Raw genomic sequence first — 71372 nt, forward strand, 5'->3', positions numbered from 1 at the left:
GGCAGCGCCCTCAGGGATTATCATCTTAGGGGACCACACTCCGGAGAGGACTGTTGTCAAAGAGCAGGACAGGACTAGCAGCTCCCAGTATTTCTGGCTCCCCAGCTTGCACCCCCCCCCCAACGTTCTCTCCATCCCATCCTTGAGGTCATTCACCATTGTGTGTGCGTGCATATGGGTTTCTCTGTGGAGACCAGGCTGGCCCCAAAGAGATCCAATTGCTCCTGCTTCCCAGTGTACATAACCCCACCACCAACCCTGCATCCACCATCTTGTGATGCAGGCAGGGGATTTTCCAGAGCTAGTGCTTTGTCAGTGCACATTAGATGTTAAGCTTTCCAACGCCCAAAGACTACAGCTAATCCAGTCAGCATGTTTTGTTTGGGTGAGGTCACCAGCTGGTGGCACTTTTCCAAGGCTGGGGAAACCCATCAGGGCTTAGCAGGAAGGTTTGTCTTCCAAGGTGATCCTGGAGCAATGGGTTTTTCCATCTGACAGAAGGTGAAGTTCCTCACCACTTGCTCACAACCACCATGATGCCCTGCCCTAGGGAGCCACACCACCTGAGACCAAAGAACTCTATGTAGCAAAACCTTGAAGGACAACAAAAGGACTCAAGATGACACAAATATTTTAAATTGACTTCAGAACAGAATTCACCAAAGCTTTCAATTTTTAATACTGGACAACACTTACAGGCTAACTTCTGGTTTTTGGCTGTAGGGCACTATAGTCTAGAAGAACACTAGCAGACCCACCCAAGCAGCCAGTCACCAGAGGACAAGGGCCAGGATGGCCATAGGTCCCAGCAGGGCTTTTCCAGGGTGGGACTTTGTGCTCTGGTTTGTCAATGTGGAGAGCAGGCACTATTCTCTAAGATGGACTCCTTTTCCCAATGCCGATCCGAGACAAAGCCAACAGCTTAGAAATGACACCACAGGGTGGACTTTATTTTAAAGCTCACGAGGTGTTCACAATGATCACATGATCCACACGTGTGTCTCCCGTGTCACACCTCCACGGGACAATGCACTGTGTGGTGATAGTTCACAGCCCTGCTTCGCATGCTGCTACGGTTCACTAGCTCTGTTGTACTCTTGACTTGGTAATAATGAAAGCAAAATCACTCTACTGGACAGACTTAATTTTTGAAAGCCCTTATGCAAATCAGACTTAGTCTCATTTATAAACAACCACAGCCACACACATGCGGAAATGAAGAGCAAAATGCAAAACAAAACAAAAAACCCTTGGCAAGAATAACTGCTTAAGATTCTGATCCCAGCTTGTGACCAAGCAGTGTAGTTCATATCCTCAGAAGAAGACCCCACCTCCTCAGCGTATGAGCAGCAATACTGTACAGAGCTCAGTGTGGGGGGGGCACAACTCCACAGGACCCTGTCACCAAAGTCATTCTCATTTAGGGTCAGAGACTACAGACTCAAGCTTTTCCTTTTTTCCCCTCATAATACACAAAATTTCTAGACAGTCTTAAAAAAAAGGAAAATATAAATAGACTCAGTCTGTTATACAGAATCACATACTATGGCAAACACATTTCATGAATTTGAGGAGGAAGCCAGTGCAGAGCCTAGTCCAGGTCCATGTTGACAGAGCCCTTCTCATTAGGGTGGCATTCGCCATTCTGATGCGGAGCTTCAGCACCAAGATTATTTTTGCCTTCTAAATCTTCTTTCTTGTCAATATTTGGGCCATTTGGAGTTCTCTCCAGTTTAGGTGACTCGATTTTTGGTTTGGGTTGAGTTACAACAGGTTCACAAACATTGTTCAATTCCTAAAAAAAACAAAATTAGTTATCATTAAGATAACTGACATCCATCTAGTTAATTCAACAACTTCCTCACACCCCTGACCCAGTGCTTTCCTGCCTGGTTCTACTCTTCTCAAAGCTGCATAAAAAAAATCACAATGTCTCCTAATCAACTGACAATACATAAATGCAAAGCTGCATAAATCAATCCCAATGACTCCTAATCAACTGACTGCCTCCTATGGCTTCTCTCGGATTTGCTAGGTAGCCGTAGATGCTAATGTATCTCTGCTACATAAAACACAGGAGTTATGAACTCTACAACAAGGAAGGGACAATGACTCAAGGCTGAGTCACTTCAAGATGACATATCTGTATTTGGAGGCTGGAACTTAAAAGTGGCCGAGAAGGCCCACTTCTCCTTGGTCTTCCTTGTTTGTGTGTACTATTTCAGACGAAAAGCACTCCCTTTGTTTTCTTCTCAGGCCATCCCTGGTCAAATGCCCGCCTGCCTGCTCTCCACAGCAGTGTTGCTGGTCTCTATCCCACAGCAGGACAGACTGTGCACTCAATGTCTGTTTCCCTCAAAGGACAAACAACTGCTGGCACATATAGGGTTCAAGGACACATTGCCAACCAGGACAGATGTAGCTAGAACAGTTGTAAATGGCAATACTGAATTAAGGCAGGTGGTGGTGGTACAGGGGAGGCACTGGTGTGCCAAGCTGAGTGAGTAGTCGGTAGCTGGCACCACTCACCTTGACCTTCGCTCTGATTTCATGAGTTCGAACAACAGGGTCCTGATCAAGACTTCTTTTAGCCTGAGCATTCATGACATTATTCATCCACTCCATCACCTCATTAACAGACTTCTCAACCTTCTTCATTTCTGATTCATCAATGTGGTTGTATTTCTCATCCTGGACAGAAAATACACAAGACACTCTTAGAGAATACTGACAGCCACATCTATCTACTCAGACCCACTTTCCCTAAGTTCAAGTCTACCCTGGTCCCAAACACCGACAGTTCCTCACTAAGCAACATTTATTCAGCAAGGATCCTAGGCCACATGTTGGCTAAGTCAGGTCACTCTCTGGGATGAGAGCAGCGCCCACCTTGCCTCTGAAGTCCGCTGCAATCTTGGCATAGTGCTGCAGGCGCTGCCCCAGCTCCTCCAACACTTTCGGTCGTTCCTCAGCTTCTTGAAATCGGACTTTAACAGGAGTGCCCATTTTCTAAAACGGAATAGGGTAAATTGCCAGACTTTAGTAAACACCCATGGATTGACGTGCAAGCTGAATCATTTAGGGCAGAACAGGACTTACCATCAGCTCTTCCAACTTGTCAATGTATGCCTGCTTAGCCTGGTCCTCCCCTTCCTCATACAGCCAGTCTTCCGTCTCTGTTAGAAGCCTCAAGAACTTCTCATGTTCCTTTACAGAAAGGACAACAATTAGTGGCAGTCTATTTCAGAGGTTCTTACCCCAGGCATGCATTTCCGCAGTGACCCCAGGTAGTTCAGGGGAAGTCACTGGCTTCTCCCTTCACATTAACTACGGTCCTGTGATGTCACTACAGACACTGGGATCATGGCTTCTGTCTTACACAATTTCAGCACAACACTTCTGACTCATAATGCTGTACCCAAGAAACCCAGCCCCAGGTCATCTATACACCCAATGCTTGGGTCACGGAGGGCAATTGTGTCCCCAACTCCAAAGCAATCATCTCAGTTATGCCAGGCACAGGTGGCAACCAAAGCCCAGTGCAGCACAACTGGAAGGTGGGGGGGGGGGGGATCGGGTTGGGCTAGAGGGGTCCTAACCCAAGTCTAAGTCACTCCCTACACCATACCAGGTTGTTGTCTAGTCGGCCTTTTTCCACAGTTGTGCTTCTAGATTTACCCAGAGCTTCACATAAGGAAGGAAGGAAAGGGTGGAGGGGACAGTGCTGCTGAGTGACACTGTAGTGGTGTCACACGGTGAGAGAGTAACAGACAGTTGCCTGACAACACCAGCACAGAAGCACAAGGATCCCTATTTCTCTTTATGTCCCCCATGTCACATGCCACAGACTCCAGAGCAGATGTTTCTGGTCTCCTTCTGGATGGTGACCACTGCTGGAGAGACATGCAGCACTCATGGCAGGTGAGCCTCCCTAGAGTCCTGCTCATTTTGTTCTCACCTGACTCTAGTAAGCACAGGCAGAGCGACTACTAAGCCCCGCTAGCAGAGCCAGGTATACCTGCTCACATATGAATTTCTCATATGGTCCACATAGCTTGTCCCTGAACTCATACACACACTCCTCCACGGCGTTCTTGGCGTCGTTCCGCTCCTTCTCCAGCTTGTCCTGCATGATCATCTTGCCCTGTCAGGAAAGAGGTTAGTTAACATTCAGAGATCCAAACCACACCTCAACAAGTAAAGATTATAGAAAGATCAGCTCACTCTATGCCTCATAAAACTTTCTCTTCAAAACCTCATGGCCCTTAGATTTATATACCATGTGGACACTGTTAGGCCACACCATATTTCATCACTCTTACATTTAAATAATGAGGACTTTTTATTAGACTTCTAAATTCAGTGCGCTCATCTCAGTAACAGTGGACCTTGATCGCCCTCAGTCTCTTGATGTTGAAACTGTAAGGTGTGCCCGTGGTCTCAGAGGCTAATTCTGTGTGTGGCCTGCTTCCCACGGTGCCTGTGCAAGGAATCACTTCAGAGGAACACAGCAATTCTCAGCCACACACAACATAACTCCCTATACAGACCTCACATACAAAGCCCAGCCAACTCCACTGAATTAAGCAGACAGGTCCATCCTTTTGCCTTTACCTCTGAAATCATTTAACACTTAACACCCAGTGAGGAATTAGTCATAAATTAGGATAAATTAGTCACTTATCCCTGCGGCATGCAGAAACAACCAAACAGAAGTATGTAAGAAGGGCACTTACCTCTGTCTCAATATACATGTTAAGAAGGTCTCTCCCTAACTGCCATACCAAGTTGGCTTCTACAGGCAGCTCAACATTTACCACCTTTATTTTAGGTTTCTTGGCTTCTGGAGGCTGATCAACTTTCTTTTCATTTGCCTTAAGGGTTAAGAAAAAGAAATTATCTTAATGCTTAGAAAACAATAACCTACCATATTTACTGATGATCTCTCTTTACTCTCGGACTCTCACTCTGATGCTGGAACTATCACGTGTGTACACCCACCTCGGACCTTGGACCATGGCAGTAACTCAGTGTGTCGTCTTTTTGCATCAGCTCACCATCATCTTCTCTAGTCACATTAATCTTTGTTTGGTCTTTTCCAAATCCCTTTAAACTCAAAACTCAATTATCTGCTTTTCTAGTCTAGAATCTTAGAGTAACAAGTCCACATAACCTCAGACCAACACTAGAGATGTCAGACTTTATTCAGGTCCCAGGCAGTACCCACTCCAGTTAGGAGTGCTCTCAAGAGCGCCCGCCCACCTCCTACAAGGCTTATTACTCTGCTTATTATGTGCAGAGGTACCACCTGCCTTTCAGCCATATCATTTCTCATTTGGGACTTTGAAGACAGCCAGGTACAGTTGTCATGCCCGTCACCGCAGCACTCAGAAGTCTGCAGCTACATGTTTGAGGCCAGCTTGGGCCACATAAAGAGATGAAGGGTCTTATGACAGCAAACAGGATGATGTGGCAAGTGACAAGAGTATCCCCAATCCAGAAAGCTCTTAGATCTGAATCTGATGCTGGTATGTACCTGCCATATATAGAAAACTCCACAGCTGACTGCACGTGATAGGTAGGTCACAGCTAAAACACAAACACCCCAAAAAACACTGCAGAAAACTGGCTTCAGGCTTCACAAGGAGTATAGAAAACATCCTAACCTTAAAATGTGGTGACTACTTAATAAAAAGAAGACACCAGCAAATATTTTGGATTTCAAGTTATATAAATACAAAGCTAGAGAGGTAGCTCCTGTGGCCTTTAATTTTTCAACATCCTTGACTTCTCCTCAGATTCTTGTCCCACTTCCTGCTCCACCGATACACAGCTGAGGAGACTCAGGTGCAGTTTACTTAGGATGAGCAAGGCGTGCAGCTCACCCCAGCAGGACTCCCTCGGCTAGTGTGTCACTACGGGAAGACCTGTGACATCCCACCATCCTTGCCTCTGGGAACGGGAGCTACAAGCTGCAGGGACTATGAAAATACACATGCAGTGAGTGTGCTAAAGATACAGACTGCAGTGGACGGTGCAGTCAGCTACCGTGCCAAAGCATCACATCCTGAACCACAGAGAAAGATCAACCCACTGCCTAGCAAGACACAGGTGTGCAACTCAACCTCCAGAACAAAATTCCACCAATCCCTGACCAAATCAACACAAGCACAACGCAGCACTCAAAACAGATGAGCAACCTGAGCAACCCACCAATGCTGGAGTGTATGAAGGTGTGTCCTGGCATTTCAATAGCTGGTTGCTGTACCAGCAGAGAGATCAGTACTGGCAGGACGTTGGTACTGTTATTTCTATGGCCCATCACCAGTTTTCTATTTATAAACACTGGTCCTCCCTCACCTGACCAGAAGATGAAGGCAGGCCAGGCATAAAATCAAGGCAACCTGCAGTGGAGTGGGCGGGCGTGGTCTCCCTGCTGACTGGTTTAGACTGGAATGTGGCTTTCTGTGTAATAAAGAACTGATAGCCTAGAGCTGGGGCAGGAAGTGAGGGAGTAGCACTCCTGGGGTGGGCAGCAGACAGCGGAGGGAGTGGGAGGGAATGGAGTGGTAGGTAGGCAGTGAGAACCTCGTGGGGAGACAGGATGGCCACTGAGAGATGGACTGCCCCAGCAAAATAGCTTTAAACTATACAGAAGTCTCCATCCACAGCTTAATTATGTGACAAGCAGGATCCTTGAAAGCCCGGCAATATTCCAAGAGGTGTTTAAGGGCAAAAACCCAATGTCATTTTCTAGAAAGGTACGAAAATGATCTGCAGAAGACTGTAGACATTTCGCCCTAAATCAAAGGAAATGACGTTGAAATGTGAGGACCCATTTTCCAAATAAATACTATCACCTCGACTCTTTTCTAAGAAGAAAAAAAATACACTAAGGGCCATAAGATTAATCAGGACAGAGGAAAATAAAAACCTGGCAGAAAATCCATTCCAACTTCCAGCTTACCTTCTGTAACTGGCCTGAGTGAAGGTAAGGTATTCTGAGAATTCGAGAGGAAGCCAGACTCTGAAGGACAGTTAATCATTTATTCACAGCGTGCAGAGACTGAACGCTGAAATATAGCTCAGGCTAGAAACCGGCTTCTCACTGTCAACCTCATCACCGGCTTTAAAGGTCTGATCACAATCTGGCGTTATCTCAAGGAGCACAATAGCTTTATTTAGTTTCCAATACCAGAATAATCACTTGGGAATATAGATATTACCAGACCTATTGACAGATTATTTGAAAAAAAGGAGAAAAAGTTTACTATACTCCTAAAGCCTGAGTATTAAGCACTGGGATGCATCTTTCTGCCTCTGTCCTTTAGAACACATCAAGCCTTTGCCTTTGGCTCTCGTCTTTTGTGGCAGTTATTAAGAGAAGCTTTGGGCTCTAAAGGAGAGCGTTGGTTTCCCTGCTTAAGTTTGAACACTCCTTCTAGCAGGTTTTAGCTGAGTAACACATGTAGAAAAGGAACAGAAAAAAAAAAACCCTACAGCCCCATAAGATCACCGGATCCCTCTCGAAAGCACAGGGTTAAACCACCAACCACCACACACTGCAACACCGGCTAATGCAATGAACTGGAAGAGTCACTCACTTTGTCAGCATCTGGGGTTTTGCTTTCTTCTGAGGTAAGTTCAGGTGAAGGGGGAGACTGTGAGGTTTGTTGACCATCAGTTTGTACCTGGGGCTGTGTTCCAGCTTCACTGTTGTCTTGCTGGATATTTTTCTGAAATGAAAGCCCAGGCACAAAGGATGTAGAAAGCAGGTGTACTTGTATGAATTTTAAATTATAGGGCACCAAAGACAGTACTCTCAATTTCCAAAATCTTAATAGGTGGGCAGAAAAGAAAAGGTACCAGATAAAAATAAATACATGAAACTCTAGACATTTCAAACCTGTAAATAATTTATAAATGATGTGGTATGGTTAGTTATTTAAGACATGAGGGCTCTGATAAGTGACAATCCAGAGCTCCTCTTGAAGAACCTCTCACCTAGCCCTGAACAGATGCTCACAAGCACAGGACACGGGATTCTAGCCCAGGCTCTTTCCAAAACCAAATGTCTGAATTCGAGCAGCAGCAGCAGCATGTACTTTGGTGGTTATCATTCCAGAGTTACAGAAAATGACCATTGCTTAGTCATTCCACGGCTTTTCATTCCATGACTCAGCTATCTTACCTCAAAGGACCTCAGCACCAAGAATCAACAATACCCACTAACAACCTTGCTTAAAAACATGGCTTAAAGACAAAAGGGAAAGGAAATTATCCCTGAAGGCTCTTCAGGAGCCCCAGTCCCCAGCAAATGTGTGCCTGCTATCACCTTTCTCCATGCTAGACAAGGAAGGCTGAACTGCTCTGAGATAAGCAAGTCCTGCCCACCCTTTAAGACTTCACACACATTTCCACCCACAGCTTCTAGTCCTAAAGCAGACACTGAAGGCTCCAGGACCTAGAAGGATACAGCACTAGCCACTCTGTGAATGGTGTCCAGATGAGAACAAACCTAAGGTTCATATGATGCTAAAGCTCCTTCAGTATTTGAGATCTGTGAACACCAGCACTGCCTTGCCTGCCTCTTGCTGTAAGCCATTCTTCCCTGCCCCCAGAAATCAACTGCAAGCCTAAGCTAAGGAAATAAGCAGTCACAACTCCACCATTACTGTGAGATTTCTCTTCTAGCCCTCCCCCCACAACCCAGAAAATTATGTTAATAAAAACAAGTCCTGGACTCAACACCAGTGCCAATTTTTGCTGTACATTGAAAAGGAATCAAAATTGACTTTCCTATTTCAATTGTTATAGCTGTTTTTAACCAGTTAGCATCTGATCTAACATATATCCTTAAGAATGAAAAGACAAAAAAAAGCGCAACCTTTTCTACTTTGCTCACATACCAGTTTCTTCAAATGGGATTATGCACCTGTCACAATACACAGAGTTCTTAAATCCTGCCATTACAATCGGAAGAACTAATTATCATCACTCAAAATTCTGATCAGTGTTATGTAATTAAAAAAAAATTAACAGCTACCCTCCTACAGCTTAGAATGAAGTCAATTCTACTTTTGAATGTGACAATTGCTCTAGCAACTTACATCCACATCCGAGCTTTCTGCTGGCCTCTGGTTTGGACATTCCATGTCTGCCTCAACAGAGGAGCCATCCTCTTCCTCGGTCGGGACCTTCTCCACCATGGAGGCCGTGGAGATGGTGAAGATGCCGTGTGTGTTCACACGCACTTTGACCTTCACTCTCGACTTCTCTCCATCTTTCTGTGCAGAAACATTCTGAACAACAAAACGGCCTAGAGCAAAAAGGTACTGCCAGTTTAGAGATGGACTTTTTATTTCTATAAAGATTGCCAAGAAAATACAAAGGCTAAGAAACCAAATGAGAAAGAAGTGTCCCTCCAAAACTGTTTCCCCACCCCAACCAACTTCCCTTCTCTGGGAAGCACTTGGGAATCTATTCACAACTCACAGGGACATCCTAACATTCATTAAACCTTTGTGAGAAAGTGCACTCTAGTAGGAACATGAGCTGGGCAGACACTGGGGCAGGCTCTCCTGAAAAATCAGCCTCCTGCCTCCTCCCTCACATATCTCCAGGTGGATGAGCACATAGCAGACAAGAAACTCTACAAGCCGGGCATGGTGGCGCACGCCTTTAATCCTAGCCTCAGGAGGCAGAGGCAGGTGTGTTTCTGAGTTTGAGGCCAGCCTGGTCTACAGAGTGAGTTCCAGGACAGCCAGGGCTACACAGAGAAACCCTGTCTCAAAAAACTAAAAAGAAAAAGAAAAAAAAAGAAAATCTACGAGCAAATCTACAGAAGAAAGCAAGAACACGCTACGCTCCCAGTCTTTTAGGGACCACTGATCTTCTGACTGAATAATGGAACTGATGTCATGTTTTAAATAGGGAACAAGAGCTGAAGTTCACATCAACACCTGCAGTGCTAGGGTAGCACTATAGCCTTGCAGAGTAATGGCTAAGAACAGTCTGAATGCTACTATCATCTGGTCTTCTAGAAACAGGATTCTCATCCTGGGAGCCCAGACCCTTTACAGGGGTTACCTAACACCACTGGAAAACAGGGACATTTACAATTATTAACAAACAGTAGCAAAGAACTAATTATATGGTGGTGGTGGTGGTGGGGGATCACAACATGACCATAACCAACTGTACTAACGGGGCATGTTAGGACAGTTGAGAAGCACTGTTCTGGAGTCACTGTTTATAACAAGTGCTTACTGTAGAGCCTAGTACCAAGCTACCCACCACTAAATCCTAAGCCTCTTGAGGGCTGCTGACCTGGTTCAGCAGGTAAAGTGCTTGCTCTAACTAAGGTGTTCAATTTTCTAACCTTTTTCCTCTGTGGATGGAAATCTAGCCAGCTCCAATCCTGGGACCCACAGTGCAAGCACAAAACCAACTTCCAAAAGTTGTCCTATGACATCCATACAGCCACTCACACATTAATATTCTGAAAAGAGATACTTTGCCAGGCATGGCAGCACATGCTTTTAATAAGAGCACTCAAGAATATATACCAAGCTCCAAGACATTCAGGACTCATGGATAGAACCTCCCCCACGTACGTATTGTGAAGCAGGTATATTCAAGAATGGCATGGATTAAAAGCCTTAGATTTTATATTTAAGGTGCGGTCTGCACATGCATACACACAGATTTAATTCCTAGACCAGTCAAAGATGCTGGATTGCATAAATCTTGGTTTCCTAGCAAATCACTAATTCAGAAGTAACTGCCATTTAAATGGTCCTTTATAGACTGTGGGTCCAGGAAGCCTCACGAGCACGGAATATAAGCAGCTCACCTCTGTTCAGTGCTAGCTAGATAATACAGGGTCCAACAGAACTCAGTCCATAGTCGACAATCTCTCCAGCTGTTCTACCACGTCACTGTGCAATGTCTAAAAGGACTATGTGATAGGCCAGAACACATTAGTCTTTAGTTAAAGAAAACATGGCTGGCCAGACTGGAGTCCTTCAAATGTTTTCTCTGTAACTGAGGTGAGTGAGAGCAACTCTTACAGGCCTGGTGCTATCAGCAGCTTTCCCAGTCTAAAAAATACTAAGTTCCTAAAACTAAAGCAGATGGGACAATGGCACCTGAAGAGATGCCCTTTCAAGAAGTCGTAGTACACGAAGTTTGGGAAATGCCAACCCGCTGTTGGGAGCCAAGCTTCTTTCCAATGTGAAGTAACACCCTGTCAACAGTACTTAAGAGCTTGGAGGTCTGGGTGAGTGGCCAGTACTCTGTAACAGTCTGCCCCACACACAACAGGAGAGCAAGGCTCCAGGTCAGTGTCCAGCAAAGACTCCTCACCAGATCACCACCTACACGACACAACTGTGCGTCTCTACAATGGACGGTGAGCTGCAACTCTAACTCCAAAAGCAGATGCACACCATGGGCTTGCTTACCTATTTTTGCTTCTGGATATGGAACTCCTTGAGGGTCAGAATAGAAAGCTTCTAGCTCAAAGGGCCCCCTTCTCAGGAAGGTGAGCACTTTGGAGAAAGGAGCAGCATGGTTCCGACTGAACACCTCGTGCACACTAAGAGGAAGGAAGCGAAGAAATTCAAGACAAACTTCACTATCTTACTAATCCTACCCCACCACTCACAGTGACCAAACCAAAATAAGGTGGCAAGGAATGTGGATGCTGTCTGCAGCTACATACCCTTCCGTTTCTTCCGAGTCGTGGTTCCAGACCAGAGATATTGGAAAAGGAACTGCATCGGTGACAGAGAACTCTCTAACTTTAAATGCCGGCGAAAGAATTGCACACTTGAAAAGACAGAGTTTTTAAAGGTTAAAAATATGAGCCCAAAATTATTTCCATCCATCTTTTACCATGAGTTACACTAGGATGGGCAAACTTAACTACTTGCAGCGTGTTTCTACACTTTGTAAGGAATGTAAACATTACGCTAATCACCAGCCACAAAGACAAATCCTGAATCTTGGGCGAGCAATTCCTATCTCCAAGCCCCCAAGACTGAGAACACTGCATTTCCCTGCATTGCCTCCATTTGCAGTTACAGCTGACTCTGTTGATGTGCATGAGTTCCCATGTCAACACATTTGCATTTTCAAGAGAATTTGTAAGTGAAAAGCAGTGGCAATTCACAGCTGGGACAGGACACTGGAACTGACAAACAAATAGAAAAGCAAACAGACCCAAGGAGGGTCAGTGGTATCCTTAAAACACTCATTCTTAGAAACCATGAATTTCCAACATTCTGGCAGCCAGAGATAAGGATGCTCACACATTCTGCGAGGAAAGAAAAAGAACAAAGCCCTTCCCGTAAAAGACTACCTTGGGAAGGAGTTGGTTCTGGCAGACAGGGTCAAACACTTAAGTGTGCCCTATCCACCCCACCCGGTGACAATGTCTTAAATTAACAAACATTAATGAACCCAAAGCCAGGCTAGGCTGTGACAGGACACTGGGCAGTGCTGCCCACTCTCATCTGCTGTAGTACCCAAGGCAAGCCTCTGAAGGCCTCTGCTCACACAACCTCACATTCCTAGTAGACAATCGTCTAGTAGGTCATCACAGCTCAAACATGGCTGATAGAAACATCAGTTGCAATGATGCAACCTTATTTGTCTGCGGTATCCATTTCTGTTCAGTAATAACATCTAGATTAGGTGCTTCTGCTTCAACAACTTTCTAGCTCCTGCACTGCGTCATTTGAGAAGCAGGTTAAAAATTCATTTGGGAGTAGGCAGAGTATCTATTTTCTCAAACCATTTGTTAACTAATACTTTTAACCTACACACACACACTCTCTCTCAAATCAATTCTTTAGCATTCTAATTCCCTCCTATGCTTGAAAGTAATTGTTCCCACCACCTCACAGATATTTTCTGCCCTCTTAGAACCAGGCCTGCTTCTAGCCCTCATGTGACACTATCAGCCAGGTAGTCTTGTTCACCTGCCACTTCCTGTACCTTCTGGTCTCTCTTATCTTCCAGGATTTATCTAAAAGCAGCTTCCTTTGGAACTTAAGGAGTAGGGTGCATGTGTCCAAGCCCCAGGGTGACAGGGTGAGGGACAGACAGACGGTGGGAACTCACACACCTGCAGTGCACACCCTCTGGCCACAGCTTCATCTGCATTGAGCGTGGTGCTGACATCTTTTCCAAAGAACTTGGCAATTCTTTCTTTCACAGCTGGGATTCTTGTGGCACCTCCGACTATCTCAATGGCACTCACATCTTCAGCCTTGAGCTGAATCTGTGCCATCAACGAGTGAAGGGGGACCTCTATTTTCTGCAGGAGCTCAGCACACAGTTCTTCAAACTGTGACCTGAGTAAACAGAAGGGGCAGGCACGTTATGAACCATTCCTAGGACAGCTACCTCACGTCAGGATTACTGTGCACTGTTCTAGTCACTGCCAAGTCTGACAACTCAATGAAGAAAACAGAGTCCTTAAAGTTGTCCCACGAGCCCCACATGTGCACCATGGTAAGGATGCACACACACATTTTAAAAAGCACTCTCCTCAGAAGTGCCCCTAAGTACCAAGTGATAAACAGCAGTGGCTATAGCCATAATCCCGAAGTCAACTGGCCACAAAGAACGAAGGGCTAAATTAACGATCAACTTCCATCTGTTGCACGAGAAGAGCTCGAGATAGATACCTGTTCATCTTCCCAGAGACATCCTTGTCATTCATAAAGCACTCGATGTTCAGTGGCAGGTCCGTGCTGTTAGAGCTCATGAGCTTTTTCAACTTTTCACACTCCTGATGGAGACGAAGGAGGGCTCGAATTTTGGATTTTGCATCCAATTTGTACTTGGTTTTAAATTCAGCACAAAAATGTTCTACTAGCTTCTCATCAAAGTTCTTTCCTCCTAAGAAGGGATCAAAAGCTGTGCCTAGAACCTAAGGTTGGTTAAAGAACAAGAGAGAAGACCAGGTTATTTTCCATCACATTTTAATTAGAATCTTGGCCACTCCTATTCAAAAGGTTAACTAACATGCTCACAACTTCTAGTTAAATACAAGCCAGAAGGGATATAACTAAAAAATGCCAACCTCTTTAAATCTCTTACAGTATTTTCCATGTTTACTATCTACACTGAGGGGAACCTTAAACACAACAAACGCCCTTCAGGGTGTGCTAAGAGGACACACTATTTCTATGCAGCATTTCACTCAACTCTTCTCTAGTTTGGGCCATTGCAACCTTACCTTCAGTTTTCCTTTGTTAAAAGCACAGGCAGACACTTGGAAAGATGAGTGTCCCATGTCAACAAACACCACAACCCGCGGCTTCTCCTCGGCATTCGGGAGATCTTGCTTATAAATCCCATAATTCAAAGCAACTATGAGGAAAGCAAAACCAAGTCGTCATTTTCCTGGGAATTTCGTGTCACAGGAAGACCCTTGTATTTCTCAAGGAACCAGTGCCTATGCTCTTCTTGACTTTTGGATAACTTTCCATCGCTCCATAATTACCAGCAAGTCACAAATGGTACCAGACTCAACACACCTAGTTCTAAGCACAACCTGCTAAGAGACTGCTTATCCACGAACTTAAGACTTTCTCCACTGTAAAAGCGCTATCAGTAAAAGGAACCTCTATCGAGCACCAGCAAACACTGTTCCTTACCAGCCGTCATGTCATTCATGAGCCGCAAGCAGTTCAAGCCCACAATCTGTGCAGCATCCAGCACAGACCTTCGCTCAGCATCTGTGAAGAAGGACGGGACCTGCAAAGATGAAAGTTCACTCTCTTAACACGGTGCTTCCAACTGCTTCACAAACAATCTTAATAAATTCCCAACAGTGACTGCCAGCCCCAAAACAGAGACAGAAACAGAGACTTAGACTTGGTTTCTAGCAATTTCCTTGACTTTCAGAGCTGCCTTTTTGAGAAAATATTAATTAAATAATAACAACAATTCCCAAAGCATTGGTTTTCAACTGAGGGAAGAGTTCTTTCATTGTGAAAAGCTCAAGAATACCAACTTTTGGTATTAGAGCAGCCAACTGCCAATGGAGAGAGAACCCAGTCACCCTGTGATTTTAGAAAGCTTCATACGGAGACCCTGGTGCACTGCCTATCTCTACAGTCAAGAACCTTTGTAGCTTCGACCTAAACTTACCACTCCAGCTTACTTTGAAATGCTTTAGAATATTCAGTTTAAGAGCACCCTGGTAAGGAAAGGGTATGTGCATACGCAGTACTGAATAAATACAGGAACTCTGAGAGCAAGTAAACTGCCTGGCTGGGCCCTACTTACTGAGATGACACAGTCTGTCACTGGCTTCTTGAGGTTGTTTTCTGCAGTTTCCTTTAACTTAGTCAGCAGCATGGCTGTTATCTGCTCCACACTGAAGAAATGTTCTTCATCCATGTACATGACCTACAATGAGGTGGAAATGTTTAAATATTGTAACACTTCAGCGAAATGCTAATATGAACATCCAACTGTTAGCATATACCCCGCTCCACAAAATTTGTTTGGAAAGAAAAGAGGAACTAACAAAAAGAAACGGAAGAAAGGAGGAAGAGTGTTTCCCTATAGATGAAGAGGGAAAGCTAGGACTGAATCACCAAGACAACTGCTCTTAGCTGGATGTCTGGTTGTTGCTCTACTGCTTGGCACATGTTGCCAAAGGGCTGTCTGACCACTTTGGGGACATCATTACTTAGATTTTTTAATACTAAAGCAACCAAGAAACATAGATTAATCTACAGAAATGCATTACCAGTGGAGTACTTCTCAGAAAACAGCTTATATTAACTATACTTTAAAAGGAGCCAAATGAAAAGGAGAAGACCCCGGTGTATTCCATTACTTTGGGCTAAAATCCTGAGATGTGAGCACTCCCCTCTGCAGATGGCTCAGAGCTTGCGGATCCGTGGTATTACCTTTATTCCCACGCCGCCATTCTTCATTGGGACCAAATCATAACTCAGGTTCTCCTTTTCCTTCTGAATGAAGGGGTCATTGAATGCTCTGCCATGAAATCTCTTAAAGCTAGAGACCGTATTGTTTGCATGAGTGATTTGCTGCAAAAAGAAAAAAAAAAAAGTAAATTTTAAACTTTTTTCTGATTTTGTCATCTCCAGTACCTACAGCAATTACAGTCATTGTTGCAACTCAAGCCGTCTCTGGGAGAGGTATACCTAACGTCCCCTCAGTCCTCGATTTTCCATGAATGGATACTCCTACTGTACTTTCTTCTATGGAAAATGCCACAAGGAAAGGCAATGGTGTCATCAGACTTTGGGGCAGATCTCAAAATCTGCAAGATAAAGGAAAAGACGGCGCAACTGTCTCCAAAACTCTAAAACTCTGCAGCAACTGTATTGCTGTATCCCATCTTCTCCCCCAAATAAACATAAGCTCAACATCCCAACTCCAGTGAGCCTTGGAGCACTGTCAGGATGAGGACTTTGTGTGTCTCTTCTAGAGCTTAAGCCATGCCGGGGGTAGACGAGGTGAGGATAATAAATGGCATAATTTTTGGAGAGGACGGCACACGGATCTTACAGTCACTGAACTCACACCCCTCTAACACTGCCGGGCACGCTCGTTAAAGGATGTACTTCACTCAGCAACCTGTTCCCCAGAATGTGGTCGTGTTCTCAGGTACACACAGTAACACGGGCATGAAACTCAGGAACTAGATGGAAATATGCCAAGCTGCTCTGAGACAGTGTTCTCTTAATCTACCTCTGGGTCACAGCTCTAGAGTAAACAAGTCCCACTTCAGAGTACATTCACTCAAAGGTAGGCTTCTCACTAAACCCGAACATTAGAGGTTAAACTGCTGAAGCCATTTAAACTTGGCAGCACCTGGAGACTGCTGCTTCTTTTATCTTCTCCAGCTCAGCAGCACCTAGAACTCAGCAAGCAGGGTGGCAGGTATGTTCATGCTAACCTTCTAAAAACCGACATGAGTCAGACAAGCAAACTAACAAAAACAACTGTTAAGACACTTTGCTGGAAATGGCTCTCTCCCACTACCACCTGGGTCCCAGGGATAGAACTCTTGTTCAAGTCAGGCTGGGCAACAAGTCCTCTACCAGGAACCTGAACCTCACTAGCCCTTGAGAAACTACAAACAGGGAGGGGAAAAAAAAATCAAATGTCTGTAATCTAAAAATGTTAAAGCCAAGCATGGTGTCATGGCCTTTAATCCCAGTACTCAGGAGGCAGAGGCAAGCAGACCTTTGTGAGGGAGTTCCAGGCCCTCCCTCCCAGGGGTGAGAACCCCTCCACCCCCAACCTATCTACCTACCTACCTAATTTTTAAATTGAAGGCCAAATACCCAAAAGTTCTCACCTCCCAGGGGTGAGAACCCCTCCACCCCCAACCTATCTACCTACCTACCTACCTAATTTTTAAATTGAAGGCCAAATACCCAAAAGTAAAGTTGCCACTAAAAACCTATGGAACAGAAACAAGAGACAGGAACAAGGTGGGGTGGTAAGGTATCACCCAACAGTCGTAAAATTTAAAGGTTTCCTTATTTTGATTTTGAAGGTGCACAGATGCATGTCTGCATGTAGGTGTGTGCTTGGTTTATGGAGGAGGCCAGAGCGAGTGTTAAGGACTGAGTTACAGGCAGCCGTAAGCCACCAAGTACGTGCTAGGAACCAACCCTGAAAGAGCAACAAGTGCTCTTAATGGCTGAGCCGGCTGAGCCATCAGCTTGCAAGCTCCAAGCCGTATTTTTAAAACTTAAAGCTAGATTAAGCTCCAGCACATCATCCTGCCGCCCTCCCAGGATTCCCTGACAGACAGATGAACGTACCTGGTTTTTGGCTGCAACTCCAATTGTTCTGTTTTTTGATCCAAATGATATGACTGACCTAAAAGTAATATAAAACAAACATCTCACACAAGTCAAAAAAAGCACACATGCGGCCGTTTCTAAGGTGACAAGAGGAAATTCCCACATAAGTAAAGCACAGTCCTGCAGTTTACAGCTTTCACCGGCAGGTGTTTCTATGTAAAACCACACCTCTGACAATTCAGCCCAAGTATTAGCCCTGCTCACACACATAAGGAATACCTGCTAATCTGTGTGCAGCTTGAGTGCACTCTCCCAATACCTGGGGTGCTAATACAGAGTCACCAGGTCACAAAGGATAGGGAACTTGGCGTTATGCACAACCAAAAGTAAACAGAACTCTACCTGTCATCAGCCTCCTACAATCCTAAATGTCACTGCACACTTATTTCTGTCCTGAAATATCATCTGCTTTAGAATTTTTAAGTTTTTATGTAACCCTAAGAGGTCTATGGTATGCCTGTAGAGTTTAAAGGAAATGGATGAGGTAGGTTGCCATCTGGAAGATTCTCTGTAAGGTCAAATAAAGATGATAAGAGAAACAAAGTTACTGCTGACTGGAGTACAAACGCTGAGGAAAAGGAGAGGCCAAGCCTTCAAACTGCACCTGCTCTGACAAGATGAAGAGAGACAGCTTTCTCAGAGGAAAGGGGATACATAGAACAGAACAGAGACAAGATGGAGAGTGTGGAGGAGGCAGTGAGTAAGGCTTTGGATTAGAGAGTAATCCACGGGGCGAGCGTTAGTAATCCAAATCTAATTTGGGTTCAGTTCCTCCTACATGGGTGACCAAGATGAGTAAACTGGCACTCTACTGAGGACATTCAAGTTTGCTGTAACAGAAACAGCTTGGACCTAACCGCTCTAAGGAGGTACTCTTGTAAGGTTCAATCTACACGCCTGGTGATTCTGAGCTCAGAGGGACTAGACACTTGTAAGACTGGATCGTCTCATTTTCCACGCCAAACAACTGTAATAGGAATCAGTAGCCAACTCCATTTTCAACTGCATAGTTTGGCCAAGGGTAAAAAAAACACCTCAGTCAAAAATTCTGGTCTGCAACACAGGGACCCAAGCAGCTCTCCCTATTCTCCTCTACACACCTTTTGTTTCTTTTTAAGCAGAGAACGGAAGAAGCACTTAGCATACAGGTTGGGGGCATGAAGGACTGGCAGCCTTCCTACTAATTGCCGAATCACAGAGCACCATGGCTTTGTAGAGAGAGAGAGAAAGAGAGAGAGCCCGTGCTTAGAGAGTAAGTTCCTAGCAAGGCTTACTTCCTCCTATTCACTCATAAATGTTCCTCTAATAAGGTCGGAATGATTTTACCTTTGGGTTCGATGTTTACCATTTATTATCTTGGACTTTGCACATGGGGGAAAAAAGTCCTATAATGATTGCCTTAAAAAGCATACAGCTGTTGTCAGCGAAGGCACATGCAGGTCTAACTGCCTCTAATATGTAACCTTCAGAAACTAACCCCCTCAAAAAGTTGCTTTTTACCATGCTTCCGTTTACCCACCCACGTTGCTGCAGAATATTTAATTCCGAAGCAAAAACTCCATCCTCCCCACTGAATTTTTTGCACAGCAGTGTGTTAAGCAACAACAATGTTAAATTTGTACTGCTTACTCTAAACAAGTGTTAAAATAAACGAACTCTGGGTCTGGAAACTGTCACGGACGTTTTTCACAATGAGGTTTAAAAAGGACGCTTCCAAAAAAGCGATTCGGGGCACTAGGGCAACATTAACAAATCAGGAGTAGATGAGACGCAGAGACGGAGGATTCCTCCACCATAGCGTGTTTCTGTGGTCGCTAACAACAGTCCGCTCGCTCCCTAGGCAAGCAGCGGCGCACAGGCTCTGGAACCTTCTAGGTCATTTGGAGATTCACCATGCGGAGGAAAAGGCTCTGTTGCCCAGGCTCCGCGGAGATCCTAGCCGAGGTGGGAGCTGGTGCCAGCTTGGAGAAGCTGAGTGGGGAGTCGGGGGCGAGCCTAGAAGGCCAGCGGGACCAGGTGGTCGCCGGGTGTCACGGTTCCCGGAATCCCCGGACCCACCATCTCCCTCGGGAAGCAGCGAGCTCCAGCCCTCCCCGGCCACCCAGGCTCCTACTTACGGGGTGCAGCGGTCGCTGAACTCGTTGGCGATGGTCTCGATGCCCCCGGCCCGCGCCACCGCAATGTAGCAGCTCTGTGAGCCCACGTCTAGCCCAACCACCGACATGGCTGGCCCGGTCCGCCTCCGCCTCGGGTCCGCTGCGTGCTCGTCCTGCTCCCGACCGGTCGGGAAGATGCCTCCGGCTTACCCTGCAAGACTGCGCTCAGTCTCTGCCACAGCTCTCCGCCGCCCGCCGCCCGCCTCTCTCACGCAGCCGCCGCCGCTCAGCTACCAATCCAAAAGGGGAGGTCGCAATCGCTCAGCCTTATGTAGCCTACTGAGGAGAACTTTCCAGAATCTGCAGCATTTTACTCACCGGCGCCTCCACGTGCCACTTCCGCTTCCTTCTTCTCGAGCCTTCGAGAAAGATTCTACCCAATGAACTGCTGGTCCCTCCGCGGGCGGCCTGAGTTGCCATGGTGACAGGGCAGCTGCTCGGGCGCCATTGGCTAAAACTGACCGAGCTTGCCCGGCCTCCATCCCGCCCTCCCCAGCCTGAGGGGCAGTTTTCGTTCCAGTTGACCCCAGTGAATAACCGGTCGGGAACTTCTGTCGCTTAAGAGTTGACTCCGGGTGGCAGTGTCCCGCTCCCGACGCCGAAAAACTATTGAAAGGACGGAGAAAGAATACACTACTCCGGGACCCCAGGCCTCTCCGGTCCCGAACGTGCTGTTGGCAGAAAGCATGTCGGGAAGCGTAGTCTGGCCGGGAGACCCTAGCGCCTTGCATGCCGGGGAACGCAGTCCAGTGGTGAGGCCTCGGTGCTTTGCGTGCTGGGATATGTAGTCCAGCCCATGGTGCGTGCCACGATCCCGCTTTGTTTTAAGGGCTCAGAAAAAGAGGCCCAGCTGGCTGCTGCCGATTCGCGCTCTTTCTCTGGTGTATGCTTTGTTCTGTGTTCCGTTCTTGCCTGTTTTTTCAACAGCTAATGGATTGCGATTTAGGGACGTCAGAATAAGCCGCAAACGCGGTTTGTCTTTTGTAGACATTTGTCCGCTGGCAAGATTGTTGCAGAATAAAACACCAGAGGGGTTTTCTTCTCCTTTTTTATTTTTATTTTTTAAATGAAAACAACTTTTGATTGCTATGCAATTTGGGAAGTTGCTGGTGTTTTGCCGACAGGGTTTTGTATATTTTGGATACTAGTTTAAGCCTACTTTGTTTAACCCTGCCACTCCTAACCATAGGGTTATGATTTAATGTAATAGCTAATAACATGGTTTAATAAATGGGTTTATGGTTTATTCCTTGTTTAATCTAACCTTTCATTTTCTTTCCTTGGAAAGTAAGCTTAGGTTCCATGAAGAGACAGAGAAAGCAGAGGTGGATGCTGCTGGCTCCTGCTTTCAATTCTTATGTACCGTTAAAAAAACGTCTGTTTGCCTGAGAACCCCGTGTGTACCCTCTAGAATATGGAAATATACACAGTTAAAATGTGCACTGCTAAATGAGTGTGTAATTGAATGAAGAGTTGGGGCCCAGAGTTAAAAACTAACTCCTGAAGTATAAGGGACTGCCTCTTCCCACAGGACAACTGGGGTTGCTTAAATGGGAGCTTTCTATACAAATTGCAGTGTAAGTTTTATTCGTGGTGACTGATAGGCTTGCCACTTAAGTTATTTCACCTGCTAGCATAACTATCGTATTTAAAATGAGAGAAGAACCAACGCTATCTCGAAGCAGCTGCGTTTTTAAATTTGAAATATGTTTGTTGGCATTCTTTTCATTTTGTGTCTCTGAAACCTCCACCACCCCGGCTTTTTTTAAGTATATGAAAACTTTTTTCTTTTTTTTTTTTTTGAGACAGGGTTTCTCTCTGTAGTCCTGGCTGTCCTGGAACTCACTCTGTAGACCAGGCTGGCCTCGAACTCAGAAATCCGCCTGCCTCTGCCTCCCAAGTGCTGGAATTAAGGGTGTGACACCACTGCCCAGCCGAATATGAGGTTGACCAGTTTTCCTTTCTTTAGTTTTTTTTTTTTCATGTGGTTGTTGGGATTTGAACTCAGGACCTTCGGAAGAGCAATCGGTGCTCTTAACCACTGAGCCATCTCTCCAGCCGAAAACTTTAAAAAAAAAATTTTTTTTTAAACAAAGATGACCTCTAAATTATTTGACTTGCTTCCCATACTTTATATGTTTATATAAATAAACTGCGGAGAGATGTGGACCTGGACAGATTTAGGTCAGGTTCAAATCTTAGCACTTATTGCTAATATGCATTATATAAAATACAGCACCCGAATTTGGACTTCATGGGTGTGTGTTCTCTCTGTTCTTATTAATTCGAGGGCTATGCAAACTGGTAATTACCAGCCCTTCCTGTGTACTCTCTCATGGGGTTTTATAATGATCAAAAACTTACACAAAACACTAACCATGTAATTACCATGTAATTGTACTTAATATCTGTAATGCTGAGCTAACCTGTAAAATGTCAGTAACACCCATTCTCTCTGGGATTTTGGAAGGACTGGATGTAAATAAGACATCTCCTATGCTAATGAGCGTTCTGTAGATTGTAAGAAGGACCATTCAAGTCCAAGGACAGAACTGCAGCCTCGCCTCTTGTGGAGGCTCAGATGTGTGGCTATTTTATCTTCTGTGGTTTTTTTTTTTTTTTTTTTTTTTTTTTTTTTTTGGTTTTTCGAGACAGGGTTTCTCTGTATAGCCCTGGCTGTCCTGGAACTCACTTTGTAGACCAGGCTGGCCTCGAACTCAGAAATCCGCCTGCCTCTGCCTCCCGAGTGCTGGGATTAAAGGCGTGTGCCACCACGCCCGGCTGTCTTCTGTGTTTTTAACCAGCTCCCTTATCTGCTTATGTGGAGTGAGTCCATTCTCGAGAGGCCATAAGAAGCCCTGTGTTTGTCGTTCTCTGTTAGCCTCACTCTGTTGTGCTGTGTACTCATTAATCTCTATCAGGTATTGTCCCAGGCTTCTTTTGTCACAGGGTTAGAAGTTTTAGGCAGAAACTAAATTTGATACAAACAAATCCTGCTGGAGTGATTGATGGCTCAGTGGCTTAAGAGCATTTGCTGCTCTTGCAGAGGGCCTAGGTTTCCATTCCCAGCACCCACGTGGCAACACACAGATACCTGTAACTCCAGTTCAGGGGATCCAGTGCCCTTCTCTGGCTTTCATCGGCACTACATGCAGTAGTGTATATCTGTGAGCTTTTCTGCCTGGCTACTTTATTTCCCAGAATAAGGACTCTGAGACTATTAATAAATGCTTAGACTATAAGCTTGGGCCTTGTTCCCTGACTTGCAGGTTACTTATGTAACCCATTTAAACTAGTCTAAATTCAATCAGTCTCCCTCCCACCTTGTCTTCTCTCCCTCTGAAACCCCCATGTCCCACCTTCTAATCCTGCCTCAGCTCATTGGCCATAGGCTTTTTTATTGATAGCATGTGAGAGTCTCTCTACAGTAGTGCACATATGTAGATGTGAGCAGAACATTCATATATATATATATATATATATATATATATATTTTTTTTTTTTAAATTAAAAAACCCCAGCCCCAACAAATCCTTATTCGAGAAGTATGGCCTAGAGGTAAGCATTGAGACATACTGAGACATACGTATATATCTCCACTGCTATCCATAGCAGTTATTGCGTTCTATTCTGCTTTAGAGAGCAAGAAAAGCCCTCAAACTAGAAGTAGAGACAGCTCCTAAAGAGCAATAAAGTCAAAATGCACCATAGAAAAAGGAAAAGTCTAAACAAAGCTGCCGCTCACAGCAGTTCTGCACAGCAGATATAAAAAGCTATAAGCAGTGTCTTTGAAAGAGCGCGATGGACAAAGGCAGATATCCACGAAAAGCGCACAAGGCCTGCAACGTTTGGGTGAGTTGGTTGAATTCAGCACAGTAGCAGGTGCTGAGGGTTCTGGAGGAGCATAAAACCTGGTCTTAATAAAGGCACGTTGGCTATGGTTTCTGCACAGTGTCAGTGCTCAATCACCTGAGATTATCCATTTGGTTTTCTTATATATATATAAATCTTGTTCTGCCAAAATCTTCTCTGTCTTTCAGCTATATTATAATGAGCAGTGAAAAATATTAGAATGAACGGAGAAACCGTGGGGCGCGGAGACATACAAAAAAGGTAGGCATAAAACTATAGGTCGCAGCCGGGCGTGGTGGCGCACGCCTTTAATCCCAGCACTCGGGAGGCAGAGGCAGGCGGATTTCTGAGTTCGAGGCCAGCCTGGTCTACAAAGTGAGTTCCAGGACAGCCAGGGCTACACAGAGAAACCCTGTCTCAAAAAACCAAAAAACCAAAAAAAAAAAAAAAAAAAAAAAAAAAAAAACCCAAAAAAACTATAGGTCGCTTTGGGGTTGGAGAGATGGTTCGGCTGTGAAAACCAGCACCCACCGTGACAACTCCTGGCCATTTGTAACTGCGGTTCCAGGGGACCCAATGGCCTCGCCGGCCTCCACAGGTGCACACATGTGGTACGCAAACATACATACAAAACTGAAGCACCAGCCGGGCGTGGTGACGCACGCCTTTAATCCCAGCACTCGGAAGGCAGAGGCAGGCGGCTTTCTGAGTTCGAGGCCAGCCTAGTCTACAAAGTGAGTTCCAGGACAGCCAGGGCTATACAGAGAAACCCTGTCTCGAAAAACAAACAAAACAAAACAATGGCCCGGCTTCCCTTAGTCTCTTGGGTAGTAGACCTGCTCCCTCTCACCCTTCAGGCTGGGTCTGAATCTCATATCTCTCTGCCTACCCAGAAAACACGTCGCAAAGGTGCATCAGCTTTTGTTGTTTCTCTTTGAGAGAAACTACTGCCAGTCCTGATGCTAGGGGCCGGTCACTTTGACTTGGTCCAACCAGCAAGTCCCACCCTCGATGGCCATGCTCATTGGTTCAGGGTTAGCATGTGATCCAGCAGTCCAATCAGAGTAGCTCTTGGGACTGCTGCCGTCTAGGACTGAGCGTTAGCTCCTCCACCATTTCCCCCTTGCTTCCCCTCTCCTTCCTCCCTCTCCCTCTCCTTCTGGTCTTCCTTACTGTCATTTTGGAAAGGAAACCGATCATGGCAGAACTAAGAGATTACAGCTGGAGCCAGGAACTTAAGTCAGTCACGAGACTACTTCTGGGTAAGACCTAGGAGCTACGCTTTGAGGCTTCCTTTAGAAAGCTTGCCATGAGTCGTATCCATGGCACCTCCTAGTAACAGCCTGTGGTTACTTCCTCTACGCACACGTGCCCCAGTTCACAGTGACCCCGGGGTATGTGCCTAAGCTCCGGGTTTGCTTCTCTCTGATTATATGACTCAGGAGGTCAGTGACGTGCTTTTCTTCTTCCCAGTGCTGTAGAGATGCTCAATAAATATCACCGGAATAACTGGATGGCAAAACTGTATTATAAACTTCCTGTGAAAAGGAGTATTTATCAGCTGGCCTCCCGTTCTCAACTTGTAGATGGTGACTCAGGAGTTAAATGACCATTTCACAAGGGTCACCTAAGACTATCGGAAAACACAGATATTCATATTAAGATTAATAAAAGTAGCAAAATTACAGTAGCAATAAAAATAATCTTATGGTCGGTGGTAACCACAACACGATGAACTGTATTACAGGACCACGGCCTTAGGAAGGCTGAGAACCACTGCTCTAATCCAATTTGTAATGCTTTGTTGTGTGTCTTAAAGGTTTTAGTTCATCCCAGGCCACTACCTGTAGAAAGCCAGTTTTCTGCTCACACCACAGCAACCAAAACTGTCCCTAGATATTGCCAAATGTCCTGAGGGCACATTTGCTCCAGCTGGGGCTCCTTCCTTGTCTAGACAGTTTGGTTTAAGTACTCATAGAGAAGAGAGCCTGGCTTGCTTTTTGAACCACAGAGGCTAAGAGACGAGGTGACAAGCCAGACTGCATACTGCATAGATCCCACAGGAGGGAGCTCCCACCACGTCTCCCAAGACATGCCCACTGCTGTGAAGGTGCCCTGTTCCAGGGCAATGGTGTTGGATTCCGCCCTTCGCTTCCTTCCTTACGAAATGTCATTTGAATGCCTACATGGTTAATGAGAGTTGAGTCTTGCTTTATTGCCATTTACTTGAAGAGAGAGAACGTATGGGGGGGGGGGGTGGATGTGCTAGCCGCAGGAAGGATTAGAGGTGCCCAGCCTTTGGTCTAGCCAAGGCATTTCAAAATTAACTGGTGTGTGTGTGTGGTGTGTGTGTGTGTGGTGTGTGTGTGTGTGTGATTTGTGAATCCAGAAGCTCTCAGGTGGGTGAGTGGGTGCAACCTGTTGGGAACACAGAATGGGTTAACCAAGTCACACTACAGGATCATTTCTTGCCTTACATAATATTCCGGGTTTCCGCCCCGAGGACTAAATTCACACACCAGAAATAGAGGCTCTTTTCTTCTGTGCTGTGTTTCATCAGTGCATATGAGAAAGGGAGGCAGGAAGAAGAGCCTGTGCCCGGAGCTTTTTCTATTCTGAGCTCCATGGGCAAATTCAAAATCCTTGCACACAGACAGACACTTTGGGGCTACCTGTCCCAGCCAGAAAAGGCTCTCCAGAGTTTCGGTGTATGAATCAGATAAGACTGGGGGTTTGGGATGGGATCTGTCTGCTAAGTACAGATGTTTGCAGCCATGTGCCTTTGTCTCAGTGGTACATTGAGTTCTCTGAAGCAAGCGTATGTTCACTCCCCCCCCCCCCACACGCACACAATGGAATTAATGATTCACATGGGAAAGTGAAAATGGCAGAATTAAAAGAGAAAGACCTCGGGTTTCATTTTTAAAAAGAACGGCAGACTAGCTAGCGCTCATGCAGCATGGGTAAGCCTGGAGGCTTGAAACTTGGGTCTCCATCCTCCTGCAAATGATCCTGTAGAGCTTGTTTGAGTTTCTGTCGGAAGAGGGCCCATACTCACACATTTTGGACCAAAAAAAGAGTTCTTGGTCTATTCTCTTTGACGGGATGTGCAGCAGGTGGCGAGGGAGGAAGGGGACAGTGCCTAGCGAACCAGGTGACCCCATCAGTGGGGTGACATGTGCCCCCTCACATCCACGATCTGTCTTTATCAAGCAAGTCTGGGTGTTTTTTGTTTGTTTGTTTGTTTGTTTGTTTGTTTGTTTTTTACCTTATCCATGGCTCATGAGATGAAATTCTTTCTGTGGACACTTTCAGAGAGCTCAGTACCTTTGTGGAGAGTCATATTTTGGCAGGCAAGGATGGATGCAGTCACAGTCGCTTGTTGAGTGGAACCCGGCTAGAATACTGTGAAATCGAGAAATCACACCAAGCAACACGGATCGAAGCTCTATATTTAATTCTACGACCCAAAGGAGAAATTGCACACGGGGAATTGCTTGCCAATCTGGAATGGTGACACACTCTGAAATAGGTATTTCAGCTGCCTCGTGTGTCAGGAAAAACAGGATAGGATTGAAAGGAATAAAGCCGTGCAGGACATGCACACCTCCAACTTCCTGGGAAAACACAGTTACTGGCCAGGTATAGTGGCTCACGCCTGTAATCCCACACGTGGGAGGTAGAAGCAGGAGGATCAAGAGTTTAAAGTCATCTTCCAGTACGTAGAGAGTTTTAAGCCATCCTGAGCTACACTAGGTCCTGTCTCAAGCAAACATAAAAGACTTGTGCAAAAGTACATCCTCTTTGTGCAACCCAGAGAGCATGGTTCAGTGTGCATTTTAATGCGCAAGAATATGATGCACAGGTCAGTGCTAAGTGCCAGTGGTGTTGATAATAAGGTTGCTCTTACAAATGAAGAATCGAGGGGATGTATAGCTTGTATAATAAAACTGCCTATTAACCTTCAAATTTCAGTGTGTTTTCTCCCCTAAACTATATATATATATATATATATATATATATTAATCAAAGTTATACCCACAAGCAAGAGGTGGGTTTATGCTTAGCTTTGCTCTTTTGGCTTTGTATATTTTTACTCTCTTGAGTCAAGAGTCCCTCTCTGTAGACCAGGCTTGTCTCACACTCGCTATGTAGCCCAGAGGGGCCTTGAACTTGCTGCTTCCCATCCGCCTCAGCCTTCCGACTTCCATTCCACCTGGCAAGACCTTGTCCTTGTGTCAGGAGCACCATGATGGCGGGTTGTCGTAGTTGGCTTTCTATTGCTATGTGGAATACCACGACCAAGAGTAACTGGGGGAGGTTTCTCAGTCAGGGTTTCTATTCCTGCACAAAACATCATGGCCAAGATTTGCAAGGGTTTATTCAGCTTATACTTCCACATTGCTGTTCATCACCAAAGGAAGTCAGGACTGGAACTCAAGCAGGTCAGGAAGCAGGAGCTGATGCAGAGGCCATGGAGGGATGTTACTTACTGGCTTGCTTCCCCTGGCTTGCTTAGCTTGCTTTCTTATAGAACCCAGGACTACCAGCCCAGAGATGGCACCACCCACAATGGACCCTTCCCCTCTTGACCACTAATTGAGAAAATGCTTTACAGCTGGATCTTATGGAGGCATTTCCTCAAGGGAGGCTCCTTTCTCTGTGATAACTCCAGCCTGTGTCCAGTTGACACGAAAAATCAGCCAGTACAGGAGGACAGAGTCTGTTCATCTTACAGGTTTTAGTCCATCATAACGGTAAATCAGGGCAGAAACTCAAGGTGGGGAGCCAGGGGCAGGAACTGAAGCAGGAGACATGGTGGAAGGTTGCTTACTGGCCTGCTCTCTCCCTCAGCTAATGTCTCATACATCCCACAGTCACCTGGCCTAGGATGGTGCTGTCCGCAGTGAGCGGAGACCTCCTACATCAATCATCAATAAAGAAAGTGCCCACCTACTTGCCTTACAGGCTAATCTGATAGAGGAAGTTCCTCAACTGAGACTCTTTCTTCCCAGATGAGTCTAGCCTGTATCAAGTTGAAAAAACAAAACCAAACCTTGACCACCATAAGGGCCTCCATCCCCACCCTCCGGCAGCAGAGGGAGCCAGTTCTTGGAACTGCCCAAAGGTCATGTGCCTGGCTTGCACATTTGGTGTTACAATAATCACTAAAGAGGATCCCTTGAGCTGTCTTGGGAGTAGACACACCGAGGTGGAGGTGTCCATTTGGGGAGCTATAACATTTTTGGTGAAAATTACTCAATTTCTGGGAAATTCATTTTGGAAAATGTGAATAAGGAACGTCCCCTCACTGAGGTGTTAGAGGGCCGATTGTAAAGTAATGTGACATGAATACCTGCTATAAAAAGGGACACAAGAAATAACAGTTACTAGGTGTGAATACCTTGACTATCAAGCTCTTGTTACCCAAGGATTGTAGGAGGAAACTTGGAAGCTATTGGCTTGTCTTCATATTGTACAATATGTTGCCCAAGTAGCAAGATTGCTCTGACATAGTGAAAATTCTCACAAATTTCAAAATGGCAAATCTGGGGGTAGAGAGATGACTCAGTGACTAAGAGCACTGGCTGCTCTTGCAGAAGACCCAGGTTTGGTTCCCAGCACTCACGTGATGGCACACAATGGTCTGTATGTCCTGTACCGGCCTTTGTGGGCACTGTATGCTCATGGTGCACAGACATACCCTCAGGCACATGCACAGACACATAAAATTCAGTCTTTAAAAAAAATCTTGTCTGTTGAAATATCTTTGCAGATAATTGCAAATATTTTTGGTATCTAAGATATTTTTTCTCCCCCGCAAGATTACTAAGAATATTCTGCGTAAGTCAGGTCTTAACTGCATAACCTGGAAAAGCATTACTCTTATGGCCCCGTTCTCTCTCTCTCTCTCTCCCTCCCTCTCTCTCCCTCCTCCTCACTCCCTCCTTTCCTTCCTTCCTTTCTAAAAGATTTATTATGTACACAGTGTTCTGCCTTCATATATGCCTGCATGCCAGAGGAGGGCATCAGACCTCATTACAGATGGTTGTGAGCCATCGTGTGGTTGGTGGAAATTGAACTCAGGACCTCTGGAAGAACAGTCAGTGCTATCGACCTCTGAGCCACCTCTCCAGCCCTTATAGCCTCATTTTCAACGTTGTCTTAAAATGCAGTATGTATGTGCCCCCGTGGATGGATAGCTACCCCAGGATCATAAACATTCCCGAGAGACGTCCATGAATGAGCAAGCCATCTATTGACCTCTGACTGCCCAGCTTATTCATTCATGCCTTCCCTTAACAAATGCTCGCGGAACTCCTCCCGAGAGCCCCCATCATGAAAAGGGGATGCAGCTGTTTCAAAGATAATTATCAACAACAAAAATAGCAGGCCTGCTGAGGTGAGACATAGGAAATGTGACCAGGGCATGAGTGACTTAGTGGCAGAGAGGGCTTGTGTGGCGTGGAGTAAGGCTGCAGACTCGCTCTCCTGCACCAGAAAAGGTAAGCATGATACCATAATGAGGGAAACTACACGGAGATGCCACTGAAGCCCACAGCTTGGGGACTAGAGAGAGCTCAATTTAATTCTGACGGTGTCTGAACACCTCCATCATTTTCAACTCTAAAGGGTCTTCCCTCATCCACTCACCAAGCACGTCCACTTCATACTGGGTACACATCACTGTCATTTACTTAGGCTCTTAAAAAACAAAAAAATCTTACTCCAGTACTCTAAGGCCTGTACGCAGGAGATTGTCTCTGAGTGTTTAAAGGAATGTAGGGGTTGGGAGGAACCTCTCTTGCATAGGCAGCAAATTCCTGGGAAATAATCCTGATGGAGAGAAGATATAATGAATACGGACAAGCCTTTACTTTAAACCTGTCCTGGAAAAAAAATTATACAATGAAGATATCTGTCAGCTTGTGATTGCTTGTGTTAGTTTGTTTCTTTGTTTCCAATTAGTTCCTCCTCAGGGTAATCTGGAAGAAGCTGGTTGGAGTCTGGGCTGGTGTCTGTAGCTGGCTAGCCCTACCTTGTTGTCATGCCAACATGGTGGGTTTTTTTTTTTTTTTTTTTTTTTTTTGTCCAACTGTTTCTGCAGAAGGGTGAGCCACTCTCCCCTACTTCTAGCCACTTGTCATACCCTCTGATCCACACCCAAGCACCCCACCAAAGCAAGAAGGATGAGCTTCGGTTTCGAAGGCGCCGGCCACAAATGAGAAAGTCACCTGGCCCGCAAAATAAATTCCTGTCAAAGCACTTACGAGGCAAGAATAAACTTGATTCCGTTTGAACTAGAGCACAGGAGGGTAGATAAATTGTGGAATTGAGCATCTATATGCAGAGAGTCAGAGTCCCGGAGATGTGAATTTATTTTCTTTGCCACTCAGGGGAGCCAGAGACTCATGAACATCACACTCAAGCTGCCAAAGAGACAGAGAAGCAGTGTTTCTATTTGGACTTAGTCACTGGCGACAAAAACCCAAGCAAACAAAGAAACAGAAAGAAGCAAGATGCAACAATAACAACCACAGCAAAAAAAAAAAAAAAAACGACAATAGGAATGGGCATTGATTCTTATGCCCAGAGGTTGGAGGGAACACTAGCCTCAGCCTCGTTTCCCCAGGGGCTCAGGACTTGCTCAGTCTCTCTGTCCATTTCTTGGCTGAGGTATACTCTGCTGGTTTCATTCTGAGGAGCACCAGAGGAACATGAATTTTACAGCCTTGAAGACAGGGACAAGCATGTGCCACCTGCTTCCCTTCATGTCACAAGGACACCTGGCACATGCAAGGGTAGGAATGTTACTCTCAGAGGACCTCAGGAACCCTGCCGAATGGTTTGGAGTGGTACCACAGAGAGAGAGAGAGAGAGAGAGAGAGAGAGAGAGAGACAGAGAGAGAGACAGAGACAGAGAGAGAGACAGAGAGAGAGAGAGAGAGAGAGAGAGAGAGAGAGTTGAGAAGGAGAGGCTGATTCCACGACAGGCTTCAAAAATTAGCAAGCAGTTAAGGAGACTAGGTCTAAAAACCCAGACTTCATGCAGCTAGTCAGAAACTGCCCCACTACCAGGCCTGAAACAAGGACAATGGGTCAGGAGTTTCCAGCCAGCACCCACACCCCAGTAACGGAATGTCCTTAGTGATAGTGCAAGACAAAGCCTACCTACTGGGGGATTCTCCTAAGGTGCTTTAAATGGGCCTTCGAGCTCACTTCAGGTTCTCTCTATCTTGCTAACGGGAGACCCCAGCATGCTGCACTTCTGCAGAATAAAACACTCTTTTCATTTACATACTGTTTGAGTCCAGGGTATCATTCTTTGGCTAATCATAGACCCTTACACCTTGATCAACCCCAGTTTACAGAGGAGAGTGAGGCCAAGAGTTTCCATAAGGAGTGTGTGTGAGGGGTGGAGTTAAGTTTGAGCTCTGAAGCCTTGGCTGGAACAAAAGGGAAGGAGGGGAGGGACAGGATGGGTGAGGACCCAGGACAGGCAGGTGTGAGAGGTAGGAGGAAGTGCCTTGGAGGAATGGTTACCGCCGGTTCTGGATAGGTAAATTTAAGAGAATGTGACATCTAGGTCCCGTTTGCGGCAGAGACCAGTGGCTGATAGTCGGCAACTGCAGCAGCGATAGATGGTGTACTTGATCCAATTTAAACTTACCGTTGTCTAGCTTACGAATGAATGAGACCCAGACAATGGTTATTTTATTTGGCTTTGACAATTACTCGGGGTTTGGCGGGGGGGGGGGGGTTGTCACCCCTGTTCTGCTTTTCTAACTGCTGGCCTGGCTATTTCCCCAGCGGTGCACCCAAAATACTTGCTGTTTCTCCTGGCTGTGTGCTCGAGGTCCATCTCCTCTTGTGGAAGCTTTCTCCTCTCTGTCTGTCTGTCTCTGTCTCTCTCATCCTTCTTTTTTGTTTTTTGAGACAGGGTTTCTCTGTATAGCCCTGGCTGTCCTGGAACTCACTCTGTAGACCAGGCTGGCCTCGAACTCAGAAATCCGCCTGCCTCTGCCTCCCGAGTGCTGGGATTAAAGGCGTGCACCACCACACCCGGCTCCTCTCTCATCCTTCTTCTTTTCTCCTCTTTTTTTGTCTGCAACCTCCAACCAGGTAACTCCACCCCCCTCTAATTCCCCTCCCCCCCCCAATACTTCTCTGTAGAAGTTGTGGATTTTTTTTTTTTTTTGGTTGTTTGGTTTTTTTTGAGGGGGGGGTTCGAGACAGAGTTTCTCTGTGTAGCCCCAGCTGTCCTAGAACTCACTCTGTAGACCAGGCTGGCCTCGAACTCAGAAATCCGCCTGCCTCTGCCTCCCAAGTGCTGGGATTAAAGGCGTACACCACCACCACCCGGCTTTTTTTTTTTTTTTTAAGGTTCATTTATTTATTTTATGTATCTGAGTGCACTGTTGCTCTCTTCATGCATACTAGAAGAGGCCATCGGATCTCATTATAGATGGCTGTGAGCCACCATGTGGTTGCTGGGAATTGAACTCAGGACCTCTGGAAGAGCAGTCAGTGCTCTTAACCACTGAGCAATCTCTCCAGCCCAGAAGTTTTTATTTAACCTATAGTTTTAAATTAAGGAACAAAGTTTGTACAACAAAAGCTGGTAACCATGAGAATTCATTCACTCTTAGGCAACTAGACCTGTGGGTACAGACTTTAGCATGACAATACATAGCAACAGACCAAACCTCAACCAGAGGGTGGGCTAGCCAGGCACTTAGTGTCATCTAAGGCCAGTGGAGGCCCAAAAGGCCCCACAGTAAGATGTTTTATTTGCCCATGAGCAAAGCACCAAGCCATTGGAGGGTCTTGAGCAGAAATGTGACATGACATGTTTCTCAAAGGCTCCGATGCTGCAGAAAGTCCTTTTCTTGTTTTTTGTCTTGTCTTTTGTTTTGAGACAGGGTCTCTCCATGTATAGATGACTGGGACCTGGAACTCACTATGTAGACCAGGCTGGCCTGAAGAGCTTGGCCTGCCTCTGCCTCTCATGCCTGTGTCGGCCGTCATGCCTGGCTTGCATAAATAAAGTCTTGAGGAGTATTGGCTCATTAAAACATAGTTTGAGGGCTAGGAAGGTGGCTCATTCAGTTGAGGGCTTGCTGTGCAAGCATGGGGATTTAAGTTCAAATACCCAGCACCCACATAAAAACTAGGCATAGTGGCACATGTCTGCGGTCTGAGCACTGGGCAGGTAGAAGCAGCAGGATCCCTGGGGCTTGCTGGAGATGAAGACCACCCAAGTCAATGAGCTTTACACTCTGTGAGAGATCTTGTCTCAAAAGATGAGTCAGGGAGCAATGGCAGAAGACATCTGCTGCTTACCTCTGGCCTCCACACATACCACACACACATACTTTATCTTAGTCACTGTTCTAAGACACCAGGACCAAGGCTACTTATAAAAGAAAGAGTTTGTTGAGGGCCTATAGTTTCAGAGCGTTAGAGTCCGTGACCATCACAGCAGGGAGCATGGTGGCCAGCAGAAGAGCTTATATTCAGATCCAGAAGCAGGAGGCAGGGCTCCTTGGGAGGGGTGTGTGTGGAAGAGAGAATCTAACTAAGAATGATGTGGGCTTTGAGACATAAGCCTGCCCAGTTACATGCTTCCTGTAACCAGGGCGCACCTCCTAATCTTTCCCCAATGTTTCCACCGACTAAGGACCAAGTATTCAAAAATATGAATCTGTTGGGGCCATTCTCATTCAAACCAACACACACATACACACACACACACACACACACACACACACACTTAATGAGCCACAAGTGTGAATCATGCATATCACTCATTTTTTTTTCTAAGGCTGGGTGTGATGGCACACACCTCTAAACTCTCACTTGGGAAGCAGAGGCTAGTAGATCTCTGTGTGTCCAAGTCCAGCCTGGTCTACAGAGTGAGTTCAGGCCAGCCAAGGGTACACGGAGAAACCCTGTGTCAAACAATGCAACAACATATAAAGCATCTACAGTCCCCTGCAAAGCCCAATTTATATTAGTTAAAGGGAAAAATAAATGTGAGAATAAGTATATTTGCACTAACTTAATACATCTAAGTTGTTAACAGCTCAAAGCAATATAGGTTTTTCTAGTGAGAGTTTGTGTATCATTCTGAATACAATGACGTCATTGAAACCTGTGCATTCTCGTCTAGTGGAGCATCCTAAGCGTCTTGGGGGTGTCTTACGTACAGCACAGGTCCACACTCACACTATGGGGGCCAGGCTGGACATGAGGTCATCAGAAAGAATGTTCACAGAAACATTTGGAACGGCACAGAGAGGCAAGGCTAGGGGTGGAGGCAGTGTGGGTAGGGCTGGCCCAGAATCACCCTAGATGCCAGGAGGAGCAGAACCCTCAACAGCCTCCACAGGACAGCTTCCTGGAGGGAAATACTTCCTGTGTGGACCGTCAGCTGGTTTAGCTAGTGCTTAAAACTGTCCTCATTACATCTCTGCCCTAAGCCAAGAAAGATCGCCCAGGATGCAGGAGCCTTTCTAAGCATCCTCCAGGTTTCTCCAGAGCTAAGGAGCAACCTCAGACCCAGGGGCCTCTCAACATTGGGGAGACAAGATGAGCACCCTGGAGATTCCCTAGGCACTTCGGAGGTTACCTAAGCACCCGGAAGCCTCCTTCACCTCTCCATCCCAGATTCTTACGAAAAATGTGGCTTCCCTTATCAGCACTCTGGTACACAGGGTCCTCAGCATCCTCCAGTGTGGGCCTGAGGGAGTCCTATCTACCCCTGGAAGTCAGTCTTCTGTCTGTTCTTGGCTTGGTAATGCAATAGGTGCAATAGGTTTGTCCAATAGAAACAGTCTTTCTCCTTTGTCTTCCAGGAGGAAAGTTAAGGATGAATCCCAAAAGCCCTTTCTTGAGGTTTGGTCTACTGCTATGTATTGTAATGCTAAATTCCATACCAGGATGTCTAAGCCCAAGAATGGCTTCTCACTTTTACAAGCTTTTGTTGTGCAAACCTTGTTCCTTGATTTAAAACTATTGGTTAAATAAAATTGACTATAGCCAGATTACTGGAGGGATTAGGGGTAGGTGGGCTAGGAGTGACCAGGTTGAAGGGAGAGACTGGAAGGAGGAAGAAGGAAGAGGAGGAGGAAGAAGAGGAAGGGGAGGAGGGAGAGAAGGAGGAAGAAGAGGAGAAAGGAGGAGGAGAAGGAGAAAGAGGAGGAGAAGAAGGAGAGGAGAAGCCATCACGAGGGGAGATGGACCATGAGCACACGGCCAGGAGGAACAGCAAGCATCTAGTGTACCCCACTGGGAAGGTAGCCAAGCCTGCAGTTAGGGGTGATCCCCAGCAGTTGTCAAAGCCAAATAAAGTAACCATAGCCTGAGTTTCACTTCTTTTTCTTTGTAAGCTAGTCAGGAACACGTTTAAATTCTTAATGCTACAGCCCTTTAAACGAATGCCCCTTAAACGAGTGGGACTCGAAGGCCTTAGACATTTCTGCTTTCATAGCTCCCTCCACTACACAAATAACAACAGTAAATATAAAAGCACGGGCACATCCCCGCAGGTACGTACTGGGTTGGCAAAATGATGACTATACTAATAACACTTAAGTATTTTCCTCAACGACGTTTCCTCTGATTTTAAGGGGACATAAAAGCAATGACATAAGCCCCTAAAAAGTACTGTAAGCCCCAAACATTGTTGGGTTTAATAGGGAATTTGGCTCTCACCCCACCACACAATTATACTATTTACCCTTTCTGGGTTCTCTCTCTCTCTCTCTCCAGTAATCAGCAAGATGGCCTCCCAATGCCTTTATGACTTAGTTATGTCTCCACAGGCCTCTAAGAAATGACATTCATTATAATACTAAATGTCATACTCTACGGTAGGCTGCATGTCACCAGCAATGTCTTTCAAAGCCCAACTAAGTGGGTCTGGCAAGTTTATACAGAGGATAGCAGGTGTGGTGGTTTGGATGAGACATGCCCTCCAGACGCTCAGGTTCTTGGATGTTTTGTCTCCAGCCGGCTGGAGTGGGAAGTGGCCCTGCCGAAGGAATTATGTCACTGGCAATGGGTTTTGAGTATTTATAGCTTCGCCCCACTTCCATTTCGCGCGATACTTCGTGCTTGTAGCTGAAGGTGCTCTCTCAGTTTCCTTTTCCAGCTGCCTGCCGCGCCGCGAGTCTCTCCAGTAATTATGAAGTCTCCCTTGGAAATCAAACCCAGAGAACACTTCTTTCCACATGTAACCACTTTGCATTCATATGTGAAACTCTAATAACCGTGGATACTTTCATGAGTTTGTTTCCTTTTCCCCCTGTGTGTAACACACACAGACTGGGCAGAGCAGTGCCAGGTGTCTGGTAGATTCTGCATCCTTTAATTCCTTAGATGCCTGCTCCTTCCCTTTACCTAACTCTTTGAAAACCTATGGACTTTGGAAAACTTTACTGTAAATTGGTGAACTTAGGAGAGTGCTTCCTTTTAAGTTTGTGCATAACCGTGTGACCTGCTTTCAACAGCAAAGAACGAGAGTGGACTTGTCCTGCGTTACCTCATGGTGAAAGTCTTGGAGGCAGTGCATACGCCCTTTGCTGTACTCTTTCCCGTTTGTGGGTCCATGAGGTTACTGGGGGGTATAGATAGGAACCTCTGTCTACGAGGATGTCAGAACAGCACCTCCTGCTGGCTTGGAGGGACAATTATAGTGAGCAAAATGGGCTTCCTTGCTTGGTCCCTGTCCCTCCCCATCCCCCTGCTTTTCTCCTCGCCTCATCTTCATCATCATCTACATCTTCCTTCCCTCCTTCCTCCCTTCCTCTCTTCCTCCCTCCCTCCCTCCCTCCCTCCCTCCCTCCCTCCCTCCCTCCCTCCTTCCCTCCCTCCCTCCCTTCTTTCCTTTCCACATTTTAAGTGTGATCTGATAAAGGGGCCTTACCTACTGGGACATATGCACCTTGCGTTTCTCCAGGTTCAGCCACCTCTCTTGTTTTCCTTTCCTAAGTGCTTGGAGGTCAAAATGAAACATAGGCTGTGACATCATGAATGAGTCCGATTGTAACTCATGGTAGGAAGATACAGACACCCCACCCCATCCCCAACCGCAGCTGTGGTTTGAATATGTCCCCTAAGAGTTCATGTCTGGGAAACAAAGTCCCTGTTATTGTTTGCATGTGAAGTGGCCTCCATAGAACACATGGTCCCCAGCTCCTGGTACATTTTGAGGGCTTATAGGTGGTATCGTTGTAGCCAGCAGCAGCGTGTTACTGGGAGCAGATTGTGATGGTGATATCTCCTGCGGATCTCGAGCAAGCCGTTTGCTACCTCCTGATCTGTAAAGATGGGGAAAGATCCGTGTCTTAGTAGGGGTTTCTATTGCTGTGATAAGACACTATGGCTGAAAGCTATTTGGGGAGTGTACTGACTAGTTTTGTGTCCAACTCCAACTTGACACAGCTGGAGTTATCACAGGGAAAGGAGCTTCAGTTGAGGAAGTGCCTCCATGAGATCCAACTGTAAGGCATTTTCTCAATTAGTGATCAAGGGGGAAAGGCCCCTTGTGGGTGGGACCATCTCTGGGATGGTAGTCTTGGTTCTATAAGAGAGCAGGCTGAGCAAGCCAGGGGAAACAAGCCAGTAAGTAACATCCCTCCATGGCCTCTGCGTCAGCTCCTGCTTTCTGACCTGCTTGAGTTCCAGTCCTGACTTCCTTTGGTGATGAACAGCAGTATGGAAGTGTAAGCTGAATAAACCCTTTCCTCCCCAAATGTTTCATGGTCATGACGTTTATGCAGGAATAGAAACCCTGACTAGGACAAATTGGTACCAGAAGTGGGGTATTCCTGTGACAACCTGACCATATTTTGGGGAGGACTGTGGAAGGACTTTGGAACTTTGGGCTACAAGATCTATTCGGTGTTAAGAACTATGTGGGATGTTGTGTAGGAGCTTGGAAGATAATGTTGAGAACATGCAGAAGATGGAGGCCTGGCTTGTGAAATGTCAGAGGGAAAATTAAAGACTCTTTTCAGGCCATTGCTAGTTTGATTGTGAAGATTCTGTGGTTCTGATTAGCTGGGGCTGAAGAATCAGCTATGATTAACAACATACCAGAACTACTAAAGCAAAAACTTTGCATTACTGGGACTATTGATGCTGGTTAGCCACCAGTATCAATAGTCCCATTACAGATGGTTGTGAGCCACCATGTGGTTGCTGGGAATTGAACTTAGGACCTCTGGAAGATCAGCACAGTGCTCTTAACCACTGAGCCATCTCTCCAGCCCTCCATTACAAGTTTTAATGTCTCAGAAAGAGGCTTCTCTGGTGTCCGAATGGGTCCTAGAGTCAAGAGCTGTATTTTTTTTTCTTTTAACGATTTCTTTATTATGTATATATAGTGCTCTGCCCACATGTGTGGCTTCTCACCAGAAAAGGGCATCTGATCGCATTATAAATGGCTGTGAGTCACCATGTGGTTGCTGGGAATTGAGCTCAGAATCTCTGAATGATCAGTGCTCCTCCATGGCCTCTGTGTCAGCTTCTGACTCCATGTTGTCTGACTTCCCTCAGTGATGGACTATGATGTGGAAGAGTAAACTGAATTAATCCTTTCCTTCCCAACTTGCTTTAGGTCATGGTGTTTCATTAGAGCTAAAGAAACTCTGACTAAGACACACAGGGACTACTTAAAATACAAAAACTCAAAGGGGCTTGGTGGGGGGGGGGATAGAGGAAGCCTAAATACCCTCTTGCTAGGAGATGATAGATGATAAGCTATTTCTTGCCTGGTAAAATGAGCCAATTCAAGTCAGATTAGATTATATTAAACACAAGTTTATTGGGAAACTGCTCCAAGTGAGTTAACTGTTCCCAGGGCAGGAAAGCAGGGAAGTTTGGACAATATAGGGAAGAGCCTCTGGAGAAAGGACACCCGGGTCCAGGCCTGGAAATTTCTAATGCCTGTTAGGGACCAAGGGATGCTGGGAGAACCTGAAGGCCAGGTCTGCTTTGGTATGTAAGATATGTAGCTCAGTCCTTTGTCTCAGGCCTGAAACTAAACAGAGAAGGGTGGGTCCTTGTGGTGACTTCCAAGTGGTTCTCAACCTGTGGGTCACGACCCCCTGGGGAGCCTCACATACCAAAATATCCTGTGTATAAGATATTTAGATTGCAACTCATAACAGTAGCAAAATTACAGTTTTGAAGTAGCAACAAAAGTAATTTTATGGTTAGGGGTCACTGTTAGCATCTCTTCTAGACTCCGCCCAACAGTAACCTAGCAACAGCCAGGCATAAGCCTGGCTTGCTATAAAAGGACTGTTTGCCTGCTTTTTCTCTCTCCCTCCTCCTCTTCCTCCCCCCTCTTTCTTCCTCCCCCTCTCCCACCTCTATCTCTCTTCCCCTCCACCTGTTCTCCCCCACCTCCACGTGTTCTCCGCCCTGCCTCTTCCCTTCTTTCACTCTCCCCTCTCTCTCTTTCTCTATCCCCTTTCTTTCTCTGCCTTCACTCCCTTCTCACCGTCCCCGGTGCCCCAAATAAACCATTTTATACTAGATCAGTGGTATAGCTGGTACGGTATGTGTGTGTATGGGGGGGGGGGCGTCGATGCCTCAGCATGAGCCTGTTAAGCACCCTCTCCTGCCACATCATGTCACTGCATTACAGAACATACCAGTCGCCACAACATGAGGAACTGTATTAAAGGGAATTGGGAAGTAGGGAGGTTGAGAAGCATTGCTTTAGCGAGATAGGAAATGATCTGAGGATGAATGTGCCCTGGAGACCACTCGATGGCCTGAGGGAAAGGTCCCCCAGGCTCTGGTGTCATGTTGGATTTTCAGTCACTTCTTCTGTGAGATGAATTTAATCTTCTTCCATTAATGAGATCTCACTTCGAAGATTGAAGCAGCATCAGGCTCTCTTGAGTGTATCGGGTCTCTAGCTAGATAAGAGAACTCGGGGAAAAGCCTTTCCCTCCATCTTTTTCCTCCTTGGTCCCTTTTGATGTCCACTTCATTCCCACCTCGGAGTGCTGCTTTCTGAGCTGTAACACTTTAATAGCATTTAACCTATCAGTTTTCACCTCAGCGTGTCCCAAAGCCGAGTAACATCCCTTGAGCAGTAGTGGTATCTACCCAGGTTATCCACAGCAGCTAGACCTAGGAAGAAATTCAGTCTGGTCCTCCAGAAGAGAAACAACACAACGAATTAAACTCCAGGTCCAGACCCTTTGTGAATCTCATTCAAACTAGTTTTGCTTTCAAATTTAAAAGGCTGCTTTAGAGAGGAAGATAAAAAACATGAAATTACAAAGCTTCTCTGGAGTCAACACTTTGTGCCCCCACCCCCATCAACATTTGCAATGGCAAGCCTGCAGGTGTAGTAGCCACCATTGGAGACCTGCACCCAGCTAATTATAAACATAATGCATTGCACCCCTGAAGTTCCACCACCACCCAGGCAACTTAGCAAGTAGAGGGCCACAACAAGCAGTACTTTTTAGAGATTCTGTTTTGTATAAAATTTCACAGCTGGATAGTTCTCCTAAGGAAAAAAATCACTGAACCTTGAATGCCCAAACTGAAAAGAATTTTTAGAAGTGGGAATTGTGGGCATCTAAAATATATTTCTATTGTTCTCCCTGTCCTGATTCAAGACCTACACACGTAACTGGGCTTTTGGCTTGTTTGGGGAAATACTTTCATGTATACAAATGAATAGCACAGTCCTAAGTGAGACGGCAATGTTCAAATATTTCATTAAAAAAAAAACTATATATCTCTATTTTTAATAACCTTAGGTTGTGGATTGAGTTGTAATTCACTTGTGCCTCCAGGAGTTAAACAAAGCCAGAGAAAGTTTAGCTGGTGAGCTTGGGCAAGATTATTTTGCTTCACTTTGAAACTTGATTTTCTCAGATGAGGCAGCCCGTAACACGAACTCCTGAATCCCTCATTACTGAGAAAATTACAGGATACGAAAGCACTTTCTGAAGCAGCAGAGATGTCTCTGTGGTTAAACGCACTGATTACTCTTCTGGAGGACCTGGGTACAATTCCCAGCATCCATAAGGCAGCTCACAAACATCTGTTAACTCCAGTTCCAGGGGGATCCAGCGCCCCCTTCTGGCCTCCTTAAGCAGTGCACTTACATGGTGCACACACATGCATGCAGGCAAACACTCATTTAAAAAAATAATCTCTTAAAGTACTATGTGTTAGGCCCATGCAGATACAAAGGCAAATTAGGGCGTTGAAACAGGAACGCCACAGTGTGTGGAGATGCCACAAACATGACAGAGCTATGTATAGATTGAATGCACCTCAGCTTCTAGAAGGAAATAACATTAGAAGTCTTTATACTGTTTACCTCACATTCTTTTTCTATCTCTGTGCTTTCATATATAGATAATTAATATAGCAACATACATATGATGCATTGGCAGATACAAGTATTTATTGTTCATAGCCAAAAGTCTAGAGGGTGTTGCTGGAGGATATTAGAAACAGCAACGTGGTGGCTCCTCCTACTGGTGAGAATATCAATTACCTGAGCGCAACTGCTCATATTAAATGGAAAATTCCAGAAAAATAATTACCACCTTACATTGCATATCATTCTGAGTATATGATGAAATATCTACCATTGTGTTCCATCATACTCATTCTATTTTATTGTTAGTTGTGTTGATCTCTTTATTACATTTTCCTCCTCCTCCTCCTTCTTCTTCTTTTTCTTTTTTTTCTTCTTTTTGGTTTTTCGAGACAGGGTTTCTCTGTGTAGCACTGGCTGTCCTGGAACTCACTCTGTAGACCAGGCTGGCCTCACACTCAGAAATCCTCCTGCCTCTGCCTTCCAAGTGCTGGGATTAAAGGCGTGCGCCACCACCGCCCGGTTACATTTTTCATATATAATAAAATATATGAAAAACATACTACATGGGAGTTGGTATCACTCATGATTTTAGGTACCTCTCAGGGGGATTTTGGACTGTACCCCCCCATGGATAAAGGACTTAGACAACCTTAGGAGCAAACAATATTTGATATGGATCTTAAAGGAAGCCTAGAATTTTGCCAGGACAAAGAGTGGGAAAATAAAATTAACCAAAATGAAAACCCTGCAGTATTTTCTTCCATGGATATTAAGGAGTGGAGTGTGTATGGCCAGAGGGTCCTGAATCCCTGGTGGGGAATGTCAAAGACACAAGAGACAGGACTGAAAGGGGTAACGAATATGGCTTGCCACCAACGCATTTTATCCCACACGACTGGATGGAGGGTGCTGTAGAAGAATGTGGGGCATTTGTAGCTTATCAGACTTCTCTACCGCCATTTGTCTGATGCTAAGAGGCTCTTCTGTCTGTTAGAGCAAGAGAGAAAAAGAAGCAATAGTCTTACATCAGTAAGACAAGCACTCACGTTTAAAAAGACTTTTTTTTTTTTTTTTTTTTTGAGACAGGGTTTCTCTGTATAGCCCTGGCTGTCCTGGAACTCACTCTGTAGACCAGGCTGGCCCCGAACTCAGAAATCCGCCTGCCCCTGCCTCCCAAGTGCTGGGATTAAAGGCGTACATCACCACCACCCGGCTTAAAAAGATTTTTAAAATTTTATGTGTATAGATATTTTGCCTGCACGTGTGTGCACTATCTGCATGCAATACTCCAGAAGCCCAGAAGAGAGCAGCAGATACCCTTGAACTGTAATTATAGGCTTTGAGCCATCACTTGGATGCTGGGACTTGAATCTAGATCCTCTGCAAGAGCAGCCTCTGCAAGTGTTCTCAATCACTGAACTATCTCTCTCTAGTCCCAGGCCCTCACATTTTAAACAAATGGTTTGTAAACAGTCTTTCTGTATCTGCTGCCAAATCTGTATTGTTGCTTGGCATGGTACTAATTTCAGACGTATAAGTAGATAAGCTTTGAATTTGATTTCCTTTCTACTCCAGGTATGATTTCATTCCAATTTCCAGTCACCTGCCTAAAGTTACAACTAAGCAAGCTGTCAAATCAAACGCTCCATTGAACAGTATTGCACTTCACATGACTGACAGCCTTTTTAGATCAGTCCTGGACAGAGGTGGTGAGCAACAGTAATAACTAGCTGCTTTATGGAGAAAAAGGAAATGAAAGCAATTACCCAGTTTAGATAATCTGGGACAGGAGAGACGCGGGTTGGCTAGGAATCAAGACTGGAGCTCAGAAAGCTAAGGCTAAACTACAAATCGTTCTAGGAATGGATCCAGGGGATCTTCTGTTAGCCCTTCAGGTTGTAGGACACGTGCTTGGTAGCAACTGTTGCTGAGGCCGACACTCAGTGCCGGGTGTACCCCGCAGATCATCCCTTGCTTCTGACTCAGAATCAGAACACCTGTGAGGATCCGCAGGATCTACGCCCCTGTTTCTTGGCTGCAAGCAGGGCTAGGAAAGTTATCAGGCTCTGCCTGATGAGAAGAGGAATTCTCTGAGTTAGCAACCGGGCCCGGATACTGCAGTGTCCGATCAGACAGCTAAATGTGCGCACTTCCGAGCCACTCCTCTTGCATTCCCGAGATATTGTTGGGCACGGCTTCCCTCGCCGCTCTGAAAGCTTTGTCGCCGTCTTCCCCGTCTTGCTAGAATCATATTTGTGACATCATAGAATGGTATTTCTCATTCCTAGCACAGAGCTCCTAAAATCTTTGGTAATCCTGGAGTGTTATTGGTTTTGAGAGCCCGTTTGGTTCTAACGAAGCCATTCTTGGCTGGCCCCTGGGTAGCGTCAGGATTGGGGCCGAGAAACCAGAGAGAGACCAAGGCTTGATTAAAAGCTTAGGGCTTGCAGGCTCCCCACCTTCTCTGAGGGGAGAAGGATGAAAGACGCAGCTAACCATCAGTGGCCAATTATTTAATCAACTATGCCCAAGGAGTGATTAAAGGAACGGCTTCGGAGAGTGTCTGCGTTGGCAAACATACCCACGCACTGTGTGGAAGTTGTTCGACTCAAGATGGAGTTGCTTCTGTCAACATTTATTAAGTACATAAAGCCAATAAATGTTTAAAGGAGGCCTTTTATGTGTGGTTGCCTGATAGGAATTATCACAACAGAACGCACAACACAGGCTTGCATAAAAGCCCCAGTAGCACCACACACAAAGACTCCTGAGAGGGCCTCTCTGACACCCGCCTGCTCAACCTCAGGCTAACATCTATCTTGTATGAACCACTGTGTCCGGAGCTTGTTTGTAAATTCATCGTATAGGGGCGGTGCTGCTGTATGGTAGCGAGCACAGCTGCCTTCCAGAGTACCTTGTATAAGCCTTATTCTTCTCTCTAAAGATCCCCCCCTGTCTTAATATCTTTGGATATACTTATAGTTCAAGCATCTATATTCTTGTTGCAATGCTTTGTTATGCCCACTGCAATGCTGTTACCAAATAAATCTAGATTTTTTTTTATTTGCTTCAGTTTTAATTTCTTTGCATTTTTTTTTTGATTGACAGCTGGCAGGACATCACATGCAAACTCCATGGGGACATTGTTTCTCTGCTCAGGACACTGCTGGACCTCATTCTGTGCACTGCTCTTTCTCTGGAGGCTCTCGATCAAACAATAAGAATAAATCAAGTGCCTATCTGGGCCCTCTGAGGCGTTCTAGCAAATTATGGAACCAGAGTTGTGGGACCCCTCATATTATAGCCACAGTTAGAATGGCAGGTGACCTGGGACTTAGGAATGTCACTCATGTAGGACTGAGCCATTTAATCTGTGGGCTCTTGATGTTAACTTCAGGTAGATGATGTTAAAGTACTTTGAATTGTTAAAATACCTAGTTAGTGCCAGAGTTGGACAGATAAATGATGTTGAAATAGATGCCAAATGTTTCTTGTAGTCAGGAAAACAAAACCAAACCCATCAGCCCCCAATACACTTCCAATTAATTTTTTCATTTTAAAGATTTATTCATTTACTTATTTTGGTTTTTCGAGACAGGGTTTCTCTGTATAGCCCTGGCTGTCCTGGAACTCACTATTTATTCTATGTTTGTGAATACAATGTAGCTGACTTTAGACACACCAGAAGAGGGCATCAGATCCCATTACAGATGGTTGTGAGCCACCATGTGATTGCTGGGAACTGAACTCAGGACCTCTGGAAGAGCAGTCAGTGCTCTTAAGCGCTGAGCCATCTCTCCAGCCCCCCAATTCATTTTTCTATCTAGCATTTTCTCTCTCTTTACCCTTTCTTCCCCTATCTCTCCCCCTAAAATAATTGTGTTTATTTTTATTTATGCGTTAATATGAGCTTATGTGCACCATTTGCATGCAGTTACCTCCAGAAACCAGAAGAGGGCGTTAGATCCTCTGGTGCAGGAGTGATGGGCAGTTGTGAGCCACCTATGAGTGGGTGCTGGGATCTGAAAGAATCTGATCTCAGGTTCTTTGGAAGAGTAACAAGTGCTCTTAACTTCTGGGTCATCTCTCCAGCCCCACACCGTTCTCTTTATTCCCTTTATCTGTCATAATTTCTTTTCCTGTTCTTTCATGGGTAATGTCAAGCCTGTGTAGTCTTCTGCACATGGAGAGTCCTATGTCGCCCTGATTCCCCCTTCAGTCCAAATGTACTTGTTCAGCACAGAAAGGTGAACTATTTCAAGTTCATGAGCCTCTTTCCTTACATCTCCAATCCTGTGACTTAGCCATTCAGAAACACTCTCCCGGTTCTTCATGACACCATTGATCTTTACCTTGAACGTGTTTCAGCTTCTTGTTGGCTTCTGTGTTGGAACACTCATCAGCCAGTCTTACCGCCATCTGCCTAGACGTTTCCCTGATACACTCTGGACTCCGCCTTGTAGTCTTCACGAGGGGATACTTTGACGAGTGTTATGCTCGCAGGAGCCTCTGTGTTAGTCAGCTTTCTGTCACTTTAACAAATGCCCTAGATGGTCAATGTATGGAGAGGAAAGTCTTGTCTTGGCTCACCGTATTGGAAATTATAATCCCTGTTTACTGGCCTCAGGCTCTGTGCAGAGGCCAGATACAATGGCCTCAGTGCACGGTGGGAGAAACTACTCAACTCATGGCCAAGATGCAAAAGAGGAAAGATCAGGGCTCCCCAACCCCCTCAGAGGGCACACCCTCTGTAATCTTGCCATAGCTTGTCCTAACGGTTCTGCCACATTGTCATGGGTCCACAGGCTGGCAATTACACCTTGAACATGTGGGTTTTGGGGACATTCCAGATCTAAATTACAGTGTTGTCAGAGGTGGTATACTTTTGTAAACTTGCACCCAAGGCCTCTAGAGTCTTGCCTCAATTTCCCTGCCCGTACCTAGTATGTCAAATACTTCTGCAGAAGGTGGTTGTTTTGTTTGCACTATAGATAGCATGTGTCAGTTGCAGTCATTTGTAAGTCCTTTAAGTGCTGGACCTGGGGTCGCTCCCTTGCAGTCTCAGCTGGTCTATAAGCATATCTCTGTTCCAGTGTTTCTGCTTCTGTCTTAACATTTCTACACTTACTTATGTGTGTATGAACCTACATGTGTATGTGCGTGTGGATGGAAGACAAATCACTGAAGTTGGCCGTCTGCTTCCACCGTTTGAGTCCTGGAGATCAATCTCAGACAGGCAGTGAGAGTATTGGCCCCCACACTCTCCAATACATCACGGTGGCTTCCCTAAATAGGCATATTACATGTACCCTGAGACTTAAGTCTTCCTTTTTCTTTTGCCCTATGTTTTTCCAAAGCAGGCAAGTACAAACTGGGACATGCCTACTCCCATTTGAGACCTAAAACACACGACAATTTGATTTTAGCAAGATGCTTCCAACATCTGCTTGACTTAATGCTTAGAAAATGCAATTTCTGAAAATGATGTTTTCGTTTGTGTAAGACTATTATGCCATAGCTATTTTTTTGTTATTAAAGTTGAGGAATTATGAAGAAAATACATTTTTAGGAAGGGAAAAAAAAGATATAAAACAAGGTTTGGCTTGAGTTTCTTCAATGAAAATAAATGATGCCTGTGTCTCTCAGCCAAACATTTTTCTTGTGGATGAATAAGTGGCCATCAGGTCCCTGTGGCCACCATCTCTGTGGGATGAGTTCCCTGGCTGGAATGTGGGGCTTCCCTAGGTTTGCTGGTATTTTTTCCTCACCCCCAGTGTCACCTCTGAGTGTCCCCAGTGCCTTTCTGACATGATAAATTGCAGCCACACTGGTCTAGTCACAAGCTTACAAATCTTTCTTCACTAGCGTTAATATCTCCTTCATGCCTCTCTGCCAGTCTGGACACCTCCCATGTTAAGGCCTCTATTCTAATTCCACTTACCACCCCTCCCCCCCCCCAAAAAAAAAACCCGATCCTGGAAGGTCTAGAAGTTTCTTCTATGAACTCCCAGAGCTGTTCAAATCATCTGGAATTCTAACCCTGCTTTGTTTGACAAACATCAGTTCGACAGTGTGGGAGCAAAACTACTCATTGATGGCCAAGGCTTACCCAGTAATCCCTGGTTCAGAAACAAGGTGACATTCACTGCTGTTCTATCTTCTTGTTTTCTAGTTTCTGAGGGCTACATCCTCAATGTTGTTCTACTCTCCAGGATTTACTTAGCATGGCATCTCTCCAGAGAGAAAACAGTTTTAAACTAGGCTGTTAGTTTATTATTTTGATTTCGGTGCTGGGGATGGTTATCTAGGGCCTAACACACAATTGCTAGGCAAGCACTTTCCCACCGAGCTACAATCCTAGTCCCCGGATGTTCAGTGTAACCCAAAGGCTCCTGTGTGCAGGGTTGGCTCTCAGGTCGGTGCTGCTGGAAGGTGGCAGACACTTTAAGTGGTAGGAGGAAGTTAGGTCATTGGTGGTACAGTCTTAAAGGAGGTGGTAAGGTTCACCCTCTCCATCAGTCAGTCTGTCTGTCTCTTTCCTGCCATGGCTTTACCATATGTTCTTTCCATGTAAAATTGGGCCCAGTGAGTTCTGAACTAGAGCCTCAAAACAAGCAAACAAAGAAAAAAGCAAAGCAAACCTAAACCAAACCTAAACCAAACCAAAGCCACAACTGTGAGTCCAAACCAAACCTTTCATCTTTTCAAGTTGATTGCCTCAGGGATCTTATTAGAGTAAAGGCACACTGACCATTGCAGGTTGGCAGGAAGAGAGGCCGATAGCTGATTGGCAGTGTTGTATTTACCAGTAGCAAACTCCCTGTTTCTACCCTGGGTTATTGGCAGTACCCTCTTGCCCTTTAAGTCAGTGGAATCTGAAGTGACTGTGACACTCACACTGGTGGCTTTTGGCTGGTGATGCTTGGCTCTTAAGTATCCTCTGTCCTTGCTACAGTGATGGTGGAGGACCAGGTAGGCAGCCTGGCCCCTAACAGTGGGTGATGATTGGTTTTCAATGTGAGTTTGTTGGAGTTCGTCAAAAGACCCTTACTCACAAAGAACACAGAGACCGCCGCCATCACTGCAAAGCGCATGAGGATTTTTATTGATCCAACATGTTGGGTGTCGTGTCCGCTCTCGACCAGCAAGAACGACCAGCAAGAACGACAAGACCACCAGTTCTTCTAACAGCAGTTTATTCAGCAAACTTCAGTCTCCATCTCTCTTGCTTCATCTTCCCCCCCCCCCCCCCCCCGAACCCCAGGCCTCTCACTCTTATATACTCTCAGCCCCCATCCACTCACGGCAGGTCACGTCACCTCACCAGGCACGCAGCTTCAGCCAATCAGGGTGGCAGGGGCATGTCTCCACCAAATATGGACTTGTTTATACCGCCAGCATCATGGTGCACCTGCGCAGCTCTCACGATGGTGGCGGTTTATTTTCAGGTGTATGAGGAAGTCAGGTGCAAGTCATAAGACTTAGCTGCAGTCCCGGGCGCCATCTTGGGACTGCTGCCACACACACCCCTTTTTTTTTTTTTGGCAAAGAGAATGTCTTAGATTGCCCCCTGCGGCAATGCCCTTTACCCATCCTTGGGAGACAAACTGCATTGGTTTGATCCCTGTCTTAGGTTGGTGACACCCCCAGGGAGTCTTATCCGTCACTACTTCTCTAGCATGCCAAGCCACACATGGAGAGATTGTCCTGTCTGCATGCAGCAGGTGCACCAGAAGTCCAGGACGCTGATTAATCTATGGCCCGATTTTGATTGCTGCAAGCAAGCCTCATGGGTAAAGGTGGAGGTCTGATCCCCAGTGTGCAAGCATAGGGGCCCTACACAAAACCATCCCTTGGGCTCATCACCCAGAGAGGTCTTGGCCAGCTCCCATGTCGTTTTTCCTGGGGGAAGGGAACTAGGACACTGAACCTTCATGCAATCAGACGTGCCTTCCACAGGATGCCAACAGCAAGCTATCTTCTGTGCAGTGCTTAGCCTCACAACCCACGGCATAACGCAGCATTTCTTTAGAGCAGCAAGCCAAATCTGAGGAGATTGTCCTGCCTCCACTGCAGCAAAGGCCTGCGCCACCATGGCGGAAGTGCGGGCCTGCACTCGCTGACACCAAACACACAACACACACACTATTACAAGCATACATCCCAGGGCTCCCATCCGCCCTGAGGCAAGGGATCAGTGCAACCACCATTCACCCCACATAACCATACATATAAGGGGCACTGCCCAAGGTGAAAGGGAATCAGGAACACTCCTACAAAAAGGAAGGGGGCCATCTAGGTTGGGAGGGTATAGTGCCATTGCCCTTGGATTTACTGACAGGCCACACCCCTCAAATCCAGGTAGCATTAGCTTTAGTAGATACAGCTGAACACAATCACTCATCTGTGAAATATTTTGAATCATCTGAAAACACAACAATCCCTTTAGCTGAAGCAGCATAGAAAAAAGGCAATTGTAGTGAAGCATTAGATGTAAAGAATCGAGGAAACACTTGAATGCGTCAATGGCATGGGCCTCAGGAACACAGACATAATTCCCCATCGTAGCTCTTCAGTTCTTACTAGCGGGAGCAATCCCAGCCACAGGAACATCCGCGTCCTATATAGCTCTGCTTGTTTTGAATGGTCTGCTTGTTTTGAACGGCTCTGGTCAGCCGTTCTGGGACCCACAGCTGTTGTCGGTGATCTTGGGGAAACACACAAACAGACCCTCTCTCCCAAACCAATTGAGAGCGCTCCTCTTACCTGATTCAGCACCTCATTGCCTCTCTGGAGTTCTGGGCCACATCTTTATCTTCTCTGCAATTTCTCACTAACTTCCAGACTGGCAAAACCACTTTTGGTAAAACCCCCTGTTCCTCTGCAAACCTCAAGTCCCCATGGTGCTTGGTGCAACTTGTCCCAAAACCGTGAACCTTAACTTGTCCCCAAACCGGGAACCTTATTGTTCCTTTGTGCCTGCTTCCTGGCAACTTTGTATTTGCCTCTATTTTATCCGAGGTCCTTCCCAAAACTCCTGGGTTACTTTGTGCCTGCTTCCTGGCAACTTTGTATTTGCCTCTATTTTATCCGAGGTCCTTCCCAAAACTCCTGGGGTCGTAAGTTTCACTTACTGTGAACTTACCCTGCCGGCCAACACTGACTGCTGAAAGTTCTGAACTCTTTGGTGGGGGAGTTGGGTCCCTGTATGGGTGCCATTTGTCACATCTGCTCTCGACCAGCAAGAACAACATGACCACCAGTTCTTCTAACAGCAGTTTATTCAGCAAACTTCAGTCTTCATCTCTCTCGCTTCATCTTCCCCCTCTGAACCCCAGGCCTCTCACTCTTATATACTCTCAGCCCCCATCCACTCACGGCAGGCCATGTCACCTCACCAGGCACGCAGCTTCAGCCAATCAGGGTGGCAGGGGCATGTCTCCACCAAATATGGACTTGTTTATACCGCCAGCATCATGGTGCACCTGCGCAGCTCTCACGATGGTGGCGGTTTATTTTCAGGTTTATGAGGAAGTCAGGTGCAAGTCATAAGACTTAGCTGCAGTCCCGGGCGCCATCTTGGGACTGCTGCCACACCCACTCCTCACAGTTGGGGACTCCCCTCTCAGCACGCAGGCCAGAGGAGAGACCAAGAACAAAGAAAGAACACACTTTTTATATGTTTGTAAGGGGCAGATCTGAGCAACAGGGTTCTCATTGGCGTAGCAAGTAACCCTTTCAGGCATTGGTTGGTTTGAATAGTGACTAAGTAACCCTTTGGCCTAGTGACTCTCTTTGCTTGCCCCCAAGGTGGGTTATTATGATTTGGTCAGCAAAGTAATAGTACATTAACGTCACAGCTATTAACGTCAGGGGAATTCTCGAAACAAGGTCAGGGTGGTGTGTGGTCTTCATCAGAATTCAGTGGGGGGGGGGCAGGAGAATTGCTAATCTTGTTATGGTTATTTCTCTGAGAACAGCTAATATTTTTGGTAGTTGCAAGCTTAATCATTTTGACCACCAAAACTATGATTTTACATTTGTTTAGTCAGCCTGCTTCCTTATCTGGCCCTGCACTCGGCCTGCTAGTACAGTTTGGAAAGTCTTTTTCAAAGGGGGGAGGTACTGGGTGGTCTTGAATTCATTTTGGATATTACAAGTTCACCACAGCAGCAGACCCAGCATGACTAAGGCAGATTCTGTTGTGTTAAATCTGGTTATTTGGAGTTGCTACATAGTATAACTTTGTATAGGTCCGTATAATGTTGCCCATTTAACTACCTACTGTTATTTTAAGTCTGCAGTGACCTGGTCTTTAACTGAACGACTTAGCTAAAAGAGGCTCCTGGAAAACCAAGTCCTTCAAATACAACATCTCTGAAACAGGATGTGGTGGGACCTAGCACACAGCAAGGGAGGGAAGGGCTTGGGGTAGGGCTCAGATTGACTTCAAGTTACAAGCTATGTGTCCTGAACTGTGTCAGAACCTCCTTTGTATTCTGAAATAATATTGACGATTCCAAAGGTTTCTTTTTTTTTTTTTTCCTTAAGTGTTCTGTTTCTGGGAATATTTGATGTGTGTTAGACACAAAACTGAGAAATTTCAACCCTTTCATCAATTCGCTTAAAATTAGAATAGTGACTGTATCACACTGGTGTATTGTATTTTTATGAAAAAACGCTCTTTGTAAGAGACAACGTTAGAGAGAAAGTTCATGGACTTATACAGCTCGGAAGTCTCTTCAGTGTCTGACTTACTAGAGCAGGGGCATCCCCCAAATTGATCTCTTCATTTTACCTGATGTGATATATTATTTTAGATGAAGAAAATCCAGCTTCATGCAGCTATTCAGTTGAGAGAAGTTAAGAAGTATTTCATTGATCCTTTTATATAATGATGAGTAGTCTTTGACTTGACAGCCAAGCTTGAGACAATTGAAAATTTCTGGAGTTTATTTGTAGTTGATCTTAAAGTCTATGTATGTATATGTCTTATACTTTGGATGCAAAACTTACATGTATGTGATTTTATAGGTCATTTGGAAATTGCTATCTCACCAAATGCTATGAGAAATTTCCTTTGATATAAAATTTTCCATTTTATTAATCCCAGCACTCGGGAGGCAGAGGCAGGCGGATTTCTGAGTTCGAGGCCAGCCTGGTCTACAAAGTGAGTGCCAGGACAGCCAGGGCTACACAGAGAAACCCTGTCTCGAAAAACCAAAAAAAAAAAAAAAAAAAAAAATTTCCATTTTAGAGGGATGCTCCTTAAGCCTGGGAAATAAACAACTCAAAGGTTTAAGGAAGTTCCTGAAACTGACCAGATACACAATCCCGGCCCCCAAGTCCATATAAGTAGGAAGTACTGCTTGAGAGACTCTCTCAGACCAGTTCAGAAAAGCCAGACTGCCTAGAGCAGTGCCTCTCAACCTGAGGGTCGTGACCCTTTTAGGATCGGTAGGACCATTTCACAGGGATTGTCATCATCTTTTCACAGGAATCACTAAGACCATCAGAAAACACAGATATTTACATTACGACTCAACAGTAGCAAACTTACAGTTATGAAGTAGCAATGAAAATAATTTTATGGTTGAGGAGGGGGTTTCCACAGCATGAAGAACTGTATTAAGGAGTCGCAGCAGCATTAGGAAGATTAAGAACTGCTGTCTTAGAGGCTCAGATCATCAGAGTTGCCCAAAAGAGGCAGAGACCAGCCAGGTTGCCTGTAAGAGCCTCAGGCCCCCTGAGCTACCCGAAAGAGATGCTCTTCAACCTATGGGGCGCCTGCAGGCTGTGCAGTGTGCTTCCGTTTTCTGGCTTTTAGGAGCTGCGATTTGTGTTTGCCTGGGCTTTGGTGATGCAGCTGTCTGCTGTCTTTGAGTTGTTTCTGCTCCAGTAAATAAAATTTTCACTGTACTCCTGGAAGTAATAGCAATAGAACTTGTTGGTTCTCCAAGTTGGACTTTGGTGGTATCTGCACTTTGATCTGTCTTGGGTTTCATGTATGGGGCTGAGTGGGTGTTTGTTCACACCTAGGAACAGTGTCACACATAAAATATGGTGATTGTTCAGATGTTGATGGTTTTCACTATGCACTATGAACAATTCAGACTTTTTTTTTTTTTTTTTTTTTTAGTTTGATGCAGCCACTGGTGTTATTGCAAGGTCTTTAAGGGTTGGGAAGCTGCACATTTCTCAAAACTCTACTTTTGCACTTTTGCATGAAAGTTTGTGTTTTATCATGGGCAAAAAATTACAGCAATTTTCTGTAACTTTGCTTATTCTTGAGCAAATGAGTGTTTGCCTAGGTCCCAAACCTAAGTAACTGCTGCTGCTGCTGCTGCTGCTATTGTTGTTGTTGTTGGTGGTGATGTTTTTTTTGTGTTTTTGTTTTGGCTTGGTTTTGGCCTTTCTCTGAGTCATACCTAATTTTCCCACAAATAAGCAGCTAGTAGAACTTATATTATAACTCAGGTAGGTTTGCAAAGTGCTTTTTCAAGGGACCTCATGTTAGCCATGACATGCAAGGACATTCATGCCTACCCCTCAACTTGTCACATAAACTACACAACAACAACAAAATGTGTATTGAAAGGTGTAATTTAATAGACCTGGTGATTTCTACTGTTTTATCAAGGACCTACAACTTGGCTCCTCACTCTTTCCTGGTCCAGCCTGGTGTCACACCTTTGGTTGTTGCTTTTGTTTGTGGTTGCTTCTGTGCCATTGCTGGAAAAGCCTGCATAAGATAGCATTTTAGCATTGCTATAAAAAAGTAGTTTGTACTTTGCAAACATAGATACTTTGGATTGGTCTCAGGAATCCCCTCAGGAAATTATTCAACCACCCCAGGGTTGTTCTTGTTGCTTTGACAGAATACCCCCCCTAAAAAAAACCCAAAGAACAAAAAACTTAGGAGCAAAGGGTTTATTTGGCTTACAATTCCAGGTCACAGTCCATCATTGTGGGGAAGTCAAGCAGGAGCTCATCATATCACCACCTCAGTCAAGAAAAGAGAAAATGAACACACATGTACTTGCTCTCAATGCCCTTTCTGTTTTTACTCAGTCTTAGGGGATGGTGCTGCCCACGGTAGGCTGGGTCTCTCCACCTTAATTAGTTCATGTAATCAAGACAATCCCCCACAGAACTTCCCCAGGTCAGCCTGCTCTAGACAGTGCCTGACTGAGACTCTTTCCTTGTGAGGTTACATTGTATTAAGTTAACAGTTACCAGTGTAGATTATGTTAACAATTAAAGCTATCTAGCACATTAAACCAGCTAAGACACAGCAATGGCAATAGTAAAACTGTTTGGAGAATTGAAAGAAAGAGTAACAAAACAGGTTACACACTTAGGGTGGTGCCTGGTATGTGAGAAGCTCCCAGAGCATCGCCATGCAGCAATGGCTACTGTGAGCAAGGCATCCCGCTCCCGCTCCCACTCTAGTGTTGATTATGATCTTTCTCTTTTATCCACCGCCTCATCCTTCTGGCAGAGACCCATTTTAATTAATTGCTTTGTCGGTCCCCTTCTGGGCTGTCTCTTTTCAGCGTCAGCCAGTGTCCACTCACAAGTGCAATAGAGCTGACCTCTGTCACACTGTCACCGTGACTCCTTCCTCCCATTTCACAACTCTTGCCCCATTAAAGAGCACAGTTGCCATCACAGGCAGTTCTGGCTTCTGGTGTTGGACCCTCCTGAGACTCATCTAACTTATCTAGAGAGTGGGAGTCTGCCATAGAAGGATCGAAACTTCCCAGCCAGCTCGAGCTTCATACACAGTAAGACCCCATATCAAAGGAAACCTCGAAAAAATAAGAATAGTCATCTTATGTCTTTTGGATTTTTTTGAAGGTTAAATGAAATAAAATATTTATATTAATCACCAGAATGCTTGGCTTTGGCACATATTTTATCATATGAATTAGTCTTTTTTTCCTCTTCGGCCTCTGTCTGGTCCACCCTGACATTACCACTGAATTGATTTTCATCCGCACCATCCATTCATTCGGTCACTGTACACACGGGCATCATCTGTGACTTCATCACATCGTGAAATATTTATTCATCGCTTCCCTGAGAGAGGCTGCAATTAGGGCACAAGACAGGCATCAATTGCTAGGGGCCCACCGTGGAAGTTGCGTTTTTGCTGGCGGCCAAGTAGTTTCTCCACTGACCTCAGTGCCCTTCCACGAAGGCCAGCCTCCTTGGCGAGGCATCCAGGATGTGGCCCTAGCTGGCTTCATTATGAGGTCATTCAACTCCTGTCTCTGGATGCTTGTGGTTTCCAGCTTTCAGTCCAACACTTGCTTGTCCCCTCTGTTTGGAATGCCTTTCTTTGTGTGCCATAGCTTGCCTGAAACGATCCACCCTCATTCGATGACTTCCCTTCTTCCTTGTCCTTCCACTTCACTCTGTTGCTAGGCTTCTCAGAGGATGTATGCTCATACATGGGCTCCTGGTCACTCTGTCCGGTGTGATACACTTCCCCTCACCACTGTCATGTCATAGGAGAGTCTGGAGAGCTCCCCGGTGAGCATTTGTCTGTGGATGCGTGAAAACAGTTTCCCACCAATTTTGGCCATTTTATTTAGTCAAGGTGCTACATCTGCAAGCAGCTGATGTAAAAATGACCAGCTAGCCACAGCATCAAATTTCATACTGGCTGCTGAATCAATGCATCACATACCTTACCTCCTACTGCTCTGCATTTCATGATGGATCTCTGGTCTTTACAACCACTGGGCTGAGAGGGGTCCTGCCTCTGGACAGGAGAACCACACAGCCAAGTGGATCATCTGGCTCTAATGAGAAGCCCTATGAAGTAGCCTGTAAATGTAACTTTCATTTCCCTGATGCAATTGTCACCTCCGAGGCTTACTGCCTATGTCTGCTAACATATGCCTAGATCTGGATGCTTCTAGCCTTTGTATAAATCTTTTATAGGCCTAGAATGCTTTCTAGGCTGAATAAGAACCTTTCCTAGTTCTTTCTGAGCTCTGGGTGGCTGGTTTAACTCAGCTGTTATGGCTCAAACTCCTCTCCCAGCTGACTTATTTAATTTGGCTTTTCTTGAAGCCTCTGAATTGCTCTGCTTGGCCTCAAACTAACTCTAGCAATCTTTTCTAATCTTCTGGTTCCTTCTCATTCTCTAGCTCCCTTCTGTCTTTACCCATGTCTGGCTTGTTCTCTCTTCAATCTGTCTCTATAAAACTCTCCCGGTAACACTGCCTCCTTCTCCCTCTCTGGGCTGCTCCACTCTCACTCTCAACTCTACTGCACTGCTCTCTACGAACTCTACTGTATTCCTGCCCCATACTCTCTTCCTCCTGTGCCGTCTGTCTTTCCCTTAAGTAGCTTCCCTTTCCTCTCTCTTCTCTTGAGAGTTGGGCGTATCCTATTCTGTCAAATCTTTCTCTCGTTGGTCACTTTTTCTGCTATCCAATTAGACATCGCTTTCAAACATGCATGCTTCCTTCTACAAACTAACTTCACCTTCACTGTTTGAAGTAAAGGTGTGTGCTAAGGACTGAACCACACCCTAACCAGAAACAGATTCAGATACCCTGTAACAGTGGCCCATCTGTGAACAGACACCTTTACACTTACACAACATCAAGAGGTCAAGAGAATGGTGAATCGGGTGTGAAAAGGCCTCAGATTTCTGGGGGCTTGTTTGGGATGCCTCTAGAGGTGAGGAGGTGACCCGAGTTGTATTTCTTGGCTCTTGTTTTGGAGTTGGTTGTTTATGAGAATTCTTTGGTGAACTCTCTTTGGGTAAAAGCCTTGGGGTAAAAGCCTTGGTGGGGCATCTGGTTGGACACTGTGTCTGCCTATGGCTTTTGAATAGATTTGGAAGTTGAATGACATAAGACCCTTGATTCTGTTTTTTTTTTAATTAGGTATTTTCCTCATTTACATTTCCAATGCTAGCCCAAAAGTCCCCCATACCCTCCCCCCCCACTCCCCTACCCACCCACTCCCACTTTTTGGCCCTGGCGTTCCCCTGTACTGGGGCATATAAAGTTTGCAAGTCCAATGGGCCTCTCTTTCCAGTGATGGCCGACTAGGCCATCTTTTGATACATATGCAGCTAGAGTCAAGAGCTCCGGGGTACTGGTTAGTTCATAATTTTGTTCCACCTATAGGATTGCAGATCCCTTCAGCTCCTTGGGTATTTTCTCTAGCTCCTCCATTGGGGGCCCTGTGATCCATCCAATAGCTGACTGTGAGTATCCACATATGTGTTTGCTAGGCCCCAGCGTAGTCTCACAAGAGACAGCTATATCAGGGTCCTTTCAGCAAAATCTTGCAAGACCCTTGATTCTTGAGACATCAGTTTAGATCATTCAAATATTTTCCCATGAGCACTTGCAGTGGGCTGTGTCCCCAGGATGAAACTTTTTGCTGTGTCTCTTCTGTATCATCTTTCTTCCGTGGAGGCTAAAGATCCTTTTTACTACCTTGAAGGTTATGGTGGTTGGTGGAATAACTTTTCTCCTGTTACCCAGCCAGAGTGCAGATTCTGTGCTGAGGGAAAGCTAGCCAGTTGTTAAAGTATTGTGTTACAGATTTGATTTAACGGTCCAAAGTCCTAAAGAACTACTTCTCGATTTTGTAGTCCTCCTTCAGAAACCGACTTTGGTGCAGGAAATAATCATTGAGATCCCTTCACACTCAGAAAGCCGCTTCCTGGTGTGGGAAATTAATGGAATGTGCCCGTTACTAATTTATTTCAGGCCTGAAACTAGGCCTGGAGGAACAGGCAGGAATCTGAACCTGTCCAGTGGCCTTTGCCAGACAGGAAGCAGAATTTCGGGGCCTGTTCAGAGTCCTGGGAGAGAGGCAGCAGTCTGAAGGGAGCCCACTCAGAAGTCTTCCTCCTAGTCCATCATACAGCCTTTGATAGATCTGCCATGTGCCATATCTTTACGTGGACTGGATCACATGCATGGTATGGCTGGACCACATGTCTGCCACACCTCAGCTGGGGCTGGACCTCCCCATTCTCTCAGCCCAGACACTTGCTCTTTCTCCCTGAAGAAGTTACACAAAAGTCATTTCTATGTTTTATGATCAACTCCAAAGGGTTTGATAGGTATCATACATTGCTGTATGTCTCCAGAGTGTTCCTTTCGTGTGCCTGTGCTAAAGCATAGACTACACAGCAGGTTATGGACATTCTTCTGTCTCTCTAACTGGACTAGGGAGTTCTTGGGCTCAGTGCCACGTATATGGCTCACAGCCTTGCACAAGGCCCGTCAGCCAACAGTACATGATCATTTGAGCCTGCTGTTCTCAGATCACAAACCATCTATTCATAAAGAAGTTGCTAATTAGACGGTTGGCTACCAATGACTGTATGGATATGTACTTATGTTGTTTTCCTTGGGTAGTTGTACAGATTGCTTTAAGTTACTTACATTTTAATAATTTTAAAAACCACCAGCCTGCCTGATCTTTTTCTCTGTGAGGTTCTTGACAGGAGATAGCTTGTACTAGCTGGGGCTTCTCACCCTATCCTTCAACAAGGAAAGTTGGACAGTCCTAGAAACTAGCACAGGGGTGACGACTCAGATGAAGAGGAGAGGATCCCATGGAAATGGAACTATGGTCCGCTGTTCCTCATGTGACTCTCTTGGAGTAACTGAGATTTATTTTTATCCTGTGGGAAACTGTCCCCTCACAGTGGGTGCCACAGGCAAGCCTCACTGTGTGTCTGTCAGTACCACTGCAAGCAGGTTGGCTTTGAGAGCTTTTTCTCCTAGTGATGGGGGAGGACGCCCAGGGAGTCTATTTATCATATGGCCAGAATCACCGAAAGGCATTCCTTTCCTCAAACTCGAGTCATGGAGCTGTGTGATGTGTCATTTGTCATTGTCCTCTGTGGAGATGCTGAAGACAGGCAAGTTCATTACTTAAAGGATGTGCTCTCGCCCCTTACCGTCCAATCTCCTACACTCCTCCTGGAATACAGTCATGTTGGATCATGATGAAAATTTCAATTAAAATTTGTATTTGATTGATTTTTTACTTATGTGCAGATGTGTAACCCTATGTGTAGGCCTGTGCGTGAGAGTGCCAGTGTCTGCAGAAGCCAGAGGCATCAGATGGATCATCGGATCGGCCACTCTGGAATTTGAGTACAGGCAGTCATAAGCCAACAAATGTGGATGTAGGAATGGAACTCAGGCCCTCCAGGAGAGTAGTACATGGTCTTAATCACTGAGTCACCTCTTCATCCTTCCAGGACAATTTCAATGAAAAGTCTGATCCACTAAGCCCTCAAAGTTGTCTGCCACCAAAGTAGGGTCCTCGGTTGAGTTACTTGGCTACTAGACTTTTCTCTCTATTTACATCTTGTTTATAGGTATGGTGTCTAACAAAGGGAAGGAATATTTCCTAGGAGAATGCTAGAAAACTTTAGCAATGGGAAATCGTCTATCAGCTTTAGAATTTCCCAAGAAAGCCCAAGGAGTTAAAGCAGCCAAACAAGAATTTGGAAAAACTGTAGCGCTGGTCTTCATCAGTCAAGAGACTGGCACCAGTCAACAAGAGACACACAGAAACTAAGAAATATGACTGCCAAAGTCCTTATGAGCAGGCTTGCCCTAGAGTTTTACCCTAGAGTGGTTGGGGGAGGTGTTCGGTGAGTCATTTGTCCTGTGACTACAGTGGCTGAAAAGCAACTCTAGCTGCCCTCCAACCTCGCATCATCTAAACACAAGTCACGGTTGCTCAGTCAGTCTTTTTTACATCCTTGGAAATGCAGGAGAAACTGTGTTTCTGGGAAGGGTCCCTCTAATTCTCCCCTGTAATTGTTTCCCTCTTTGGTTCACTACAATGTAACTCTAAGGTCCTTAGGCGGAACTCTTCCAGGGTGGGAGGGAGACCCTTCAGGATTCTGTGCTGGAAGGAACTCTGCTTATGTGGCTTTTCCACCTCACTCTTCTCTGTGTTCTTAATTGATTCATTCTCATCAAGTATCTTGAATACCCTCGCTCTTCCATCACAGTGAACACTCAAAATAACATTAATAAAATTTTAGCTTTACACCAACATCTATTAAGAGCAAAACTCCGGGCCAAAGCTATTAATCAAATTCCATTTAAGAAGAGGATATTAAGTAAATTAGTTGAGCTGATTAAAAACACCTTCATCAAAGTAGAACATCGGTGCCAACAATATTAAGAGTTGAATTATCGATTTTGCTTTTTATAAAAACAGAAGATAGTCCATTAGCAGGGAAGAAAAAGACGATCCTTCTTCCTTCACTTTGAGGTGATCTACTGCTAGGGATGGGGAAAGAAGTTCTGGGAAGCGAAGGGCATGAGAGCAGAGGATGTCAGAGGGTCAGAAAAGAAGCTCTGAGGTCAGATGCCCAGAGGAGGGCGCGGTCCAGCTGGGCAGCAGGACCACCTACAACCGCGCCGATATCGAGCGTACACCGGGGCGCTCCCGATCCCGGCCGCCAGAGGGCGCAGCCCGAGCCGGCGCGGCGCCGGGAAGGAGGAGGGGAGCGCGAGAAGGGTCAGGCGCGCAGGGCGTCCGCGCAGCTCGGCTCCGGGAAGGGCGCGGAGCCTCTGCCTCCGGGATGCGGCCTCCCGCGCTGCTGGCGCTGTTCAGCTGCTCCGCGGGTAAGTAGCGAGCGGCCCGGGCGGGCGCAGGGAGGGAGTCCCGGGGCTGCTGGCCACCCCCGCGCGGTTCCGGCTGCCGCCCGCCCCGTCCCGCCCCGTCCCGGCCGCAGCGCCCTCTAGCGGCGCCACCCTCGGCCCGCGCCCTCTCCATCTCCGCCTCCTTCCGCCGGGGCACGCGGGCTGGTGGGGAGGGCGCGGCCGGGTCGGGAGCCAGAGCCGCGCAACTGCTAGAAACTTTACAAGAGGCCGCGCCTTTCCCGCCCCTGCGCGCCGCCCGTGCGCCCTGCGGTGCACACCTCGCGCCCCACTATGTGCACCCCGCCCTGTGCGCCCCCAAAGCTCCGCCGAATGCTTGCCGCGCTCCGCGGTGGGCACTCCGCACTCCACCGTAGCTATCCTACGCCCCACGGCATGCATGCCACGGCCCGCCGTGTGCACTCTGCGCCCCACTGTGTGCACTCCGTGCGCCCCACCGTGTTCACCCTCTGCTTGTGCTCACTCCGTGCCCGGCCGTACACCCCCTGCTCTCTACCGTGTGCCCCTGTGTCCCACAGCTGTGTACTCATGGGTCCCATAGTTGTGCACCCCATACCCTTAGATGTGCATCCCCGCGCCCCACCTTGTGCACACCCCTCGATCCACCATGTGCATTCCCGGTGCCTGGAGGTGCATATCCCGAGTTTCACCCCTCCGGACCTTGAATACTGTATCCCACCTCACCGTGCATACCCCGCATCCCACTGTGTGCACCCCGCTCTATACCTTGTGCATCCCCCGTGTCCCGCCCTGTGCACCCTGTTTTCTTGTTTTGGACAACCTGCACCCGGCCATGGGCACCCCTTTTCCCACTCCTTCGTATGTACCCTGGGTCTCCTGCTGTGCATGACCCGTGTCCCACTATCTACCCCCCCCATTCCCCCAGTCAAGCACACACCGTTTTGCCTTAAATACACCATGCATCCCATCGTGTGTTCCTTGAGACCCTGCTCAGCTTTACAGAACCCTGATACAGCCATTAGCACGCCCCAAGGCGCGCTCCCCCCTCCCCGTATCCCTTGCGTCACCCCCACCCTGTACCCTCAGCTCCTGCAATTTCCCAGAGACCTCCTCTCTTTGTGTACCACTCCCTAGGAACCTACAAACTTGGCCTGCTTTCCTCCTAATGCAGTTGGGCAAGGAGGGGAGGGAGGCCCGGGGTGCCCCGCGGAACCTTGAGGCCTCAGGGAAAATCAGAGAACTGGTCCCAGGCAGTCCAGTTGCCTGTTCCTTTCTTCCCGTTTTCTGGAGGCGGTTTCCTCCCTCCCCACCCCCACCCCCCTTCAGCTAAGATGATGAGGAAAAAAAGTTATACAGTCATTGCGAATGACTCTTTATGATATTTGTTCAAGTTTGAAAGCGTGGGTTAAAAAAAAAAAAAAGACTCTTTGCAGCTTGTCCTAATACTTTTCTCTAACCCTGACTTGTCTGTGAAAAGGCAGAATTTCAGTTTTAGAAATGGCAGAATGGCTCAGTTTAGGGAAAGATGTAGTCCACGAGAGCCTTGACAGCTCGTTTGGATTTGGATTTATGCTTTCCGAATAAGGACGTTTTTTGTTTTGCTTCTGTGTACCCCTGGCATTTCTTCTGGTGCTCACTAAGTGTGAGAAAATTGAGCGAGATTAGCTTGTAATTAATTGCTCACCCACATGATTAATTTGGCAACACTGTAATTTAAAATGTTAGGGCACCTTGGACCCAGAAGGTAGCAATTGATCATGAGGAATTTGGCCAGAGATCATGGGTTGGAGAAAGCTTTGTTGAGTCCTGGAGAAAAGCAGGCAAGAGGGCTGGGAAACTGGGTGATGCAGTCTGCTTCCAATGCCTGCTTTATTGCCTGTAGGCTTTGCAGCTAACCAGCTGGGTGGGTGATGGCTGAAATTGGCGTTCTGTTTATAGCATTGCATTTAATAATAATATTTGTATACTGCAGATGCAGCATATAGGCTGAAAAGCACATTAGTATTTTCATATCTTTTTAATACTCTTAAGGGGATATTTGATGTGATGATAACACATGAAAGGACATTCAGAAAGAACTAAAATGTCAACATGTTTTTAGAGATATCTCCGAGCTTCACGACGCCCATAGATAAGTATAGTAAATGAGGCATAAAACCCCTTAAAAGGTTTCCATGAGAGGCTGGGGAGATGGCTCAGCAGTTAAGAGCACTGGCTGCTCCTGCAGAGGACCTGGGTTCAGTTCCCAGTACCCACATGGTGAATCACAACCATCTGTAACTCCAATTCAGGGGGTTCTGATGCCTTCTTCTGACCTCCATAGGTGCCAGGCACACGTGTGGTGCATATACATACTACATGCAGGCAAATTATTCATATATGTATAATAAAAATAAAATCAATCTTAAAAAAAGAAATCCAAGCCCCTGTGAGACACTTAGTCTCGTGAACTGGCTTCCATGAGTTAGTATGGGAACAAGTCCCTTCTTTCTTTCATACCTGGTTTTTATTGTTCTGTACTTTGATATGGGGAGAGGGCCATTGAAATGTGGCCTCCACTCAGAATCCTGTTGTAAGTAAGGTGACTTATGAGTCATTAAATTATCCTGATAGTTTGCAAGGGGCTTTTTTTTATCAGTAAATAAATAAATCTTTAAACTTTGTTTTTGTTTTTCAAGACAGGATTTTTTTTTTAAGATTTATTTATTTATTATATGTAAGTACACTGTAGCTGTCTTCAGACACTCCAGAAGAGGGCGCCAGATCTCATTGCGGATGGTTGTGAGCCACCATGTGGTTGCTGGGATTTGAACTCTGGACCTTCAGAAGAGCAGTCGGGTGCTCTTAACCACTGAGCCATCTCACCAGCCCTGCAAGGGGCTTTTATCCACCCCTGTAAGAGTGGTCTGACTGGGTAGTTTCCTCCCAAGCTAGCACATTCATTTTATATTTTATTTTAGGAAAGTCAATATAGAAATTTCATTTTAAACCTGCCTGCATGTATGCAGACAGGAAGTCGTGGCGGCTTCAGTTCTAGCGTCTGGAATGAGTTCCAGAGGGAGATTTACAGCTCCTTAGTCACCATTCGTGAGCTCTGTGGCCTTTTAGTGGCTTTGAGCCTATATTGTTTTATATAAAACATGGAGCAGGGACTTGATAGACGCCTGGGAATTTTGCTGTCTGGTATGGTTTTAACATACTGAATCTGCCAGAGAAGGGACTGCTGTCTACCTTGTAGCCTTTGGTTTTTCTTTGTCTAGCTAGGCTTGTTTGAATTGTATGGGGTTTAAAAGGATGGGTGGAGGGACGACGGCGATGATGTCGTTATGAGATATTTCTCAATGGCTCTTGCAAACGGGGATGGCCAATGAGATCTCTATAAGGATTATGGGGATACTCATTTAAAGTGTCTGGTGCAGCTAGGATATAGACCGCTGGGGCTTGTTTTATCCTTCTCCCTGAGTTGTGTGGATCTGATGGCTGGAGTTCTGAAGGCCACATTGTAGCCATGAGATCACCAAGAAAACGGGAAGCAGGTAGAGAGAAGAAAGCAGCCTGGGTACCAGATGGATGCGGAGTGCCACAGCATCCATGTCTGTCACCTTCCTCCAGCCTTGTATTGCAGGAGATTGTATGCAGCCAAAACCGATCTTAATTGATACCTCTGTGGAAAAGAAGACCCAAACCAATGGTAGAATAATAGCTATTAGCTTTTATCTTTCACATCCCTGTCTCTCTTCCCCGAGTGAGCCAAGATTGTATTTCTTAGCACCTGCCAAATTGGGGTGATTTCTTTTCCTTCTGAGCCAAGTCTTGCTTGGATTCTTTTCATTGCTGTGAGTTAGACATGTTAAGACAGAAAGAGTCAAACCTAGCTCAGCATTTTGCGCGTGGGTTTTTGTTTGTTTGTTTGTTTTTGATTTTGCAATGTCTCCTTTCATTTCTTAAGCCACTCGTAGATATCGCTGACAGTGGTTTTAATTCTCCAGATAGATTCGTTGTCATTTGGGACCTGCCTCTGGCAAGTGTCATGATCTGCTTGGCCCTGGAGTTGATCCTATGATCTTTGCCTGTAGCCCACAGTCAAACCCTAACAAATAGCATGACCTCAAAGTGCTTCCTCATTCAGTGGGTGGGGGGGGGGGGGACACATTTGAATTGCTAGATAGAGTGGATTCCAAAATCCATAGGAAGACTGTGTATCATCCAGAGTGAGGGATGTTGTGAGGCATTGGTTCTCAGCCTTCCTAAGGCTGCACCCCTTTAATACGGTTCCTCACGTTGTGTTGACCCCCAACCATAAAATCATTTTTGTTGCTACTTTATGACTGTGATTTTGCTGCTGTTATGACTCATAATACTTACTTATGTAAATATCTGTGTTTTCTAATGGTCTTAGGCAACCCCCAAGGAGTCACGACCCACATTTTGAGAATTGCTGCCGTGAAGTATCTTACAAGGCACAGGAAAGCTCTGTCCCGATATTTAACAGTTTAGTTACCTGGTGTGATAGTTTGTATATGCTTGCCTCAGGGAGTGGCACTATTAGGAGGTGTGGTCCTGCTGGAGTAGGTGTGTCACTGTGGGTGTGAGCTTAAGACCCTCACCCTAGCCGCCTGGAAGTCAGTCTTCCACTAGCAGCCTTCAGATGAAGATGTAGAACTCTCAGCTCTGCCTGCACCATGCCTGCCTGGACACTGCCATGCTCCTGCCTTGATGATAATAGACTGAACCTCTGAACCTGTAAGCCAGCCTCAGTTAAATGTTGTCTTGTAAGAGTTGCGTTGGTTGCCGGGCGTGGTGGTGCACGCCTTTAATCCCAGCACTCGGGAGGCAGAGGCAGGTGGATTTCTGAGTTCGAGGCCAGCCTGGTCTACAAAGTGAGTTCCAGGACAGCCAAGACTATACAGAGAAACCCTGTCTCAAAAAAAACCAAAAAACCAAAAACAAAAACAAAAAGAGTTGCATTGGTCATGGTGTCTGTTCACAGCAGTAAAACCCTAACTAAGACACCTGGACTCTGAATCAATAGTGTTGAGGTCTGAGAAACTTTTAGATCGACAAAGGCTTCCTGTAGGAAATAGTAATACTGTAAGCTCAGCCCTGAAGGGGAAGGAGAAATGGATCATGGGAAGGGAGAAGCGGCTTGCCAGTGTGAGGGAAGCGGGGGTGGGAAGGGTGGGGGACTTGGGGTTGCGAGGGGGTGGGGGGTGGTGGTGGTGGTGGAGGAGGATTCAAGCAGAGAAAGGAGAGCAGCCTGGGGAGTTTTCAAAAACCACTGACAAGATCTTCAGGGCCAGGTGTGGCGGGCCCTGCATCAGGTCAGGAATTTGTGGGTGGTCTTGTTGAGAGCTGTGCACAGCTTGCCTTCCACCTTAGGAGGCTTGGTTTTGGCTGTCCTCTGTGACAGGGATTAGAGGGGGTCGTGTAGACACGGGGCACAGTGAGCAGAGAACAGCTCTGCACACTATTCCCGGACACATGGATTTATGAAGATGCCACCGTAAAACACATCCCTTTGTGCGGTAATTTTAAAAAAAGCTATTTTAAAAAATGAGAGAGGCTTTCCGACTCCATGATTGGTTGGGGCAGTGGGCTGAGAGAGGATTGGGGTAAGAACGAGTCATCTTTTCATTTCCTGTCTTATTTTTTAACCTGGGGATCAAACCCTAGGGTCTTGGGACAGGTGAGATGGCTCAGTGGTTAGGGGCACTTGATGCTCTTCCATTGGACCCGAGTAGGGTTTCTAATACCCAGCTCAGGTAGCTCACTCAGCCACAAGGGATCTGATGCTCTCTTCTGGCCTCTTGGGAGGGAGCATACACACACACACACACACACACACACACACGTTCACACACACACACACACGTACACACACAATCTCAACAGAAAGATCAGGGGTCCTTGTGCACACTAGGCTTGTGCTCCACCCTGAGCCCCACCTATGCTCTTATTTCCCTCAGAAGCTAGCCAGAGGCTACTGTCTGGGTTTGTAATATCCAAAATGAATTCAAGATCACCCAGTACCGTCCCCCTTCGAAAAGGACTTTCCAAACTGTACTAGCAGGCCAAGTGCAGAGCCAGATAAGGAAGCTGGCTGACTAAACAAATGTAAAATCATAGGTTACCCCCCCCCCCCAACCCCTGAGACAGGGTTTCTCTGTGTAGCCCTCAGCTGTCCTGGAACTCACTCTGTAGACCAGGCTGGCCTCAGACTCAGAAATCTGCCTGCCACTGCCTCCCAAGTGCTGGGATTAAAGGTGTGCGCACCATGCCCAGCAAAAACATAGTTTTAGCAGTCAAAATGACTGAGCCTACAAGCTGCCAAAACAATATTAGCTGTTCTCAGAGAAATAACCATAACAAGATTAGCGATTCTCCTGCCCCGCACCCCACACTGAATTCTGACAAAGACCACAAACCGCCCTGACCTTGTCGCTAGAATCTCCCTGACGTTGATAGCTGTGACGTTAATAGCTGATCCATAAGTTTAAAATGTACTATTACTTTGCTGACCAAATCATAATAACCCACCATGGGGCCAAGCAAAGTAAGTCACTAGGCCAAAGGGTTACTGAGTCACTATTCAAACCAACCAATGCCTGAAAGGGTTACTTGCTACCTTACCCTGAGTGAGAACCCTGTTGCTCAAATCTGTTCCTTACAAAGGCATAAAAAGTGTGTTCTTTCTTTGTTCTGGGTCTCTCCTCTGGCCTGCGTGCTGAGAGGGGAGTCCCCAACATGTTGGATCAATAAAAATCCTCATGCGCTTTGCAGCGATGGCGGCGGTCTCTGTGGTCCTTGTGAGTCAGGGTCTTTTGAGGAACTCCAACAGGTTCTTGTGTAGGCACTCAGAGGAGGGTCAGGATTAAAGTTTTCTTTTGTTTGTTCTGTTTTTTTTTGTTTGTTTGTTTTTATTGTGGTTAAGTATGTGAAATAGAAAATTTACTAAGTATAAGTTGAGGTATACAGGTATACCTAGTTAAGTATAACTAACTATACAGGTAGACTTGGTAAATTGAGGGGTTAAATAATTTGACTTTTAATCTTGAGAAGGTGGAGAGGTGAGGGCGTTCAGGCCCAGAGCACGCTCACTGAAGAGGAACTTAGGGGTTATTTTTAAATTTTTATTTATTTACCTTTATTTTGTGCATTGGTGTTTTGCCTGCATGCATGTCTGTCCATCCGAGAGTGTCAGATCTTGGAGGTTACAGACAGTCGTGAGCTGCCAGGTGGGTTCTGGGATTTGAACCCTGGTCCTCTGGAAGAGCAGTCAGTGCCCTTAATTGCTGAGCCATCTCTCCAGCCCCAGGTGGTTATTTCTGTAGGAGGCAATTCTCAGTACTTTTTTTTTTTTTTTTTTGTCTTTGTTTTTGTTTTTTGTTCTTTTACTTTTTTAAGGAAGAAAGGCTCAACAAAATAATTCATTTTTGCTTTACTCAAAATGTGTGCATGTTGGAAACATAATGACATTTGGGGGGGAAAACAATCTTTGTAAATATGAAACCGTGGGTTTGGGGCGGGCGGTGGGGGGAGGGGAAGAAGAGTGTAAGTCTCATTAGAGAAGATTTGCATCTATCAGATACGACAGCACTGTCTTCTCCAAGAAGCGAGAATTATCTTCAGGTCCAATACAATAAGCTAGGAAGGCAAACGGGTGATGTATTGCTGTTTGCATTATTGCTTGCTGTGAGGAGCTCAAGGCTTCTCCTACGTCACGTCGAATTTATCTTCTGCAGATCCTAGAGGCTGGCTGGTTATGCACAAGTTTGTATATCAGTTGTGAGGAGGAGGATTTGAAAGGGACAAGGTCATTATGGAAATAGCTCCATGGAGTTCCCCTGAATCCGGGTCGCCCTCCTGAAGTGTGTCGGGCTTCAGTATATACGATAGTCATCTCAACGTGTCCAAAGACCTACTACGTTTGTTAAAGTGTAGATCCTGGGGAACTTAGTCTGTGCCATATTGCAATATGCACGTGGCTGGGTAGAAGAAAAGGCATTTTATTTAGCTCATAGATCTTGAAGCTGAACCTTGGTGGTAGATAGTATGTATGCTGTGGCGTGAGTGTGGTTGCCTGTTACGGTAAAACTGTGATCCAGTCCCTGGAGGCCTGGGCTGCCCCTGAGAGAGAGAGAGAGAGAGAGAGAGAGAGAGAGAGAGAGAGAGTAGTCACACTTTCTTAGGCGAGTGCCCTATGACCTGATCATCTCTCATTGGGCCCCATCTGTCTCCAGCACGTTCATATTGGCCAAGTGTACAAGCTGGCAGTTTGATGTCAACTTGACACAAGCTGGACTTATTTGGAAAGAGTGAACCTCAGTTGAGAGAATGCCTCCACCACATAGGCCCTTGAGCAAGCCTGTGGAGCTTTATTGATTGATTGATTGATTGATGGTAGATGTGGGAGGGCCCAGGCCATTGTGTAGGCAAGTGGTCCTAGGTGCTATAAGAAAGCAGGTTGGGGGCTGGAGAGATGGCTCAGCGGTTAAGAGCACTGACTGCTCTTCCAGAGGTCCTGAGTTCAATTCCCAGCAGCCACATGGTGGCTCAACAAGTATCTGTAATGGGATCTGATGCCCTCTTCTGGTGTGTCTGAAGACAGCTGCAGTGTATTTATATATAATATACAAATAAATCTTAAAATTTTTTTTTTTTAAAAATAAAGAAGAAAGGCTGAACAGCCTGCGTGGAACAAGCCAGTGAGCAGTGCTCCTCCACGGCCTCTGCATCAGCTCCTGTCCCCAGGTTCCTGCCTTGAATTCATGTCTTGGCTTCCCTGGATGGTGGATCACAACCTGGAAGCTGAAATAATCCCTTGTCTCCCCAACTTGCTTTTGGTGATGCTGTTTAGTCAGAGCACCAGAAACCTTTCTTTCTTAAGATTTATTTATTTATCATATGTAAGTACATTCTCTGGCCCCGCTCAGATGGTTGTGAGCCACCATGTGGTTGCTGGGATTGAACTCAGGACCTTTGGAAGAGCAGTCAGTGCTTTTAACCACTGAGCTATCTCTCCAGCCCCGAAATTTGCTTTCTATTGCCATGATAAACACCATGACCAAAAGCAATTTGTGGAGGAGAGGGTTTGTCTTACAGGTTAGAGTCAGTTATGAAGGGCAGGAACTCAAGGCAAGAACGTGGCTCTAGGAGCAGATGCAGAGGCCATGGAGGGATGCTATGTACAGGCTCTCTATCCTTGCCTTTGCTCAGCCTGCTTTCCTATACAACGCAGGACCTCCCTGTCCAGGGGTGGGTCCATCTGTCCCGTCAATCACTAATCAAGTAAACACCCTGAGAGCTGATAGGATGAAGGCAGTTTCCCAATTGAGGTTCCCTCTTCACAGATGACTCCAGCTTGTGTCCAGGAGACGAAAACCTAACCAGCGTATATAATTCGACAGATTTTTATATCCTTCTGAAGGGACTCTCATGATTTAAAGAAACAACCCCAAGACTAGAACAGTGGGTTATTCTC

The 71372-nt window shown here is 45.9% G+C and overlaps 2 protein-coding genes across 3 annotated transcripts in view; one reads left to right on the top strand and one right to left on the bottom strand.

Annotated features, from left to right (window-relative positions):
* Positions 1-665: 665 nt before the first annotated feature.
* Hsph1 (heat shock protein family H (Hsp110) member 1) lies at positions 666-20350 on the bottom strand. Of its 2 annotated transcripts, XM_021162272.3 has the most exons (18): positions 19991-20350; positions 17832-17889; positions 15939-16079; positions 15307-15429; positions 14673-14772; positions 14252-14385; positions 13698-13942; positions 13133-13361; positions 11726-11832; positions 11466-11599; positions 9111-9319; positions 7605-7736; positions 4737-4874; positions 4019-4144; positions 3100-3207; positions 2890-3009; positions 2530-2691; positions 666-1795 (listed from the first exon to the last, which is right to left on the bottom strand). In XM_021162272.3, the coding sequence occupies exons 1-18, from the start codon at positions 20095-20097 to the stop codon at positions 1592-1594; spliced, it is 2577 nt and encodes an 858-aa protein (XP_021017931.1). In that variant the 5' UTR covers positions 20098-20350; the 3' UTR covers positions 666-1591. The 2 variants fall into 2 exon arrangements, with proteins under 2 accessions (XP_021017931.1, XP_085693594.1); XM_085837468.1 differs by lacking the exons at positions 17832-17889; positions 19991-20350 and adding an exon at positions 16197-16305 and having other exon boundaries at positions 667-1795.
* A 41397-nt stretch (positions 20351-61747) lies between these two features.
* B3glct (beta 3-glucosyltransferase) overlaps positions 61748-71372 on the top strand; it is an 84443-nt gene continuing 74818 nt past the window's right edge. Inside the window, exon 1 of the mRNA XM_021163494.3 lies at positions 61748-61894. Coding sequence (XP_021019153.1) covers positions 61852-61894 — 43 coding nt within the window. The 5' untranslated portion in view covers positions 61748-61851. The remainder of the gene's footprint in view (positions 61895-71372) is intronic.

Source organism: Mus caroli, unplaced genomic scaffold (assembly GCF_978045245.1).
Source record: "Mus caroli unplaced genomic scaffold, Mus_caroli_1 scaffold_4, whole genome shotgun sequence".
In the NCBI taxonomy this organism is placed as follows: Eukaryota; Metazoa; Chordata; class Mammalia; order Rodentia; family Muridae; genus Mus; species Mus caroli.

Excerpts from the sequence above, each read along its gene's own strand:
- Hsph1 (XM_021162272.3), bottom strand. The coding sequence starts at position 20,097 with ATGTCGGTGGTTGGGCTAGACGTGGGCTCACAGAGCTGCTACATTGCG. Across the intron at positions 4,145-4,736 it reads ACATGTATATTGAGACAGAG|GGCAAGATGATCATGCAGGA; the intron begins GTAAGTGCCCTT and ends CTTTCCTGACAG. Across the intron at positions 3,010-3,099 it reads ACAAGTTGGAAGAGCTGATG|AAAATGGGCACTCCTGTTAA; the intron begins GTAAGTCCTGTT and ends ATTCCGTTTTAG.